Raw genomic sequence first — 72,089 nt, 5'->3', positions numbered from 1 at the left:
GACCTATAAGCACAAAATATCTCAATTTTGGGAGTTCCGCTCACCGTCACAGTCCTCAAGCAATTAAATAATCAAATAGGAGCTTAGCTTCCTCATCCATAGTGATTACCTATCTCATACATTCCAATTTATCCATAAAATATGTTTACAAATTCAAAGAAATAAATCATTACAGTCCCAACCAGTTTAGAACCCTACTCGCACATGCGAAGTTCTAGATTAGAAAATAAGGAAATAAAATCATAATAAAACTTCTGCCATTAAACTTGTAAGAAAGAAAGTATGTTAATCTCAAAGAGCCCTCCTGTCACCTGGGGAAAAATAATTGAACAAGAGTGAGCATTCAACTCATAGAGTAAGATATTGATTTTAAATACAATTTTTATAACTATCTAAGGCTAATATATCCCTAAGTATGAAATACAACATACACATACATTTTCAAACAAATCAAACAATATTTGCATAAAAGATAATCTGGAGCACTCACACACCTATGTGTCACATCAATCATATATATATATATATATATATATATATATATATATATATATAGGAGTTGATCTCCTATATAACTCTTTTAATTTCAACTTCTACCAGCGAGATCAATTCGAGCCGGACTTTCTCTTAATAATCCAAATATAGGGGTCAACGAGATCAACTCAAAGCCATACGCGCCCCAATTTATCCACAAAAAGGATAAGGTCTCAGTGAGTCAAGCTCCAACTATGACTACCCATCCTACCCATATTTATAAACACACCACACTCACGTCGACACACACAGAGAGCTCCAAATTACCTTAAGGCAACATCCACAATACTATTATCAATTAAATATGTAATACAAGGCATGCCTAGTAATTAATGATATACATATATTTATAAGTGAATGCATGAGCATGCCTTAAATATATAATAATATTGAAATTATAAATAAAATTAATATCTACTTACAGATTATCCAAATGTTACTGGAGTAGCTGAGAAGATAAAAAAGGTTGACTCGGATGACCTAAATAATCATATTCAAGAAATTTATCAATACTAACTCAAAATAAAGAATTGAAGAGCCTAAGACACCTTAGATTTATGTCAGAAATCCGGCAGAGTTTTCTTTATACCTAAAACCTACTCAACTTGCAAAATAACTCAACTAACACTTTTCAATCTAAAAGATTTCAAGCCCACAATACAACAACTACATAATACCTTTCCTAGGCTTGCCAAACCAGTTAATTCCCATGTAAAATAATTATTTAAAATTTCAGAACGTTACAATCATCATCGCGACTTATTTCAGTTAAATTCGCACTACTTATTGATTTTGAGACAAAACCAAAAAATTATATCATACACATAGAACATTAAAAAGATAATTTTTGCAGTGTGGAAGATTTAACTTTTGCAATGTTCAAATATAATCCGCCAGAAGCGAACACCACACGTCCTCACAATGTGTACTTGCTACCATACATATTAAGTTTCTTAAATTGTAACGTAATCAATGGTGTGAAGATTGTAAACGAGACACAGCTGGGATGTAACACCCTAGGCAAATCCCACATCGACAAAATACGGGAGAGATGCTGGGTTTATAAGTTGGTGGTTCGTAACCCCTATTGGCGCATTTTAAAACCGTGAGGGCTTCGGCCCAGAGCGGACAATATCACTAGTGGGCCGGGCCATTACATTTGTGGTATCAGAGCCGCTCCGCGTGCAACCTTGAACGATGGTGGGGCAAACCTCAGCGAGGACGCTGAGTCGCATAAGGGGGGTGGATTGTAACACCCTAGGCAAATCCAACATCGACAAAACACGGGAGAGATGCTGGGTTTATAAGTTGGTGGTTCGTAACCCCTATTGACGCGTTTTAAAATTGTGAGGGCTTTAGCCTAGAGCGGACAATATCACTAGTGGGCTGGGCCATTACATTTGTGGTTTCAGAGCTGCTCCGCGTGCAACCTTGAACGATGGTGGGGCAAACCACAGCGAGGACGCTGAGTTCCATAAAGAGGGTGGATTGTAACACCCTAAGCAAATCCCACATCGGCAAAACACGGATGTAATGGCCCGGCCCACTAGTGATATTGTCCGCTCTAGGCTAAAGCCCTCACGGTTTTAAAACGCGTCAATAGGGATTACGAACCACTAACTTATAAACCCAGCATCTCTCCCGTGTTTTGTCGATGTGGGATTTGCCTAGGGTATTACAATCCACCCCCCTTATGGGACTCAGCGTTCTCGCTGAGGTTTGCCCCACCATCGTTCAAGGTTGCACGCGGAGCCGCTCTGATACCACAAATGTAATGGCCCGGCCCACTAGTGATATTGTCCGCTCTGGGCTGAAGCCCTCACGGTTTTAAATCGCGTCACTAGGAGTTATGAACCACCAACTTATAAACCTAGCATCTCTCCCGTGTTTTGCCGATGTGGGATTTGCCTAGGGTGTTACATGGGAGCTGGCAAGGGATTCCAGTTTGCATTAAATGAGTGGAAGCCTTAATACTTTGCCTATGGTATAGGCGATGGCTTCCATTGCAAAGAAGGCCATATGAGGTTCTTTGTGTTTCCATATTTTCATCATTGGCATAAATAATTGATGCTGGAAATTGATTAAAACAATCCAGGGAAGATGCATTGTTGCTTAATTACGGTGTTTGTTGCTATACAGTAAGATTAATTGTTGTAGTTTTGTTAATTTGGCTTGAGCATTTTGTCTTCAATATTTTAGTTGTTAGAAATCAGCTAGAGGAGAAGACATAATTATGTTCCTGAATAAGAACAATTTCCTTTTTTTAGTTTTATTTGTATTTCGATTAATATGAAATTAGCATATGCAAATAAATTTTAAGTATATAATAAAATTATGTTTAACTCTCTATTTAAGTGGGAAGTTTTTTAATATGAATGATCACAAGGCGGATCAGCTGCGGTGGGATTGCTTTCCCCATTTCTACCCCATGGAATATTGGGGCGAGGAACTTTTTGACCAGGGAGCAAGGTGGGAGGGTTTTCTTATAGAAATTTTTCATTTTTTATTTCAATATATCATTATAAATATAAATTTATTTATTAAGAAATTAATGTAGGAAAATTTAATATAACATTTTTAATGTTGATATTCTGAGATCTGATGATTCTTTGATAAGTGCCATATGAAGAGTACGATGAACTGGTATATTGATAAGCCCATTTATATGACCTCTAACTATAGTTGGACAACCGCCTGAGTGCTTGGACGACCCCTTTAAGATGTCGAGGGTTATTTGACGCCAAGTGGTATTCTTCTATTTGGTACTTTGATAGCGAAATTAAAAATGTTACGTTTGATATAGCGTAATGTAATGCAATGTAATCAATTATGTAATGCAATTAAATTTATAATGCCATATAATTATCATTAAATTTCTATTTTTTATTAAAAAATAAAAATATAAGTAGCATAATGTAATAATAATTTTGATTTTAATATTTAATTTATTTATAGTGTTAATAATAAATAGTAATGGTTGCAATGGTTGATAGTTGAGTAGTAGTGGTGATTAAATAGTGGTTGTGGTGGTAGTGACAACGGTGGTTAGGTGATAGTGATAACAAGGTGAGGTACGTAGTAGTAGTGGTAGAGGTGACAATGGCTAATTTCACTATCTAAATTATGCGCCAGACCGGCATTAGGACTGGTATGTCCCAACCACAAGTGCACGGGTCATACAAGTAGCATAGAAAAGATATCGTTCCCTCGAAGAGTTATGTTAATGATTGAGTTTGTTATATAAAAATTGATTAATTCAAGCTAATTTTGAAATTCAAGTTATAGATTGATAGAATTTGAGGTAAGAAATTTATATATGCAAAATTAACAATCTAATTACCAATATGAAGATTCAACTAAATTAGAAGCAAAGTAAAATGAGCAAATTGAAATATGGCAAGAATTAAAATGACGAGCAATTAAATTTGATTAAAAATTAACAATGATAAAAGGGCGATTTCGGAGTTTGGGAATTCATATTCAAGCTATTTTGAGATTTTTAAATTGGTTATCCAATCTTACGGAAATTATGGGTTTCAAGTAGATTAATTCTTAAATCCTTTGAATACCCTTTTGAGTGAGACAAAGAGTATCTTAATTAACTTAATCCTACATTTTTGGAGTTAAAATTAATCAAGACCCATTAGGTTCCTTAATTAATCTGTAATTCTTCTTAATCCTTAGTCTATTTCTAGATCTAAGTTAATCAAGTCCAATTTTTTGATTATCTATCATAGGGTTTTCTCCTTTTGGTGCTTCAACCATGGATTAAGAATAATACTTAATGAGATCCTACACTAAGCATGTCATTAAGCACACAAGAAATGGATAAAACCTCATAAAAATCACAAAATATGGATTACACAATAAAAAATCCACAAAATATCTCAAATATTACATCCCAACTCCAGAATCTATGAAAACTACTCACTATCCATAATAATTACAATAAATTCTAAGTAAATATGGAAATAAAACTTGAATCTATGCTAAGAACTAAGAAACCCAATACAAGAAAGGTAGAAAATAATTAAGAAAAGAAGAAAGCTCCAAATCTAGTTCAAAAAATGAGAAGTGACGTTTCCACTGCTCTGTTTTTCTTACTGTTCCTCTAATGTTGCTCTTTCTTCCTTTTTTCTCTCCTCCCCTTTCAAAATGAGATAAGGACATATTTATATTCTTTTGACAAGTATCCCTAAAATGGTGTGTTTGAGGTGAAGTTCACGTGAGAGAATCTTTTTGCCAGCTCATTATGAAGAGTTGCACAAGTTGTGCAAGTTTGTTATGCAGGTTCTATACAAAATTAGTTATTCCAGGTGCTTTCCATGATATTGCATAAGCTATGCGGCTTGGTCGTGTGGGTTTTTCAAGCTTTAGAGTCTTCTATGAAACTACATAAGTGGACTGCATAAGTTATGCAGGCTCTTATGCAGTTTTCGGTAGGTTTGGGAGCTCTTTCCATAAAGCTGCATAAGTGGGGAGTGGAACTGCATAAGTTATACAGTAGCTTATGCAAGTTTCGGCCAAGGTGATTGTCTCCTCCGTGAAGTTGCATAAGCAAAGCATGAACTTGCATAAGCCATACAGGTAAGTTATGCAGGTTTCGGCAGGTTTAAGAATTTGCTTCTTTTCCCTGTGCAGAACTGCATAACTTGTGTAGCAGGTTATGCACATTTCAACCATTTTGCATTCTTCAACTTTCAAGCTTTGTTTTTGATATCCTTGGCTATAAGAATCACTCCTCATTGGCATAATTTCTTTTTAGTCCCTCAAAAATACCATTTTACCTATAAAATAAAGCAAAATTACAAATTAACAAAAAAATTGACAATTATGAAAAATTATCTAAATAACTAATAAAATTAGCTAAAAGTGACTAACAAATAAATGAGATGGCCATGAAATTAAACCTAAACGACTATGCAAAATGCATGTATCAAATACCTACAAACTCAAATATTTGCTTGTCCTCAAGCAAACTTTAAAATATAATACAATTTTAGGGGTGTCTTGTCCAAAGAGCTATGAAAATCACCTATTAAAGTAACTTAACATACCTTTAGCCATACCAACAATCCATATACCCATCCTTCAAGATGCAAAGAATCTAATACTTATCCAAGCTTTCACCGCTTAGCCATCAAGTCAATTATCATCCAAAATTCTCAAACCAACCAATCAAAAAAGAAAGTCATGCTTAAAAAGAATTCTAGAACAATCAATAGCCAATGCGTCTCTATATAGAATGATGGAATTTAATGAGTGAATGAATGAATTTCCAATCCCATAGGCAAACTCCCTACTCCTATCTTCACTAATGTAGCAAGTACTATCAAGAGATCAAAGGTCTTTTAGGGATGCAATGGGGCTATGGAGTTGAAAATGAGATTAAGAAGAAAAAGGGTAAAAGGGGTTCAAATCATGAGAATATTTTCAAGCTTGAAAATATAAGGTACACTACCCTTTTTTTTATTTATATAAAGGGAAAAGAAATACACAATGAGAATTTTCAAGTGCTAACATATTTTACAAAATACAAAGGATAAGGGACTACTTTGACATTTTAAATTTGTATATTGTATTTTCTCTTAATAATTGTCCCTAAAAATACCACCCCTAAACTCATTTCCTTTAATTACTTTGGGTGGATTTCTTTCAATTTGAATAACAGTAGTAAAAAACACATATACTAGCACTTTTACAAGATGACAAGCATTTCTTCTCCCTTTTATGATTATTTTTTTTTATTTTTTATTTATATATATATAGTGTACCTAATATTATAAATAATTATTCTCATGAAAAGGGTTGGAGTGTTTAGTTCATTGGCTAGATAGCAATAAGAGTTTTAAGAAAAATTTAGAATACAAAGGCTCAAAGGGGTTTACAAGAGTTAGTTATAGTGAGAAGAAAAGGCCAAAGGTTTAAAATGAGAAGGTTTAAGTCAAAGAATGCTTAATCATCTTTTTTTTTCAAGTACAAGCTAGTATTTTGCTTTGAAAGTCTTAGAAAATTTATTCTAGGATTGGTGAGATATCACTTAACTACCTTTTATTCTATAGCTCTCTCTAAGCACTCCAATCTCTAAATGACTGGTTGGTTGGCTTTTTGGCTAAGAAGACATAGGCAAAGGATGCACACTTCAAAACTTTGCACCTCTTAGGAAAACTTTCAATCCACAAACCCAACTAAAGGTAAGTCGAATCACTCTCATAAGCAACTTCTCATTACTCAAGGGATCTGGCAAAAGATTTTATTTCATGAATGCATGATTCCTAAAAATGAGCAATGCATTAACTAAATGGAAGAAATATATTTGTATGCAATATGTACTATTTCAAAGTGATGTATAATGTGTATGTAACATCTTCACTTTAGCTAGTCCGTACAGTCTACTGTTCTGGTGACCAATGTCGGTCCAGGCAGCTAGAATGTTTGAAATTATAATTAGACTAGAGTGGAGAGTTATAAAGAAACCAAATAATGCTCATAAAATCAAGAAAAATTTTTAGGAATTAAATGCACTAAGGTTAAACGAGCCGAAACCCCAGTGATGAGTAACCCGAAGGGGAAGTGACGGTGAAGGTCGTTAACAACCCTAAACCAGGGAAAAATTCATAAAATAATTTTTGAGACTCCAGAGAAGGGTCATTGAGGTTTCTAAGGCATTAGAATGCCAAGAAAATGCTTAGAAAATTTTTTCAATCGCTACAGATAATTTTGGCTCGTTAAGCCAAACGGAAGACATTTTGGTCATTTCGCCTTCAGAGATGATTTTTTGCCAACTTGTCCAGTTAAATAAATAATTTATATGACATAAAATATGAATAAATATTGTTAAAAATTTAATTGAAATTAAATAGGCAAGAAAAGGATGGAAAATGAGAGAAATTGGACTTATGACATCATAATGATGTCATTATAATCCTCCCACCTAATCAAATGTTGACACATGGCACAAATTTATTTAAAAAGACTTAATGAGAAGAAAAAGGAAAGAAAAAAAATCAAAAGCTCCTTTCATCTTCTCCAAGCCGAAACCCTCTCTTCCCTTGTCCACCATTGTCAAGCTTACCAAAGCTTGATTTCTTTGGTTTTTCACCCATTAAAGCCTAAGTACCCAACACAAAATCTTGTTCTTTCATCCTAGTAAAGCTTTTGGGAGCAAAAAGAAGGAGAAAGGATGAGTTCTTGCAAGATTGAAATTCACTCCCTTAGAGGTTAGAATCTTTAATTACCTATTCTCTTTCAATTCATGTTGAAGGAGTATAATTGAGTGTAAATTTATAAAGAAACTTGTTAAACATCATGTGTATGCCCATCCTAAATTTTTGGCAGCCTTGAACTTGGTTGAGTTTTGAAGATTTCTTAGAATTAAAATGATATTGTGGCTGCTCTTAATACTAATATATTGATTAGGAAGGTGAAGTGCAAGTGAATGCAACAATCTAGAATGGTGGAGTTAGGGTTTAGACCCAAATTGAGACTTTGTTCATATATTTGGTGAAAGAGAGTTTTCATGGTTAATTACTGATCATTGGGCTGTTTGTGAATAAGAAATGAAGTGGTTTGTTTAGTGGGAATTGAAGTTAGTGTGGCTTCCCTTGGTGACCTGCAGGACTGGGCATAAGTCCAGCAGGTTTGGGCAGCAATAACTGGAGTTGTAGATGTTCAATTGGTGCAAGGCCAATTGAACATGAAACTAGACACATAATGACACAACTTTGGTGAAGAAACCATGCCCAGAAAACCAAACCAAGTTGACCTAAAGATTGTCCTAATTCGGGTGACCTGCATTCTGCCTAGGCAAAATGACCAAATAAATAGTATTTATTTATTTGGTCATAACTCAGTGTAAAAAGATCCAATTGACCTGAAATTTTACCAAAAAATAGTTGAGACATATACCTACAACTTTCATGAAGAAACCTAACCCAAATTTTGACCATAACATGTTCAAAAGGTGACCTGCAGTCACTGCACAAAACACTATAGATTTGGTCAGTCCAGAAAATCTGGAAAGTTGGCAATCCGGCCAGTCATAGTATTTAGGCCATAACTTGAGCTACAAAACTCCAAATGGAATGATTCAAAAAAAAAAAAAGACTAGACACAATAAGGAACAACTTTCATGTTGACAACTTTGCCAAATTCCCACTGCAAAAATGACTAATGGAACAGTAAATACAAAGCTTGAAATCTGAAAATTTTAAACAATTAACATTAAACTTAGAAATGGTATTGGCAACCAATACCAACAATTTTAGAATGCAAAATGAGGTATGTTGGGAGTATTAAAACCAATGTACCTATTATCTATGCAAAAGTCAACATTTTTGTTGACTAATAGAATAAATAGTAACACCTAAACTTAAATTTCAAGAATTATACAATTTAAGAGTGTAACATGCCCTAGTATACCTAACAAGATTGGTTTGGATAGATTGGCATGCCAATAGGGTTCTGTTAGCAGTACTGCATATGGCTTCATGTCATTCTGTGTTTTATGGCCTCACGTGCCATTCTGTGATAAAATAGCCTTTGGCTATGTTAATTGAGTTATTATACTTGAATTTTATCCCTGATAATTATTACAGCTTATTAGCTATTCTGTTGCACACCGGGAGACACAATGTGACCAATGGTGTGATGGTCCGAGGTACTTAGTATCCAGTGTCAGTTTACCCGTTTATCCAGTCCAGTTGACTAGTATGGGTTACTCGGGCAATGATAATGAATCTTACAATTGGTATCAGAGCCACTCGCGTGTCCTCTTGGGCGATGGTGGGGCAAACCTCAGTGAGGACGCTGAGTCCCAAAAGGGGGGGAGAAAGGTCCCTTAGGCAAATCTCACATCGACAAAGCACGGAGATGGTCTTGGGTTCAAAAAGTAATGATATATAAAATGGGGGAACTAATCACTAGAGGCGCCTTTTAGTGGAATGGCCTGGAGAGTTGGAAGAACTCCAGGATTAAGTGTGCTCACTTGAGAGAAATCCTAGGATGGGTGACCTCCTGGGAAGTTCTCCATCCAACCTATAGGACAAAACCGTGAGGCCTATGGCCAAAGCGGACAATTCCTTTAGCAGTTGGAGTCCGATCGTTACAGTGTATGTGAATGTGCTATATATGTATGTATGTGTAATATGTATGCAAAATATTTACAATATATATATATATATATATATATATATATATATATATATATATATATATATATATATATATAAATGGAGTGGGATGAGATATTCTTGTACTCAAAATGTGAAAAATTTAGCAAAAATCAAAATGTACACTCCCAAACTCAAAATTGGACATTGTCCTCAATGTCTAAGGTAGTGCAGCAGGAAAATTAAAAGCAAAAAGGAATAACCAGGAATTGTTAAATTTAAAAGCAAAGAGAATGAGGTACCTGACATAGAGCAGTAATTTAACATCTAAAATGTGAAGAGAAAAGATGATGATGATGCATAAGGAAGCTACACAAGTTATGCAGAATAAATGCTTTGCAGAACAGTTGCATAAGGAGAAATTTAAGTTAAGCGGTACACAAGCGGTTTCATACTTTGTGCGATATCTTGAATAAGCTATGACATAATGATATATCAAGGAAAAACTTGAAAAAAACTACATAGGTATGTAAATGTATATACAATCTATTGACAAGTATGCATAAAGGAGCAGCAAAGGCAAATAGAAGCAATGAAAAACCAATGGAATAGCCATCCAATTGTATTTTAAGAAAATAGAATTCAAAACAAACTAAAATTTTTCTAGCATATTTAAAAATAAAAGCTCCAAGAAGTTGAACAAGAGCAAAATAAAAATTAATCTATTTCCATGGCTTTGCCCTTGTCCAAAGGTGCTGCTAGAGGACTGGATGGAGCTGGCTGCTGCTCAAGGGGTGGCTCTAGAGGAGGTGATGGAAGTGGACGTGGAGGTGGCATACCAGAAAATCCATAAGCTGCTTCATCATATCTTTTAACTCTTTCGGCTTGTCTCTGGTCTCCATAATAAGATCAAAGAGATGATCATGACGATCCTAAAGGGTATCAAGACCAGATTCAAGCTTTCTATCCACAAAATATATATCATCACTAAGCTTCTCAAGATAAGTGAATAAGGCTTTAGTGTTAAAGGTAGGAGGTGCTGTGGAGGAAGAGGGTCCAGCTGCAAAGGGTGTTGGCTGTGCAGATCTTTCTTTGGGTATCATGTGCAGATCGAGTTGTATAGGTTGACATAAAGGTTGTTGGGTAGTGGTGTAGATTGTGCCTCTGGTTGTGCAGGTAGTCTTGTATGTATTACTGGTTGTGCAGTGTCAGATGGTGGCAAATTGAATCCAGTCTTGTATAAGTGAGGAGTATCAAAATATAGAGTGTCTGAAAGTACTGGTAAAGGATGCTCTTTCGGATCAAAGCCAAAATGCTTAGCTATAACAGTTATGAGCCCATCTATGACTATATCACCTATGGATTTGGTAGCAGTGTGCAACACATGTTCACAAAAGAAGTAACCAGGAGATATTTTGACTTTATGAAAAGCACGCCAAAGCATGAATAGGTCAGATTTTCCAACAGCACCAGAGCTAGTCCCTCGGCCCAAAATTGTGCCAGTAATAAGCCTATGGATTAATCTAAGTGCTGGGTCTATTATTTGGGAGGTCTTGGATCTGCCAGCATGAAAGCCCTGAGATTGGTTTGTAATATCTCTCTAAAATTGAATAGCATTCCAAACTCCTTTATCTGCTACCTCTATGCCTATATATGGTACCCTAAATAATCCATCAATAGCAAACCGAAAGATAGTATGGAATTGGTCCAATGATAACTCCCTATCCTGCCCTAAGCACCCAAATTTCATAATTGGCTTATAATCCATCTCATGCAATTTCAAGGTAGTAGAAAATGAGGATATAAATTTCAAAACTAGGGCTGGATAAACTGACTCCTATTTATGCACAAATTCCATCCAACTTAGACCATCAAGGTAGGCAACAATACTATCAAATAAACCAACAGATTGGAGGGCATCTGCAGAAATGTACCTAGTGGGTTGCACTTTTCTGTCCTTTAGCCACTTAAAAGTTGCCTTATGGGTTACATAAAGAAGAGGCCAAGGTAATTTGGATACCTGTGTTGCAGCGGATGAGGATTGCTTTTTGCTATAGGAGGGAGATTTGGCTTGTGGGGTAGAGGCAGAAGCACTAGTCCCTTGTCATTTGGAAGTCATAGTCCTAGGGTTTTTTGGTGTAAGCTCAGAAGGAGGAGTAGCAGGTGGGTCCTTGCATTTTGCGAAAGGTGGCACAGATGCCATGGGTCGGGTTTTCTTAGACCGGATTCTCCTTTTATAGGTAGATGGTTGAGGAGGTGGAGAGGTTTATGGTGGAGGGGAATAGGGATTTGGGGCTTAAATGGCAAGGGGAGTGACTTAGAGAGGAGAACCTTGAGGGGAAGGGGGAGAAGTTTCCATGGTAGTGGTCGATGATGATAGGAATGGAGGAGGGAAGAAGAAAATAAAAGAAATAGAGGAGAAATTAGGGTTTTGGTCGGTGAAAGATAGGGAAATGAAGAAGTGATGCCGAGAAAAGTGGGAGGGAGGGTGGTTGTGAACAGTAATTATGGGAAGTGGAAGGTAGGAAATTGGGTGTGTGAAAATTTTGATTTGCACAAGACATACGAATTTCTGCATAAGGGGAAAATGGATGTGCATAACTTATGCAGGCGCTTATACAAGTTTCGACAAGAATGGGAATTTCTGAAAAGTTAGTTGTGTAAGAGTACAGAAGTCATGTATGCTCTTATGCAAGTTTCAGCAGAAAAGAAATCCCAGTAAATTTGGTTGTGCAATCTAGTTATCTGGCTGACTTGGAAGTTTTCCAAAAGATTTGACACTTGAGGAAGATGCTTATTGTGCAATCTGGTTTTCCAGCATTCTGTTATGTATTTGCATCTGTTTTAGCCTCGCTTTCATCTCTCTCATCTCTTTATCATGCTTAGTTTTGTTAGCAAGAATCTGTTATAATAAAGCTTATGTGGTGGAATCTTACTCTTGTTGTTTTGGTGGAGGACTCATGTTTCTCTGCTGAAAATTAGGCACTGAATGCCTATTTTGCTGATATGGAATTCCTTGTTACTGTTGTGATTGAAGATTCTGATTTGGGACTTGATTTTGCTGATTCTCCCATGAAAAGTTGGGATGATTCCTCCAAGCTAGATTATACGTTTGAGAGTAAGGATTCCCCATCTGTTTGTTTCCATAATTACCAACATATGCTACCTGCTCTCCATATTCTACTCCACAGTTGGTAGTTCCTTCTGCGTAAGCAACTTGTTGTGAACTTCCAGATGATGATGATGAACTAACCAACATACTTAAATCTTCCATCTTCTTTGCCAAAACATTTGTAAGTGCATCAAACTTTGCATTAATCATGTTGAATGGATCAAGGTCATACATTCCAGCAGCTTACCTCTTTTGAGTTGGAGCTTGTCTTCTTGGAGTACTCCAAAGATGAGTATTCTTTGCAATTTTCTCGGACAGCTCATAAGCTTCATCTTCTTACTTCATAATAAATTCTCCTCCTGTTTGAGCATCAATAATCCCTCTAATTATAGGAGTAACATTGGTGTAAAAATTCTGGTTTATCATCCATTTTGGAATGGCATGATGTGGACATTGTCTTTCTAACACCTTCCATCTCATCCATGATTCATAAAGAGTTTCATCTTCTTTTGGTCTGAAAGCTATCATCCGATTCGTCAATTCTTGAGTTTTTCCAGGTGAAAAATATTGTGCAAGAAATGCATCAGTGAGTTGCTCCCAATTTGTAATAGAGTTGTGAGGTAAAGAATCAAGCCAATCCAATGCTCTATCCTTCAAAGAGAATGGGAATAGCTTCAATCTTGCTGCATCATCAGATACTCCAGGTTGTTTTTGCATATCACAAATCATAGCAAACTTCTTAAGATGTGTATGTGGGTTTTTTGAGGGATGTCCCCCAAATTCGAAATTTTGAATCATTTGAATTACTCCAAAATCCACCTTGCAGCTATTTGCATCAATTCTTGGTCTTGCTATACTCTCTCTCAAAACATCAAAACGAGGGAATGCATGATCCATCATACTTCCCCTAGGCACATTAGCATTTATAACTTCTTCACCATGAGCTGCATTTTCATTATTTCGATCATTTCCAGCATTACCACCACCAATTCTAATTCTCTCATCAGCCATTTCTACTTCAATTTTAGTTGCTCTCAAGGCTTCTTTCCTTTTTCTGGTTTCTTTCTTGTTGGCTCTACAAAACTTCTCAATTTTAGGATTAAACAATAAGGATGTGTCACTTATGCTTCTAGCTCTTCTCATAAAAGATTAAGAGTGCCTAAAAAGAATAAACAAACACAAAATGAAAAGATAACAAAGATAAAAACTATAAACAACTAAAACAATCAAGAATTCAATCTTAAACAAACAACTCCCTGGTAAAGGCGCCAAAAACTTGGTGTGTCCCAACCACAAGTGCACAGGTCGTACAAGTAGTATAGAAAATATATCATTCTCTTGAAAAGTTGTGTTAATGATTGAATTTTTTATATAAAAATTGATTAATTCAAGCTAATTTTGAAATTCAAGTGATAGATTGATAGAATTTGACGTAAGAAATTTATATATGCAAAATTAACAATCTAATTACCAATATAAAGATTCAACTAAATTAAAAGCAAAGTAAAATGAGTAAATTGAAATATGGCAAGAATTAAAATGACGAGCAATTAAATTTGATTAAAAATTAACAATGATAAAAGGGCGATTCCGGAGTTTGGGAATTCATATTCAAGCTATTTTAGGATTTTTAAAATGGTTATACAATCTTAAGAAAATTATGGGTTTTAAGGAGATTAATTCTTAAATCCTTTGAATACCCTTTCGAGTGAGATAAAGAGCACCTTAATTAACTTAATCCTACTTTTGTGGAGTTAAAATTAATCAAGACCCATTAGGTTCCTTAATTAATCTGTAAATCCTCTTAATCCTTGGTCTATTTCTATATCTAAGTTAATTAAGTCTAATTTTTTTATTATCTATCACAGGGTTTTCTCCTTTCGGTGCTTCAACCATAGATTAAGAATAATACTTAATGGGATCCTACACTAAGCATGTCATTAAGCACACAAGAAATGGATAAAACCTTATAAAAATCACAAAATATGGATTACCCAATAAAAAATCCACAAAATATCTCAAATATTACATCCAAACTCTAGAATCTATGAAAACTACTCACTATCCATAATAATTACAAGAAATTCTGAGTAAATATGGAAATAAAACTTGATTCTATGCTAATAACTAAGAAACCCAATACAAGAAAGGTAGAAAATAGTTAAGAAAAGAATAAAGCTCCAAATCTGGTTCAGAAAATGAGAAGTGACGTTTCCACTGCTCAGTTTTTTTTACCATTCCTCTGCTGCTGCTCTTTCTTCCTTTTTTTCCCTCCTCCCCTTTCAAAATGAGATAAGCACATATTTATATTCTTTTGACAAGTAGCCCTAAAATGGTGTGTTTGAGGTGAAGTTCACGTGAGAGAATCTTTTTGCCAGCTCATAAGAAGAGTTGCACAAGTTGTGCAAGTTTCTTATGTAGGTTCCATGCAAAATTAGTTGTTCCACGTGCTCCCTGTGATGTTGCATAAGTTATGCGGGTTGGTCGTGTGGGTTTTTCAAGCTTTGGAGTCTTCTATGAAACTGCATAAGTTATGCAGGCTCTTATGCAGTTTCTGGTAGGTTTGGGAGCTCTGTCTGTGAAGCTGCATAAGTGGGGAGTGGAACTGCATAAGTTATGTAGTAGCTTATGCAAGTTTCGGCCAAGGTGATTGTCTCCTCCGTGAAGTTGCATAAGCAGAGCGTGAACTTGCATAAGCCATACAGGTAAGTCATGCAGGTTTCGACAGGTTTAAGAATTTACTTCTTTTCTCTGTGCAGAACTGCACAACTTGTGCAACAGGTTATGCACATTTCGGCCATTTTGCATTCTTCAACTTTCAAGCTTTTTTTTTTATATCCTTGGCTATAGGAATCACTCCTCACTGGCATAATTTCTTTTTAGTCCCTCAAAAACACCATTTTACCTACAAAAAAAGCAAAATTACAAATTAACCAAAAAATTGATAATTATGAAAAAGTATCTAAATAACTAATAAAATTAGCTAAAAGTGACTAATAAATAAATGAGATGACCATGAAATTAAACCTAAATGACTATGCAAAATGCATGTATCAAGGACTTGGGTCAGCATAAGGCCCCCGAAGCTTGTTGTAAGCCTAACTAAACTCTAACCCATCAATAAGTCCATATTTACACCAATTTCAAGAAATCAATCAGACAGAGTTTGGTCATAAAATGGACTATCCAACGGAGAGCTATTAACTCACCCGACCTGTAATCTCAACAAAATACATTTGTAAAGCTCAGCTCACCCATCAATCATCCACAATCCAAAATAAAATCAATGGGAGCTCAGCTCCCTCATCCATCATAGATATCCAACCACACAATTACACATACATAAAGTTTATAAATTACAATCCCAAATTAATAAATATTACAGTCCCAAACTAAATGATATGTTTCTATACATACGGAGATCTAGAATTTATACTTGACAGTACAAAACATAAAAATAATAACAAGTAGACCTGCGAAGAATGAAAACAGATTAAACACAAGGAAAAAGCTCTCATGTAATCTAGAAAAATAGTAAATAAGAGTGAGTGTTTGACTCATAGAGTAAGATATTGATTTTAAAAACAATTTCTATAACTATCTAATTCTAATACATCCCTAAGGATGGAATGCGACATCGATCAGCAAATTTCACCAAATTCAAACAATACTTAAACAAAGAATAATTTGGAGCACTCACATATCCATATATCACACCCATTCCTAAGGATCAAATGCAACATCGATCAGCAAATTTTATCAAATTCAAATAATACTTGCACAAGGAATAATTTGGAGCACTCACACACTCATATATCACATCAATTAAAATACATGTAGGAGTTGATCCTCTATACAGCTCTCTTAATCCAAGGCCTACTAGCGAGATCAACTCAAGCCGAACTTTCACTTAATAATCCAAATGCGGGGGTTAGCAAGATCAACTCAAAGTCGTACTCACCCTGACTTTCTCAAAAAGGACCGGGCCCCAAGCAAGACTAGCTCAAGCTGATTTACCCGTCCTACCCATATCCATCACACCACACTACACGTACGCTGACTCACGCACACAGCTCTAAATTACCCTAAGGCGACATCCTCAAGCATATCTCAAACAAGAAAATACAACACAGAGCGTGTCCAATATTTAACTACGTACATATATTTATATGTGATGTATAAGCTTGCCTTGAATATGTAATAATAATGAAATTGCAAATAAAATTAATATCACAACACTTTAAAGGTCACTGTGGTGGCTAGGCGAAAAAAGAAGGCTTTTTCGGCTCACCTAAACAATATACCAAAATTTATCAATAAACAACTTGAAACAAAGCTGTAGAGAATCAAAAGATAGCCCTAAGGTTTTGCCAAAAATCTGGCAGAATTCCCTCTATACTTAGGGCCTACCCAATCTGCAAAAAGGTTCAAATAATACTTCTAATTCTCAATTTCCTACAACCAAAACTCATTAATAACATATGGCCCCTCCTGGGCCCTCCAATACAGTCAAAACTCACAATCTGAGAAAATTACATTTTAGTCCCTGGAATTAACTTCCTAGCAACAACTACTTAAATGAGCTTTAAAAATTCTAAAATTTTGTTCCGTGATCCTTAGCAATATTACTAAGCTAATACAAAAGGAATTATAGTTTTCTAACCTACCACGAATATTTTATGGATTTTTAATCTAATTCAGGCACTCGATAATTAAGAAAACTTAGGTTTTTGGTTTACCTATGCCAATTCAAACACTTGGGATGCGTCTGAGTCATCTGAAAATGATGGGGTAGCCTATAACCTCGACCCAGTTCTGAAGTATTTCCCGCAGCCTGTCTGTGTGGCTCGAAATTGCAGACCCAAGCAATTGTCGAATTTCTTAAAAACGAAGGTATCTATGCGAAGCCTACAACACCAAGAGTTAGAAAAAAATATTTATGAAATTAATTAAACTCATTTAAAGCTCGAAAAATCACAATGAAGCTTGTGGGATCCACCGAAATTTTGGTATCATAAAATTTTAAAATTTATATCCTCTCGAAGCTCTCGTCGTGCAGAGTACGCCGGTACTCTTGAATTTCCCGTGGGGTTTCCAGTTTGGGAGTCCAAAAGTCAAAATGAGCTAAAACTTTCAGAGCAAAAATTGGACAATCTACTCTATGAAAATGGGTGATCTTAGTGTCTATGGAAAGCTCTCAATGAGTAAAAGGTGTTTGGGATAAGACCCAGTTCGATTGATAGCCGAATTGGCTGAATTTTGGCCTAGAAGGTAAAACGACGCTGTGCGAAGGGAAGGATTTGAGCTCGATTTTTTTGTCCACTGGAGCGACTACCGGCGGAGGGAATGGGTGCTAGAGGTGCACCCGCGAGCAGGGAGGAAGGGGTCGTGGTTGGTTGGCGATGGGAGGAGAGAGGAGAGAGAAATCGTGAGAGAGAGAGAGAGAGGAGGGTCGTGCGATGGGGGAGGGAGAGGAGAGAAAAAGAAGAGTCGGTCCGATTTAACTGGTTCGATCTGGTCTGGTTCGATCTGGCCAGTTCGATTTAGGAAACCCAAAATTAAATTTTTACTATGTCTTGGAATAAAAAATAAGGCCCAAAAATTTCGAAAAAATTCTAAAAAACTCAGAAAAATCTATGAAGTCTAAATTTATTTTTATTTTTGTCACGTGGTCTTTAAATTAATTTTTAAAAATTAACAAAGTTTATTGACTTTAAAAAATCAAACCCGATTTCTAAAATTCGAAAAATTCCAAATAAATTCCCAAAATTTTTATATAATAAAATATTAAAATTTACATATAAAATAAGTATTTTAAAAATGAGGGTGTTATAGCTAAGTGGTGATAGCAGTGGTCAAGTGGTAATGATAATGAAAACGATGGTAGTGATGATAGTAGTAGCGGTGACAGAGTGGGAATAGTGGTGATAGTGACAATAGTAGTGATTGTGATAGTAGCAGTGTTTATAATAAATGAAAAAAAAATTAAAATAAGTAATTATGATTATATTTATTTTTATATGTAATGATCATTACATTATTTTAAGTATAATTGATTACATTATTGTTGTGCACTACGAAAGTATATAAATTATGAAAAAAATAAAGCAAACCCATAAAATACTAATATTTACGTGATTCACATTTTACATATAAAGCTACATCCATGGGTATATTATCTTTCACTATAATCAAATAAATATAATTACCAATTACAAGCTCAAAGTTATACTACCCATTAACCCAATTACATATAAGAAAACCCTTATATCAAACTACTTATAATAAATATATTAGTTAGTCCTTTTTAATCTCCTCTAGATATAACTCTAGATATGATCCAATATATTTACTACTTTAACTATTACACTACAAAATGTATCTTTAAATATGTGGGCAAGATCCTTTCCATAAATGGAGAAAAATTATTTTCTCTTGAATTCTATGTTCTTTCTCTATATCAGGTCGAAGTTTATTTCTCTTCACAGAACTATAATGGGCAAAAACCTCTCATAAATTGATAGAGCCAAATCCTCAATAATTAGTAAAATCTTTCTCTACAATGGGAGATAGCCTCGTATCATGAGCTGAAAGCCACTCTTTTCAATAGACGAAACCACTCTCTTCAATAGGCGAAGCCACTCTCTATGAATAAAACCCTCTCTATGGGCAAAACTAAATAATATTTCCACTATTTTCCTATTTATAATGTTAATTCTCTTAATCATAATTTGATTAGAAGTTTCACTCAATTTAGGAACAATACTAAAATAAGAGTTTTACTCTATATAAAAAATATTTTTCTATCCTATTGAAGAATATTTTTTACTCAAACTAGAAAAATATCTATCTTTAAATCTTACTAGAATTTTAAGTCACAAATCTAATAATTATAAATTATTATTCTATTACATTAATTTTTTTATTATTAAATAAATAATTAAATATGTAATATAATTAAAATTATATCACAAATTTAATTACCTCATACTAAACATAATCCAAGGTATGATAATGAAGTCAATAGAGAATAAATAAAGAAAGAGTTAATGCAAGAATAAATGAGTCTAATGACGTTCTATACCTAGTAATATAGCATGACATGGCCATTAGCTAATAAGGAAAGGTCGTATGTCATGTCAAAGCGAGTTGAATATTTATGAATGGTGTAGGCCCTAAGGAAATGTCCATACTAGTGCGGGATAGTAGTTGTTATTATATTTTGAAGCACCAGTGATAGTTATCTTGGCATACACTATTTAAGGTTGTCATGCTAAGTTTATATAAGTTTTTGGCATTATAGGATATTAAATGTGTTCAATCAATTATTTAATGCCCCAAAAATTTAAAGTGACTTTGAGACGTAAGGCGCTTGACTTACGAACTTTAGAGTACTCATTAAATTGTTATAGATTACTTCGATGCATTAACTAGCTCTAAATCAAGTTATAATTAATCATAGGCGTGAGTAACAGCGGCTAGACACCAATTCGGTGGACTCCAATTTGAGCAAACCCACTAGATTGTGGTCACGAACATGGGCCGTATTAAAAAGTCTAGATCTTCCTCTTAAAATTATCTTTTCAGATTTATATAGAAGCTAAATCATATCATTTTATTTAAACATGTTTTCCATCTACTTTTATTTATTATTTTTTAAAAGTTAATTTATCCACAATTATTTATAAAAATTAAAAGGTATTAATTATTTTTTCAATTTTACCTTTATATCTATTGAATATAATGAATTATTTGTATAATTTTTTAAATACATTTTAACACCTTTCCTCCCTCTTAATTATATAGGCAAGATAAATGATAAATTAATCAAATTAAGGAGTATTTTATTATAATTTAAGTAATTTAATTATTTTACTAATCACTGTATAAAAACCTTAAACAACAGATAAAACTAAACTAAATGTAGAGAGTATATCATTTTTAAGAAAAAGATAAAGAAAAAAAATAAATATAAAAAAATAAATTTGTTATGTTTATATAAGAAAAAAAAAATAGATAGAAAATTATTTTACAAACGATATCAATTTGAAGAGAAAATAATTTATTTTCCAATCACCTTTTTATTTTTATTTTTAAATAATCGTTTTCATTTCTCTCTTACAACTGCAATGCTTTGCTAATAATAAAAAATATATAGATTTTTGAAAAATATATATAATAATACATATTATTTTAATATATATATATATATATATATATTATTAAAAATTTATTGTTTTTTGATATTTAATAATTGTATTGAGAGAACATTCAAATTTCATTATCAATAACTTAAAGAAGCAGAATCCTGCAACAACAAAGCTAGAACCGGATGAAGAACTTTCTCCATCCAAATGCTATCAACATCATTGAAATCAAGTGCATGTTTAGCTAGGGAATGAGCCACACCATTGGCTTCCCGATACACATGAGAGACTAAAACCAGGGTACTGGTTTGCCAAAGAACTGAGCTGGAGAAGACGAGGAGAAAATGAGATGTGAGAGAGGGAGAAGAGGAGGCCACGCCTTTAAAGTAATAAAACAATTATGGAATCTTTGATATAATATTTTGAATTGATTTATAAAGTAATTTTAAAATTATAATTTATTATACCTTTGCCTCTTTTCTTTATCCATACAATTAAAAAATTGCCATGATTATTACGTCAAGCAGGCATTAAACCTACTTATACGCGCAGCTGATCCGTGTTCGTGAGGTCTCCATTTCAGTCAAAAACGCAGCACTTCCTTGATTTTCCACTTATAATTATACCGACTTGGTTAAATTAATTAATTAGTATGGACATATTTCTCACCTTAAAAATAATAATTAATAGGTACCTTTGGCTGACCCTTTTCATTTGAGAGAGAACACTAGAGTTCTCCCTCAATTTCGCCATTAACGGATGAAATGAGTCATATTTAACACAACTTCGAGAATAAATTTTTGTGCAATTATTAAATTAAATATTTATATAGAAATAATTAAAATATATAAATATAAATGAAAATTTATTATTTATACTCAATGTACTCGGTGTGCATGCGCAAATTCAATAATTATCCCCTATATAAACGCACCCATTAATCCATCTTCTCTACAAACTATCTTCAGTTTCTATGCTTGCGGGTATGGCTCTAACATATACCCAAGGGCTCATCCTCTTGGTTGGTGCATCCATGCTGGGAATCGCTGCGTCCAGCAAAGGTTTCAACTGCGGCTCTCCTCCACTGCTTATTCTGATACTCCTAACAGGATCATTGTTGGTGGCTCTGCACATTGGACCTTTGGCTTTAACTACCCCGCTTGGGCTTTCAAGAACGGTCCTTTCTAAGTTAATGATACACACACACACACACTTAATTATCAACTTATCAGAATGATTTGATTCTAACGTGCAAGAGATTTTCGTAGTGTTCAAGTATGATCTGCCAAACGAAAACAACACATATCCTCACAGCGTCTACTTGCTACCAGACATACAGAGTTTCTTAACTTGTAACCTGACGAAGGGTGTGAAGATTGCGAATGAGTCGCAGGGAGCTGTGAGAAAGATACAAAGTCTAGTAGATTAAACCGTGTGTAGCAGTCAGCTCTAAGTTATTTACAGAAGATACTCAAAACGCTACATTTAGTAAAAAAAAAAAATTAAGAAAGAAAGCTCTCGGGTTCACAGTAATGAAGAATGAAGAAAATGGCCGGGGAGTTTGTTATCGAATTGTTACAGTTGTCATAGATGCTTCAAGAAGTAGTTTCACATATATAGTTGTACATGTATAGACCTTCTCTGCACTTTTTTTTTTCTCCAGATTAATGAATTCAATTTCCTCTCCAGAGATCTCTGTTTTGATTTGAGTTTTTGTTTCGATTGGGTTCGAGTTTGTGTTAAAGAATTGGAAGCCGTCCTTGGCATTACTGACCATTGGAAAACACTGCGCCGGGAAAGATGCATTGCATAGGGCCTGCCATGTTTGTTCTTTGTCCACAATTTTTTTTACAAGCAAGAATAATAATAATAATAATAATAATAATAATAATAATAATAATAATAATAATAATAATAATAATAATAATAAAATGAGTTGGGGAATAAACTTCTTCTTGTCTGTAGTATTGTTTTCTTGAAGCATTTTGTCTTCTTTGGGGTAGTCGATGGAGAAGAGGCTAACTAAAGGCATATAATGTCACTTGCATTTGCTTCCCTTTTTATATTATATTTATTTTTACCATATAATGAGAATTATTTCTGGTTTATTTACATATTAAGATATAAAATTAAAAATAAATATAAAGTTTATGTATATATGATAAGCATGTAATGTTTTGGATGAATTATTAATAGAGGAGATTTAATTTTATACCCATTTTTTCATGGCATCATCTTTATTAATAATAATAATTTATATATATTGTAGTTTAGTTTGGCTTGGTTGCTCAAAGGCGTATTATTCAATAGACTTAGATTTAAGTGTTTACTCTTCCAATTATTTTCTTTCTCAAAAATTTTATTATATGTCAAAGCAAAATAAATACAATATCATTATCTAAAAATCAGTCTATTGCATTATCACAACAGAAATCACCATATTTTGTAAATTAATGTATTTTAATAATTTCAAATAGAAAATGAGATTTATATAGCATGTGTAATGAAATGGGCTTAATATTTATGTTCACATAAAATTTATTTATAAAATTAATTTATGAGTCTAGTAGAATTAATTAATTAATTAATTGTGATAGTGTGTCCACAAGTACACTGATCACAGTAGTATAGTTTTAAAAATAATATCGTTCCCACAGGGAATTGTGCTTAAATTAGAAATAAAAGGATAAGCTAATTAGAATGGTAAAATTTAAAGATATTAAAAATGAAATTTAAAATTAAAATTCGTATTTGGGGAATTTAAACTAAATCAAACAATTAACTAAATTAATTAAACTAGATTACCAAAAATTTAATTTGAAATTTCTATTTATGAAATTGGGAGGAATTAAATCTAAATTCAATAAAAATTAAAGTGATTCTAGAGATAGGGTTTTCCATATTGTTTGCATGTGGTTTATCCCTAATTTAGCCAAACACATGAGAATTGCAATTTTGAGGGAAATCAATTCTTAGTTCTTTGAAACCTTTTTCAAGCATTTCAAAGTTGGTATTCATTAAATCAAACCATGTTTTCACGGTATTCCAAACCTAACAAAAACCCAATTAAAGCTGTAATTGATTTTGGAAAGTCCCCTTAATCCTCTTAGCTTATCTCTAACACCAAGAAAACTAAGTTTATTGCAAGATTATCTATCCAAATATTCACTTTTCAGTCCATCTATTAAGGATTAAAGCTTAACTTAATGAGGGCCCATTCATCAAGCAAGGCGACAAGCTCAGAAGTAATAAATCAAAATGTAACAAATCTCATTTAAATGACTAAATCAGTTCAAAACCACAATACAAAGCAATATTTACAAACCCATATCTAGAATCTCAAATAACTACTCACAAATCATAGTTTCAAGTCAAACCCAAGTGTAGAATTGAAGAAATAATGAAAATCTAAGTTAAGGAATAAAAAAACCCAGAAGAATGCTGATGAATCTGCTGTTGAAGAGTGCAGAAAATGGCCTCTGCTGCTGTTGGAAAATAGTTCCCGTCCTCCTCTCTTTCTCTCCTTCTTTCTTGCCAAAAATGCCTCTCTTCCTCCCTTTTTAAAGAAATAGATAAAGGAGGTTTTATATGGGTCAGAGATCTGCCCTAGAATGGGTAAAAAGGTGGAAGATTCCAGAGAAAGTGAGGTATAAAATCAGAGTAACGAAAATGCCACGTCAGCCATTTCCAGTAAAAATGACATAAGCTGAATCGGTTGTATCGCGGGTTGTGTAGCAGGTTGTGAAACCTGCTGCCTGAGAAAAACTGCATATCTGACGATCGACACATCCTGCAACATAAGCTAAATCGGTTGTGCTGCAGGTTGTGCAGCTCTCGGCCTTTTTTTTTTTTTTTAATTCAACTTCAAAATTTTTTCAATTCAACTCTAATTTCTTCCAAATGGCTACTCTGATCAAAATACACCAAATTTCTCCAAATTTAACCTACAAAACAAATAAATTTTAAAAGTTAAACTAAGAAGTGTAAAATTGTAAAATTGACTAAATATATGCTAATATTTATAGTAATAGCTATGAACAAGGGTAAATTATGTGCAAAAATTATACATAAATGATGATATAAAATGCATGCATCAAATTCCCCCATACTCAAACTCTTGCTTGTCCCCAAGCAAAATTTCATTAAAACTCATTTGGAAGGGAATAGAATCAGTCTTTGAAAACACAAAATCACTAATCCAAACCACCAACTTACCTCTAGCCACCAACATTCCAAGTTCCCACCAGCGAAGCACAAAGAATGAAGCAATCACTCTCAACAATTACAGAATAGCTAAAAATTAACCAATCAACCCAAGCAATAAATACCAACCAGCTACAAGAGTCAATTGTGGCAAAATAAACCTAAATGAAATAGATAGCCAATGTATCTCAAATAGATGGTGAGTAATGTATGAAAGATCATATTGCTAAACCCATATGCAAGCATAAAAGATCTAACTCTACTAATGTAATAAGCATTTTTTAAAGAATCATTAGGTCTTTTTAAGGATTGTAATGGGGTCTAATAGGTTAAAATTGTGGTTAACAAAGAAAGGGAATAAGGTAAACAAAAATATGAGAATAATATTAATTATGAAACTCAAAGTGCATCCAATATTCCTCTTTTTTTTATTTTTTTTTTATTTTTCATTTTTTTATATCAAGAGGAAAGAAATTCACAATGAATCTCAAATGCTATCATAATGATTATATAAAGGGACTACTTTTTATACTTTTTTATTTTTTTTATTTTTATTATTTTTTATCAACTTTTCACAATTATTCTAGCACTTTTCAAGATGTTTCAATCCTCCAAAAATTTTTTTATTATTATTTTTTATTATTTTTTTTATTATGCACTTGATTGCTAAAATATTATTCTCATAAATAGGTGGTAGTGTTTAGGTTTTATGGCTAGGTAAATGATTTGGGTTTCAAAGAAATTAGGGAATTAAGGTTCAAGGGGGTTTGCAAGGGTTGAAATGAAATTAAGGTAGGTTAAGGCTAAATATGAGGTTTAAAAATATGAAGGAATGTCTAAATCATATTCTTATCAAATGCAAGTTAAAAATTTCGCTTTGAAAGATCTAAGATGCTTGTTCGAGGAATGGTGAGACGACATTGACCATTTTCTTCCTTAAAGGCTTATTCAGACACTCTAAACTCAAAATAACTAATCAGAATCTGCATACCTAGATAAATATATTAATTTTCAGCTATTAAGTAAGAGAAAGAATAATGCTTAAGACTTTGTACCCAGCTGAAACTTTCATTCCACTAACCATCTAAAGGTAAGTTAGATTGCTTGAATAAGCGGCTTCTGGAATTCAAAGACAGGTTTAAAAATCTAAAAATTTTAAATGAATAAATGAAATTCATGAATGTATAAATGTATAATCAACCTATATGTAACTAAGTATGCATAACTAAGTATATGAAGCTATATGCAGTGTATATAAGTGAATATGTACAAGTATGAAGTAATGAATGAGTATGTCACTATATGCAAGTGAAAAGGAAAAATAATTTTTGCAAAAAAATTTACCCTCTCCCCCATACTCAGAATGAACATTGTCCTCAATGTTAAAAGATTACAAGGAATGGGATAATTTGGCTATATATGCATAAAGAATTATTACCATGTTTCATAAGTGATAGCACAACTTGTGTTGAAAGTGATACAAGTTGAGATAAGAATTGTTACCTCATTGAATTTGCAGCCAATTTAATTAAATAAAATTTGGACAGCTGTTGCACTCATTGCAAAAGAAACAGTGGAATGGAATCCATTAAATCAATTAAACTCAAAAAGTTGAAATAGGGAGGTTAAGATCAAAAATATAACCATCAAGTGAAATTTCGAAGTAGCACATAAAAGCAAATGAGCAAAGCACTAAAGATTCAAAAGAAAAATATACTTATGAACAACTAAAAAAAAAAATACTCAATAAGCAAATGTTTCAAATAAAAGAAAAGCAACATAAGCAAAATATTAACTAAACAAGCTACTAAAAAAAACTAATTAATTAAGCAACTAAAAATAAAAGCTGGTCAGTTATGTATGAGAACTCCTTTGCCTTTGCCATCTTGTAGAGGTGGTGGTGCTTTTGGTGGTTGCTATGGAGAAATGATGCTAAAAATGAGTGCCTGGTTAGTTTCGATCTGCTCTAGCTAAGCTTGCATGGCTTTCAACTCGTCTTGCATTTCAACACTTCTATCCAAATATATATAAGCTAAATCCCTTAATGTTTGAAAAGAGACATCTGTCATTTGCTGAAAGGAGTAGATCTCATCATTGAGATTCTCTATGAATGTTAGAAGGGTTGCCATGGAGGGTCCAGAAGCTGTTGATGAAGCAGGTCATGCAGCTGGTGGAACCTGGCGTGAAGGTTGTGTAAAAGGCTGCTCAGATGGTTTCTCAGATGCTGAGGAAGAGCTAATTGCAGTAGGGGAGCCTGGTGGTGTTGTTGTTGGTGCCGGAATCTCATAAAGCTGTGTAGCCTCATTTTTGATACAAAATTTTTGGTTGGCCAAATGAGGTCCATCCAAATATAGCAAACCAGTTGTAACAGCAGTACACTTGTGAACTTGAGGGTTAAAACCAAAATAATGTGCAATGGGTGTGATCAATCCTCCAAACACAATGTTACCAGTACCCCTAGTAGTTTGGCGGAGCACATGGCGGTAAAAGTAATAACCAGGTGAAGCTTTTTTACTAGTTTTTGCACACCACAAAAAAAAAAAAGTCATACTGAGACATTGTGCCAACACTAGTTCCTCTTCCTAAAATTGTATTTGTAATTAATATTTGAAGCAATCTCAAGGAGTGACTCTCAATTTTAGAGGCCTTACTGTGCCCCGGTTTGAAAACACCAGCTGAGGGTGCTATTTGCTGCCAAAATTCATACCCATTATAATCCCTTCGGCTGGTAGGCATTTTGAGCAAAGCATCAATAGGAAATCCGAATATATGATGAAAATCATCCATGGACAGCACCCTATCTTGACCAAGGCATCTAAAGTTGATTGTCAAGTCATTATCCAAGTCATATTTATGCTTACTAGTGGACAGGGATGCCATAAATTCCTGCACTAGAGTGGGGTAAACCAGTTCCTGCTTATGGACAAATCTCACCCAACCCAAAGCATCCAACAAATTCTGCATTTCATCATATATTTTCAAAGATTTAAGTGTAAACACATCCAAATACCGATTCTGAACTATTTTTCTAGCTTCGATTCTTGTCTTATTTCTTTTCATTTCGAAAGTAGGCAATACCCATTGTCTAGCAGTAGGCATAGATGAAGGAATAGCGAAGTTACCTTTAGATTTCCCTGGGCGCTTGACCGCTGATTTCGGGATTCCACGGCAAACACCAGGTACGGCAGAAGTGGGCAGCGAGACTGGTTGAGGTTGTGTGGGCTGTTCGGGTTTCTTTCTCTTGGCATCGCTTGTGGTTTTGTGTGGCTTAATGCTCTTTGCTTTCTTCTTCTTGTATGTAGCAATGGGGGCATCACCAGAATGGGTTACCGGCAAGTCGGCATTCATGGGTTGGGTGGGTTGGTGTTGTGGCATAGGGTGTGAGGAATGGGGAGGGGAGTTTTCGAAGGAGAGAGGGGAATCGGGCATGGTGAAAATGGAAGAGAGGGACCGAAAAAGAAGAATAATGCGAAGAAGGAGAAGAAGAAAGAAGGAAAATGCTGGTTTAGATGGTGGGTGGTGGAGGTTACGGCGAAGAGGAGGGAGTGGTTGTGTCGGAGGCTATGCCAAGAGGAAGAGGGAGGGAATGGGGTTATCGGGTATGGGTTTGGGCTATGGGCTATGGGCTTTGGGTAAAAGTGATGGGTTAAGGGCTTTGGGTTTGGTTTAGTTAGTTTTAATTTTTTTTTTTTTTATCTGAATGGGTTAGTGGGCTTTTTGGGCTTGGGGTGGTTGTGGGCCCATTCTAGTGAAGTGGGTTGTCAACCTGAAACACAAACAAATGACACAAGTTAGAACACAAGGATGAAGGTTGTGCCGGAAGTTGTAAAATCTGCTGTCCAAATTTTGCCCAGTTAACACAAGTGATGACATAACCAAAACGATTGTATCGCAGGTTGTGAAATAATCTGCCCAAATTGCGCCCAGTGAACACAAGCGACGACACAATCAAAATCGGTTATGCCGCAGGTTGTGAAATAATCTACCCAAATTGCCCCAGTGAACACAAACGACACAACCAAAATCGGTTATGCCGCAGGTTGTGAAATTTGCTGCTCGAATTTGACAAAATTACATAGTACCTGAAAAATTGAAACAATTTAGATTTCAAATGATTAGACCTTCATAACATGAATTCTAATTGCTCAACCTGTTATATTCATCAAAAACTCATAAAAAAAAAATAAAGTTTTCAAAGCACCAATTCACACATCCACATTCAAATAATTTTCCTTTTAAACCAAGATGTCAAAATTTGGAAAAACTTCCTCTTAAAATTAACAAAAAGACCAAGGAATCCAGCAAGATCCACCAGCAAATATTCAACAATAGAAAGATGAAAATTATAAGTGAACAAATTTAAAACTAAAATTTAAAGCTAAAATATAAAGCTAGAACTAAAATATAATTTTTTTTAATGCTCATTTGCTTGCAATGAATTGTATCCCATCTTCACAAGAAAATTAGAACAATGTCAAACTCTGAATAAAGAGTATAGAAAAATTTAAAACAAATATATGTGAAAGAAATAAAGAATCAATGAAAAATTGTGGGTTATGCCCAGAAATGCTAAGTTTAGGTCTTTAGCTTGACCTTACTCACTCAAGATTTTATGGAGAATGAGAGAGATAGCAGGTTGCTATCTTCTCAATTGGCTCACCAACTGAATAATGCCTCAACCTTTGCCCATTTACCTTGAAATTACCAGATTTTTCACCAAAAATTTCCACAGCACCATGAGGTAAAACTTTCACAACTTTAAATAGACCGGACCACCTTGATTTTAATTTTTCTGAAAAAAATTTCAAGCTTGAATTGAATAAGAGAACCAAATCTACTTCTTTAAAGTCCTTTTTCTTGATATGCTTATCAAGCCATTTTTAGTTCTTTCTTTATAGATCCTAGCATTTTCATAAGCATCAAGTCTCAATTCTTCTAACTCATCAAGTTGCAAAAGTCTTTTTTGTCCAGCAGCTTGTAAATCAAAATTGATTGCTCTTATGACCCAATAAGCTTTATGTTCTAACTCTACGGGCAAATGGCATGATTTCCCAAAAACTAACCTATAAGGTGTAGTTCCTATGGCGGTTTTAAAGGCTGTTCTATATGCCCAAAGAGTGTCATCTAATTTAAGGGACCAATCTTTTCTAGACTTATTGACAGTTTTCTCCAAGATTTGCTTAAGTTCTCTATTTGTGATTTCTACTTGGCCATTTGTTTGAGGGTGATATGGTGTGGCAATCCTATGCTTTACTCCATACTTTCTCATCAAATTTTCAAATTGGTGAAATGGCTACCATCATCACTGATTATGGCACGTGGGGCACCAAATCTAGTCAAAACAAATTTTTTCAGAAATTTCACCACAACTTTTGCATCATTGGTAGGTGTAGCAATAGCTTATACCCATTTAGATACATAGCCCACCCCTACCAAGATATATTTATTCCCATAAGAGGATGGAAATGGCCCCATGAAATCAATTCCCTACACATCAAACAATTCAACTTCTAATATGGACTGTTGGGGCATTTCATCTCTCTTGGAAATATTGCCTACCCTTTGGCACCTATCACACTTGCTTACAAAGTCTCTCACATGTTTAAACATATTAGGCCAATAGAAACCTGATGTCAAGATTTTTTCAACAGTTTTTAAGACAATACAATGACTACCATATTTAGAAGAATGACAATGGTAAATAACATCATTTATTTCTTTCTTTGGTATACATCTCCTAATTATTCCATCATTACATCTCCTAAACAAAAGAGGCTCTTCCCAAGAATAAAATTTAACATCATGCAAGAATCTTTTCTTTTACTGCCAAGATAAATTAGGTGGCAAGACACCACAAGACAAGAAATTCACAATATCAGCAAACCATGGAAGTGCAGATTTCAACACATACAACTGCTCATTCATAAAAAACTCATCAATTGGCACAATATCATCATCTTTATTTTCAGTTTTTATCCTAGAAAGGTAATCAGCCACCACATTCTCAACACCTTTTTTTATCTCTTATTTCTAAATCAAATTCTTGAAGTAACAAAATCCATCTAATCAACCTTGATTTAGCTTCTTTCTTGCTCATTAAATACCTTATTGCTGCATGATCAGTGAAAACTATTACCTTTGAGTTGACCAAATAAGAAAGAAATTTATTGAGTGCAAATACTACTACAAGGAACTCCTTTTCAGTTGTAGCATAATTAACTTGAGCTTCATCAAGGGTTCAGCTTGCATAGTAAATGGCATAAGGTTTTCTATCTCTTCGCTGGCCAAGGACAACTCCAACAGCAAACTCGCTTGCATCATACATGATTTCAAATGGCAAAGTCCAATTCGGGGGTTGCATGATAGGAGCTGTTGTTAATGTCGTCTTTAACCTGCAAAAAGCAACCATACAGTATTGATTAAAATCAAATTTAACATCATGATTCAAAAGATTTGTTAAGGGTTTAGCAAGTTTAGAAAAATCCTGAATAAATCGCCGGTAAAACCCGACATGTCCAAGAAAACTCCGCATTCCTTTGACAGTGGTTGGAGGGGGCATTTTTTTAATAATTTCTATTTTGGCTCTATCTACTTCTATTCCCCTGTTTGAGATCAAATGCCCTAGAACGATCCCCTCTTGGACCATAAAGTGGCATTTCTCCCAATTCAACACCAGATCATTATCAGCACACCTCTGCAAGATTTTAGACAAATTAGTCAAGCATGAATCAAAATTAGTGCCATATACTGAAAAGTCATCCATGAAGACTTCCATAATTTCTTCAATAAAATCAGAAAAAATGGACATCATGCACCTTTGAAAGGTGCCAAGCGCATTACACAATCCGAATGGCATCCTTCGATAGGCAAAGGTGCCATAGGGACAGGTAAAGGTAGTTTTTTCTTGGTCATCAGGATGGATTGGAATTTGAAAGAAACCAGAATATCCATCTAAGTAACAAAAGAAAGAATGCTTGGCTAATCTCTCTAACATTTGATCCATAAAAGGAAGGGGAAAATGGTCTTTTCTTGTAGCATTGTTCAACTTCCTATAGTCTATGCACATTCTCCAACCTGTAACAGTTTTAGTGGGTATCAATTCATTATTTTCATTTTTAAAAACTGTCACGCCACATTTTTTTGGTACAACATGCACAGGACTAACCCACTCACTGTCAAAAATGGGGTAAATAATTCCAGCAGCTAGTAATTTTAGGATTTCCTTTTTCACAACATCCTTCATTGTAGGATTCAATCTTCTTTGGTGTTCAATGGAAGGTTTACTATTTGGCTCTAGGAAAATCCTATGCATACAGACTGTTGGACTAATTCCCTTTATATCACCAATTGCATAACCCAAAACTCTTCTATATTCTCTCAAAACTCTCAACAATTTTTCATTCTCAATATCAGTCAAAGATGCATTAATTATAACAGGATATGTTCCATTGGGTCCAAGAAAAGCATACCTGAGGTTGGAAGGAAGAGGTTTAAGATCTACCTTTGGGGCATCCTCTACCTTTAATGATGGTGATTTAATCTCCAAAGTTTGCACTTCTTCAAGCTAAAAATTTGTGGCTTTAGGATGTGGTGGAGAGCTCTCCAAGTATTGTGCAAAAACAGCTATGTTGTGATTATCATCATCAATGCTCCCACCATGGACTAAGCAATTTTTAAGAGAGTATTGTGGATAGCTTTTTCTAAAATGCTCTTGAACAATCTCATCAATAATGTCTACCCACAAACAAGACTCAACTTCTTCATATTTCCTTTTCATGGCTGGATTGATGTTGAATATCATTTGATCATCTCCCACTCTAAGTGTCAATTTCTCACCCTTTATATCAATTAATGCACCAGCTATTACCAAAAAGGGTCTTCCCAATAAGATAGGAACTTTTATGTCTTCTTCCATATCTAAAATGACAAAGTCCACCGGAATGTAGAATTTCCCAACCTTGATAGGCACATTTTCTAGAATGTCTTCTGGATACTTAATTGAACGGTCAGCCAATAAAAGATACATGTTTGTGGGCTTCAACTCTCCCATATTCAACTTCTCATATATTGAAAGTGGCATTAGGCTGACACTAGCTCCAAGGTCACATAAGGCATTTGCCACACAATTATCACCTATATGACAAGGAATGGAAATCACACCCAGATCTTTGAATTTGGGAGGTAACTTCTTCTTAATTATAGCACTGCATTGCTCTCCCAAGTTGATGTTGTCATAATCTTCTAGCCTTCTCTTATTGGTAAGAATCTCCTTCAAAAACTTGACATAACTTGGCATTTGGGATAGTGCTTCAGTGAATGGCACATTGATATACAACTTCTTTAGCACTTCAAGGAATTTGTCAAATTGTTTATCTAGCTTATGCTTGATGAATCTTTGAGGGTAGGGAAGGGTGGGCTTGTAAGGCTCAGGTGGGATGTATGGTTTCTCTCCCTCATCTTGCTCACTTTTGCTTTCTTCTTCTTTTTCATTTTTCTTGCTCTCAACTGAATTTTCTTCTTTTGTGCTCTCTTTTTCTTCTCTCTTGTTTTCACTCTCTTGACCAACTTTCTTACCACTTCTCAAGGTCACAACCTTACATTGTTCATGAGGGTTTTGTGGTTGGCTAGGTAGTTTCCCATAGGATTTGCTTCCCGATGAGCTTGCTTGTTGAGCCAATTGAGTCTCTAACATGCGGTTGTGAACTTGTAATTGATCTATGGTTTGTCTCATGTGTTGCATTTCTTCCTCCAATTTGCTATTCATCTTGCTTTGTTCAGCAAAAAATTTCTCCATCATGCTTTCCAAGGTTGGCTTCGGTTCATGAGGTGGAAGGGATTGTTGTGCTCTTGTTTGATATCCAGGTTGTAGCTGCCTTGTGGTCTGAAATTGAGGTTTATTTTGCTGCATATACTGCTGGTTATGAGCATAATTTGAGCTTTGAACTTGTTGAGTAAAAGTTGCTTGTGGTCTCCATGTTGAGTTGTTCACGTTAGAGTAAGAATTTCCCATAGGTTTCTGTTGATAACCTCCTACATAAACAGCTTGTTCTTGCAAATAATCATCACCATAAGAAGAGTAAACAACTCCACAACTTTGAGTTCCATCTGTGAAGGCAACTTGTTGCATAGTTGTAAGAGTTGAGGTTGTTGCCTTTGTGCAAAAATCACTAAGAAGCTGAGTCAACTGATCAAATCTTGCATTCATGTAGCTAACTGAGTCAAGTTCATAAATTCCAGCCTTCTTTGGCTCAAGTGCTCTAGGATTCCCCCACAAATGGGTATTATGAGCAATCTTCTCTAATAGATCATAGCATTCTTCATTTGTCATTCTCATGAAATCTCCTCCTGCTTGTGAATCAATTGTGTTTCTTATGGCTGGAGTAACTCTGGTGTAGAAATTCTGAACAATCATTCATTTGGGTATTTCATGATGAGGACATTGCCTTTCAAGCTCCTTAAATCTCATCCAAGATTCATACAAAGTTTCATCATCCCTTGGCTTAAAAACTACCATTAAATTCCTTAAATGAGTGGTCTTCCCAGGTGGAAAAAATTGAGATAGAAAAGCTTGAGATAGCTGCTCCCAAGTAGCTATAGTAGCTTGTGGAAGTGAGTCATACCACTCTAATGCTGAATCCCGAAGAGAGAATGGAAATAAGGTGAGCCGAATCACTTCATCTGAAACTCCAGGCTGCCTTTGTGTACCACATATCATCAAAAATTTCTTCAAATGAGAATGAGGATTTTCAAGTGGACTACCTCCAAATTGTGAATTCTGAACCATTTGAATGAGACCAGTCTTTAACTCAAACTGATTAGCTCCAATGATAGGTCTATTATCTCTCACATCAGCACATCTAGGAAAAGCATAATCCAACATGGATCTTCTCTGAGGATCATTTTGATTAACAACTTCATTCTGTCTATTTTGCTCATTTTCTCCATTGTTTCCACCAATAGCTCTATTTTGATTCTCCATATTTTCAATTGTCTCCTCTTGCTCAAATCTTTGTTGTTCTTCTTTTTCTGCTTCCTTTCTTCTCTTGTATTCCTTTTTGTTGGCTCGACAGAATTTTTCAATTTCAGGGTTGAACAACAATTCAGTATCACTTGTGCTTTTAGATCGTCTCATAAACAAGAAAAGTACTTGAAAAACACAAGGAACAGCAGTGAAAATAAAAGAAAATAAAAATTCTAATCAGCTTAAAACAATTAAAATCCAACTTAAAAACAAACAATTCCTCGACAACGGCGCCAAAAACTTGATAGTGTGTCCGCAAGTGCACAGGTCACAGTAGTATAGTTTTAAAAATAATATCGTTCCCACAGGGAATTGTGCTTAAATTAGAAATAAAAGGATAAGCTAATTAGAATGGTAAAATTTAAAGATATTAAAAATGAAATTTAAAATTAAAATTTGTATTTGAGGAATTTAAACTAAATCAAACAATTAACTAAATTAATTAAACTAGATTACCAAAAATTTAATTTAAAATTTCTATTTATGAAATTGGGAGGAATTAAATCTAAATTCAATAAAAATTAAAGTGATTCTAGAGATAGGGTTTTCCATATTGTTTACATGTGGTTTATCCCTAATTTAGCCAAACACATGAGAATTGCAATTTTGAGGGAAATCAATTCTTAGTTCTTTGAAACCTTTTTCAAGCATTTCAAAGTTGGTATTCATTAAATCAAACCATGTTTTCACGGTATTCCAAACCTAACAAAAACCCAATTAAAGCCGTAATTGATTTTGGAAAGTCTCCTTAATCCTCTTAGCTTATCTCTAACACCAAGAAAACTAAGTTTATTGCAAGATTATCTATCCCAAATATTCATTTTTCAGTCCATCTATTAAGGATTAAAGCTTAACTTAATGAGGGCCCATTCATCAAGTAAGGCAACAAGCTCACAAGCAATAAATCAAAATGTAACAAATCTCATTTAAATGACTAAATCAGTTCAAAACCACAATACAAAGCAATATTTACAAACCCATCTCTAGAATCTCAAATAACTACTCATAAATCATAGTTTCAAGTGAAACCCAAGTGTAGAAATGAAGAAATAATGAAAATCTAAGTTAAGTAATAGAAAAACCCAGAAGAATGCTGATGAATCTGCTGCTGGAGAGTGCAGAAAATGGCCTCTGCTGCTGCTGGAAAATAGTTCCCGTCCTCCTCTCTTTCTCTCCTTCTTTCTTGCCAAAAATGCCTCTCTTCCTCCCTTTTTAAAGAAATAGATAAATGAGGTTTTATATGGGTCAGAGATCTGCTCTAGAATGGGTAAAAAGGTGGAAGATTCCAGAGAAAGTGAGGTATAAAATCAGAGTAACAAAAATGCCACGTCAGCCATTTCCAGTAAAAATGATATAAGCTGAATCGGTTGTGTCACGGGTTGTGTCGTAGGTTGTGAAACCTACTGCCTGAGAAAAACTGCATATCTGACGATCGACACAACCTGCGACATAAGCTAAATTGGTTGTACTGCAGGTTGTGCAGCTCTCAGCCTTTTTTTTTTTTAATTCAACTTTAAAATTTTTGCAATTCAACTCTAATTTCTTCCAAATGACTGCTCTGATCAAAATATACCAAATTTCTCCAAATTTAACCTACAAAACAAATAAATTCCAAAAGTTAAACTAAGAAGTGTAAAATTGTAAAATTGACTAAATATATGCTAATATCTATAGTAATAGTTATGAAGAAGGATAAATTATATGCAAAAATTATACCTAAATGATGATATAAATGAATGCATCAAGTGGATTCAATATTTGGCTATGCAACTTGAACCAATATTTAACCCTACCAAGTCCAATACACACACACGAAACTAAATAACAAATGCAAAGTCAAGATGTTTTCAAGTCATGACATTTTTGTTCTGTTCTAACCAAGTCTTTCTTTTCTATGTTTTCCTTTTTTCTTTGAAAAATAGTAGAGGAATTGAAAATTATATATATATATATACACTTCCATTCTTATTTGGATCCCTAAACAACAAATTTCTACACACAAGTTGCATCATAAGAAGTTAGACTCATATTAATTCAATATTAAACAGTGAAAATAATGAGCTAATTTTATTTCAAGAAAAATCCAAAACTTGAATCACATCATTGTCAAAGCAAATTTTTATATAATCAAAATCCACAAAATATTTCAATATATAGCTTCCTTAATTAATGCCATTGATTTACTTGAAATAATGCAAAAGATTATTGTAATTGAATGGACAAGTTTTAATATTTTAGTATTTGAGTTTTGAGAATGAGTAGTGAATTAATAGATGAGTTTCACCATATATTTTATATTTTAAATCCATGTCAAATTGGATTTAAGTAAAAAAATATCTAAATATATCCCTAAACACTTGAATTATTGTATTTTTACCTATTAGACGTATGAACTTTTTTTTTTGCCCATTACATACATTAACTCAATAAAAACACATCACTTAAACACAAAATTATACGGTCAATGGAAGGGTAGTTATTAAGCAAGTGAAGACTCATTTATTTGCTGAGTGAGGGTGTATCAGTCAATTTGAGTTTTTCCAACCCATGAACACCATGTGATCTTATGCAAACCACATCTTGCACCTAGAAACCAAGACCTTCGCTGCGTTTTGTTCTGCTCCATCACCCACCTCTCTCTCTCTCTCTCTCTCTCTCTCTCTCTCTCTATGTGCTCTTGTTTTGGTTTTCTTTCTTTTGTTTATTCTTGAACTGACCAACTGAACCAAAAACTTATTAAAAAAAAAAAAATTCAACAAGAAAGCAATAACATTTCTATGTTAATGTATTAGTCTGTGTGATTTTTAGTTTTTTTTTTCTTAAATTTGGCACAAAAACTAAACACCAACAAACCCACATCTCTCATCACTAATTCCTTTCATCTTCACTTCATTTACCAAAAACGAAAGACCCATTCAGTGACGGAGCCATAAAATCCATCTAGGAGGGCCAAATTAAAAAAATATGTAATTCGTAAAAATAATATAAATTTACAAAAAAAAATTTTAAAAATAAAATCTACTTGCTAAAAATTAAATGAAAGTTGTTGCTAATTAAAAAACAATAATAAATGCTTAACATTAAGAATTATTAAACTTATAATCTATTAATGGCTTAAAATTAAAAAATTTATCTAATTTATTTTGAATTTATTTTTTTTTCATAGTAATCATGAAAAAAAAATTTAACTAAAATTATAAATTAAATAAAATAAATGATATGGCTTTAATTTATAAAATATCTTTTTTAAGAGTCTAAGAAAATTATAGTAAGGGAGAAATTTCAATAATAGCAATAAGATTATGAGAAGAAAGCTGCTAAAATTTTAAATTGATAAAAAAAATGACAAAATAAATGTGCTAGAATTTCATTTGATAATTTATCCAATAATTTAAATTTCAAAGAAAAGAAACTAGTGATTGCTGTAAAATAAAATTAATAGTATAGAATAAGCCAAGAAATAATGATGTCTTAAATTTTTTTACAAAAAAAATTTACGTTTCACTATTAATATCATTCAATTAAAATTTAGAGTTTTATTTTTTATAAAATTAGTAATCCTCCTAAAATTTTTTAAAATATTGGGATAACAATTGATTTTTGAGAAATTACTACTATATTATATCCTAAAAGATTTTAAAATACTTATTTTAAAGTTTAATGAGGCCTAATACCTCATAAAATTTATATAGTAATAATTAAAAAATATTAATATTTTAAAAAATTATTATTATGCCCTTAAAAAATTTTAAAAACTTAAGGGCACCAGTGCCTCCTTAGCCCAAGTGTAGCTCCGGCCTTGGCCCCATTTCATCTTCTTTATTTTTTTTCAAGTTCCAAAAATCATCTCTTAAATGCAGAGAAATGGTGGAGTTCAAGGGACCACCCACCAAGAAGAACAACAGGGGATTCTATGTAAAAATAAAACTTGTACACATACATGGAAGGCTTCAGCCACAACAAGAGAAAAGCAGCAATCTCTATTTCAAATAATATAAATGGCTTCTCCGGGTTTCTTTTTCTCTTTATTTCTTCAGCTCTTACTTCATTACCCACAAGCTTATTCCTTTGTACAAGACCCAATACTTCCACCGTAGTTTCTCGTATGCTCTTTGAATCCACCAACTCCACATTTCTTCGACGACCCCAAGAATTTATTTTTCTTTATAGCTTTGTTGAAGGATTTGAATATACATATCTAAGAATTGCTGCCAAAATACAAAAGAGAGTGGCTAGACAACGAGAGATGTAGCAGCCACTTGTTTTCTTCGGAGGTAGCTATTCACAGAGCATTATCAAACAACAATAATGTATGGACATTTGACCCTTAGGAACTGATTCTATCAATGTTTACATGTCCCGCAATTTCAACACTGTTAAGGGCTAGCCTACAATTGGTCATGCTGCTAGGTCCCTCCTCTCCTTCGCCATCAACCTTATTTCCACCAAGTTTCAATCATTTTGAGTATGGATATTTTGAGTTTTGGTGTTCTTGAAGGAGGAAAGAGATATGGAGGATCAGACACTGAAGTTCTTGAAGAATTTAATCGCATTACAAACTTTTGATATCCAATATAACCAACCATAGCTCATTTTGCCACCATACTTTTTCATTTTTTTTTCCCATTTGGCAAATGTTCCTTTAATGAGTTGAAATGTGAGATAGGAAAAAAACAAATTCAAGTATCTATTAGACAAAAAGGTAAAAAATATATAAGAAAAAATATGATGTGATTTTGCACTTTAATATATGAGTGACCATGATAATTAAAATTAATGTAATTTGAATAAAATTATATATACTTTATTTATTGATTTACCAAAAAACAAGTTATAATTGCATTTCATGACCCAATGGGCAAATAAGTATGAAGAGTTTCATCACACAAATAAAGTCCATAAAACCAATATTAGTCTCTTACCAAAGAAATAAGCCCAAGTAACAAGTTTAGCCCATTATAATAATAATAATAATAAACTAACAGAAGCAACTAAAACCTAGAAGTTTCTCTCTTCTTTTCATTGCCGGCAACAGGGACTAAGTTAGAGCAAATTAAAATTTTGTAAATTAAATTGATAATTTACATTAAAATTTTGTAAATTATTAATATAATCAAATTAAAAATTGATTAAATTTATTATTTGTAATAGAATAATTCACATTCTTTTATAAAAATTTATTTTTTCGCCTTTTCCACTTAAAATTCAAATCAGATCTCTATTCACTGTTCACACTCACTCCCCATTCGGCTCTCTGGGTCTCGGACAGACCGACACATCTCTTTTCCACTCTGCCACCAGTCCATCGCCGATTTCTACAGTTAGAGTGAGAGAGAGAGAGAGAGAGAGATGGGTCCACCAAACAAGAATGCCCTTACGATCTCCCAGGATGCGTTCGACGAGCTGGTGAAAGAGAACATGGAAGACCTCGGCATGGACCCGGTTGAAGCCCTCCAAGACGCCATCCAGACCCTTACTCTCCAAGGCGTCGATCTCTCCGGTTGTCCCCCAAATATACCATTTTCACTTCATCTTCCTCCTTCTTCTCCCCTTTTTTCCCCTGGAAAGCGCGAAAAGGAAAAGAAAATGATAACGGAAAGGAAATTATTTTGCAGGTATAGTGACGTGCGTTCCTGGAGAGGGTAGTGCAAAAGACAACCCAGTGATTCATTGTTTGGAAAGATTGAACGAGCTGGAATCTATTCCAAAGGATCGAATTAGTGGGGATGAGATGGCTGGCTTGTTTGATAAGCTAACAGAACTGTGTAGTGTTGAAGGGTCTGGAAATGCAGCAATAGCTGTAAAAAATGGTGGGGTGGAATTGGTTTGCTCTATTTGTTCTAAGATAGCGATTGGATCCAAGCAGGTTCTTGTTTCGGCTTTGAAGACATTGGCATTGTTTCTTTACGGTATAAACATACGCATATGGATTGTTTTGTTTGTTCTTGTAGTTAATGCGTAGAATTAGAATGTGAAATATGAATGACAAGACTTGTGAAAGACAGCTAAATTGCTTTTGTACGTAGGGCTATTAGTTCACTTAGGAAACGAATGGTGCAAAGATTTAATTGGAGGAATATGCTAGACATATGCTGATGATAGGTTTTCAAGTTATTCATATACGTCTTGTTTGCCCACACAAATAGGTATCCCATCTATGCCCTCACTGCTAGGATCTGCTAGCTTAGAATTGAATCCATTGAGATTATATAAAACGTGAAATTTGCATTCAATGGTTCTCTACGCGCTTCTAGAAATTGTAAAAGTGCTTTTGTATAGAATTGTTTTTAAAGGGTTTAATTGTTCAGTTTGGATTTCAAATTCTTGATTTTGAGAATCAATATAACGTAAATGTTACTAGTCCCCTTTAGGCATAAGGTTATTGATGTATCAGGTGTTTCTATAGCAGGTAGACATTCTTTATAAATCCTAATGTATACAAACTGTTCTCTCCCCCCTTTGCTCTTAATGTTGCATCTTTAAAACATGTGTATAATAATTTTCTAAAGTTGTTGGAAACTTCTTCTCAGGAACCACAATTGTGATGATGGGAAACAAATTATAGTGATCATACTCCCAGAAAAGCCTTTTAGGTGTTCATATACATTTAGGTTCTAATTAAAAATGGATTTCTCTATTTAGCTTGAAGTATTCTTCCTTGACTTATAACATCTTTCTAAGAAGTTGTGTTATGCTTCTCTTACTAATCCTATAACTGCAAGTCTGGAAAATATTACATTCATTCTTGTTGTTGATTGTGCGATTTTTTCCTGTAATCTGCAGATGTCCAAAGTACAGAAACATTTAGGTCCAGTGATGGACCAACAATCTTGGCCGGTATCTTAAAAGGTGAAAGTGAAAGTTTAGACATATTGGATTGTGGTTTTAATGTTGTTGCTGCAGCTGCAACTGGCAATGAGATTCTGAAAGAGTCATTCATGGAATTGAAAATTGATGAACTTATTTTGCAAGTACTGAATAGACAGAACACAGGGAATGTTCAAAGTTTATATGATGCCATTCGTGTTCTGTTAACACCGGATGATAACCGTGTTGTGGCTTCCCAAGTAAGTAAATATTAGATAAAGATGTATAAACTTCTATAAAACAGGATGGCTGAACTAAACAATTCAAGAGCATAATAAATGTGGAACTGTTGAAAATTCACTTAATCAATCATGCTGTTGCCTTGAAAGTTAGAAAACTTACAGTTTCATGGAACAATTGTTTTGAGAATGGGCCTAGATCACTCCTTCATGACCCAGCTAACTTGCTAAGCATGTTTTGTCAATGATGTATAATTTTTGCCTACTGTGCCTAGTGAAAAGGTTTTCCACAAAACTGACATGTATGCAAATTTACAGGTTTATGGTTATGCACGAAGGTTTGCGAAGATTGGGATTGCAGGAGCTCTTGTGGACTCATTGTGTGGAGGGCTTGCTTCACCTAGTCTAGTTTCAGCAAGCATTGCTTTAAAGGCTGTTGCTGTCAATGTAAGTTCATTCAATTAAGAGATGCCAAATAGTTAATGTTACACTAATTCTTAAATTTTTATGGCTTTTATAATATCACTTTTCTCTGGAATAGTCTGGACATTTATGTGAGATAAGTATTTGGAGGTTTCCCTTGTGTTTTTCTATTCTCAAATTTCTATTGTCATACACATTTTAGAGCCTGCACACATGTAATTGCTTGACTAAATAAATTATTTGACAACTATCATGTACTGCATTTTACCATTGTTTTTGTGTCCTTTATGATTTGCAATTTTGCATGCTTCTAGAAACTAGTAATTATTTTCATGACATTGCAATCCTCAAACCTTAGAAGCATTTGGGAGACTTTTTTTACCATGGCATATCTAAATTAGTATGTTGGATGGGTTACTTCTCATATTATAGCACTTGAAAACTCCAAACTTCCCACTGACCACATTCTTACATACTCAACTCAACTCAACTAAACCTTTATCCCAAAAATTTGGGGTCAGCTATATGGATTCGCTTTTTCTACTCTGAACGATTTTGGGTTAAATTCTCAGAAATGTGTAATACTTCTAAGTCATGTTGTACTACTCTCCTCCAAGTCAATTTAGGTCTACCTCTTTTTTTCTTTCTATCCTCTAACCTAATGTGCTCTACTTGTCTAACTGGAGCCTCCGTATGTCTACGCTTCACATGACCAAACCACCTTAACCTCCCTTCTCTCAACTTATCTTCAATTGGCACCACTCCTACCTTTTCTCTAATACTTTCATTACGGACTTTATCTAGTCTAGTATGGCCACTCATCCACCTTAACATTCTCATCTCTGCAACTCTTAACTTAGATGCATACGACTCTTTCAGTGCCCAACACTCACTACCATATAACATAGCCTATCGTATGGTCATGCGGTAAAATTTTCCTTTTAATTTATTGGGAATCTTACGATCACATAAAACTCCCGTGGCACGTCTCCACTTCAACCATCCGGCTTTAATCCTATGACTAGCATCCTCCTCACATCCCCCATCTACTTGAAGGACTGAGCCTAGATATTTAAAGTGATTACTTTGGAACAGTACCACTCCATTCAAACTAACTCTTTTCCTATCACCAGTTTGGCCTTCACTGAACTTGCAATGCATGTATTCTGTCTTCGTTCTACTTAACTTAAAACCCTTTGACTCTAGAGTACTTCTCCAAAGTTCTAGCTTCCTATTGACTCCTTCTCGTGTCTCATCTATCAGAACAATATTATCCGCAAACATCATGCACCAAGGAATACTCTCTTGTATATATTTCGTCAGTTCATCTAAAACTAATGTAAAAAGGTAAGGGCTTATGGCTGATCCTTGGTGTAATCCAATTGAGATCGGAAAATCTCTTGTGTCCCCTCCCACTGTGCGCACAATAGTAGTTGCTCCTTCATACATATCTTTCAATACTTGTATGTACCTAATAGATACCCTCTTTTGTTCTAACACATTCCATAAGACCTCTCTTGGAACACTATCATAAGCCTTCTCCAAATCAATAAAAACCATTTGTAGATCTTTCTTCACATCTCTATATTTCTCCATCAAGCTTCTAATGAGAAAGATCGCTTCCATAGTTGAACGACCGGGCATGAAACCAAATTGATTGAGAGAGATAGAAGTATCATGACGTAGTCGATGCTCCACAACTCTCTCCTACAACTTCATAGTATGGCTCATGAGTTTAATTCCCTTATAGTTTGAGCAACTCTGTATGTCTCCCTTATTTTTAAAAATAGGTACTAAAATACTCTTCCTCCATTCATCAGGTATTTTCTTTGAGTTGAATCTTATTAAATAATTTAGTTAACCATGCCACTCCCATATCTCCTAAATACTTCCACACTTCAATTGGTATTTCATCGGGTCCACAGGCTTTACCCACTTTCATTCTCTTAAGTGCTTCCTTTACTTCTAAAGATCTAATCCTTCTAATATAATTTACATTCTTTTCTATTGTTCTAAAATCTATATTCACGCTATTTCCATTTTGACTATTATTAAAGAGATCATTAAAATAATTTCTCCATCTTTCTTTAATGTCCTCATCTTTCACCAACACTTTTCCTTCTTTATCCTTAATGCACCTAACTTGATTGAGATCTTGATATTTCCTTTCTCTACTCCTTGCTAATCTATAAATGTCTTTCTCCCCTTCTTTAGTTCCAAGTTTATCATATAATTTTTCAAAGGCCTGTGCTCTTGCTTGACTAACTGCCTTTTTTGCCTCTTTCTTTGCTATCTTGTACTGTTCATATGCCTCATTATTATCACATTTAGGTAATTTCTTATACCATTCCCTTTTTCTCTTCACTGCCTTTTGTACTTCCTCATTCCACCACCATCTCTCTTTTGAGGGTGGTCCATGTCCTTTAGACTCTCCAAGTACTTTTCTAGCTACTTCTCTAATCTTTGATGCCATCTATATCCACATATCATTGGCCTCCATATCTAGCTTCCATACTTCGGACTCGAGAAGCTCATTTTTGAACTTCACTTGCTTTACTCCTTTGAACTCCCACCACTTTGTTCGAGCTACACTATTTCTTCTGACCTTACTTGAATTGTTCCTAAACTTGACATCCAAGACCACCAACCTATGTTGACTTGTTAAAGCCTCTCCTGGAATGATCTTGCAATCCTTGCATAGAGCTCTATTTGTCTTCCTGGTTAAGAGGAAGTCGATTTGGCTTCTATGTTGCCCACTTTTGAAAGTCACTAAATGTGACTCTCTTTTTATAAAGTAGGTATTTGCTAGTATTAGGTCGTATGCCATAGCAAAATCCAGGATGCTTTTTCCCTCCTCATTTCGACTGCTAAAACCAAAACCTCCATGAACATTCTCATAACCTTGCCTATCACTTCCTACATGTCCATTTAAATCTCCACCAATGAAAACTTTCTCTTCATTCGGTATGCTTTGCATTAAATCATTCATATCTTCCCAAAATCTTTGTTTACTCTCACTGTCTAGTCCTATTTGTGGGGCATAAGCACTAACTATATTTATTGTTTCTCCTTCTAGTACTAGCTTTACTAGTATAATTCTATCTCCTACTCTTTTCACAGCTACTACTGCGTCTTTCAATGTTCTGTCTATGATTATACCCACTCCGTTCTTGTTTCTCTCCTTTCCGGTAAACCACAGTTTGTACCCTGAATTACCCACTTCCTTACTTTTCTCTCCTACCCATTTAGTCTCCTGAATGCAAGCAATATTCACCCTTCTCCTTTCCAAGGTATCCACAAGCTCCATTAATTTTCCTGTAAGTGATCCAACATTCCAAGTACCAACCCTGATCCTCCTCCTATCCTGCTCCTTCCTAATTGGTCTCCTTCTATGATATCTTCTATTGTTTTCTATGTCTATCTTGTGTTCTGTTCCACTATTTGTTCTACTATCTGTCCTATGGACTAACTTCTTTACCCACACCCGTCCATGATGTGGGAACCCTTGCTCACTTAACACCACACCCGGGCGCCGGCATGGCGCGTCGCTTTCGGTGAACGCCCTACACCCTTGCATATTTATCACTACACCCGGGCTCCGATGTAGCGCGTCGTTAGTAGAGGACGCCCCAACGTTTATGTCTTTTGGAACCATATCATAGGGTGTGACGAAAGTTTTACGCTGGTTGTCACCTACCGCAACCCTCCTCCTTTATCCGGGCTTGGGACCGGCTAAGTGCAAACTACTTAGGCGGAGTTGACCACATTCTTACGTGCACTAGGAAAATTTTGAAATTTTCTGCCATTTAGTAGAAACTTTGGCTGCTTATTATTATCTGAATATAGTAAACTCAATTCAGTTAAATCTTGTTACAAATAACATATAGTAACATGAATTTTTTTCCTCCATCAGAGAAATATTTTTCCTACAGATGTTTAGAAATGAAATCTTTTCTTCTAGTTTCAATATTTCATGTAATTCTCTGTCTCATATAATTCAGATAATTGGACTTATTGGTCTCATACATTTGTGAGAAATGTTATTTTGCATGACAAGAAAGGTATTGAGTTAGGGAATATCCTTATTCGCTCTTAAGGTTGTTTTCTTATCTTCTTCTTTACTTCAGGATGAAATATGTAAATCCATTGCTGAAAGAGGAGGTGTTGACACAATTCTCAAATGTATTGATGACAGCAGTCAACAAGGCAACAAAACAGTAGCTAGAACTTGTTGTTCGTTGTTATCCAAGGTATAAAGAGAACCACGCTTTGAATAAATTTTAGTTGCCTTTTATATTTCAATTTTGGTATAATATGCTGCACGAAAAATGAACTCGTGTTTGATCTAATGAGACTTTGCAACATTCTTTTCTAATCTTGTGCTAATATGTCATTTTTAATTTTTATGGGGGATATGTCATATTGATTTTTACCCACCTATTGGGAACTAATTGAATGATAAATTTTGTAAAGCTGCATAACTCTTGCACATTGGTACCGGTTACAATGTATTACTGTTCTACAAATTAGTCTATTGAAAAAAATAGTCTGCAATACTTATTCATGGTATTAGTCTATTAAAAAAAGTAGTCTGTAATACTTATTCATGGTTTATAAACTGAGTATAATGCAGCACCTTTTTTGGATTTCCAAAGACATTAAATCGCTTTTTTCCATGTTCAAGTTCATGGATCTTGAGTTATAGGGCAATCTGAACAACCAGTAATGAGTCAGAAGACGCCTGAAGTTTCTCTAAACATTATTGTTGATATGATTGGTTGTTGAGCAATATGGCATTACTAAATTGTTTTGTTTGATTAGTTGGCAGCAAGTGACTCAAATAAGAGTGCTATCATAGAAAAAGGGGGCATGGAAAGGCTAATCCAACTTTCAGGAAGATTTTCTGATGACCCTTCTGTCCTGCAAGAGGTAGAAGTCAATCTTGTACTATTCTGCGTGCATAACCATCATGTTCATATAAGTTTATTGTTCTGCCCAAATGAAATGTTTTGGTTCTTCTTACCAAGTCCCATTGAGTTCTCACTGTACTGTGCATTTCATTTATTGGCACTTGGTTTGATATTTAACTGCCACATTAGTTGTGTTCATCAGCAGCAAGATGCCTGTCACTTAGAAAAGTACAAATCATAGATGATAATACATATGACTGTCACTTAGAAAAGTACAAATCATAGATGATAGTACTGATCAATGTGCTTTTACTACGTTAGTTACAATTTTTTCTTGTTCAAGTTCAATAACTGTTGTCTGTGAGATTGTATCTTTTTATCAGTTTTATACTTTCATCTTTATCTTAGATGCAGTTTTGTGAGATGCATATATTTTTTTTCACTGTGGTTCAGGTTATGTCTATCATTACAGTACTCTCCTTAAGGTCCCCAAATAATGCAGCCCGTGCCATAGAAGCTGGAGCTGGAGACCTTGCTATCCAAGCAATGCTGAAGTTTCCATCTGCACAACAATTGCAGAGGAATTCCTGCCTCATGATCCGCAATCTTGTTGTTAGGAACCCCGAGAATAGGCAAGTTCTTTTATTGCCCTTCTATGGGTAATGTCAATTTTTTTTATCCTTGGTGTTTTTGACATATATCATCAAGGTATCAAATAATGTAAAGCATTGGTCATGATATAATTCTGATAGACCACAGACCAGAGACTAATTCTGCCAGCATTACTGAATTGTGATGCCATTGCCATCACTAACTTTTAAACTCGGCTTTCTTATTTTACAGAACACTCCTGCTCAGCCAAGGCATTGAGAAAATTATAAGGAGGGCCAAGGAAAATCATGAAACCTGCAAGGATGCTGCAACTGATGCTCTGAGGGATTTGGGCCTTGATAATTACTGCTCGTAGCTTATACCCAAGGATTGATAGCTTGTATCTTTTCCAATGAAAATTTATTTCCACCCCATTTTGGTCTTGTATGTATTATAGCCATGACTTGCATCTAGATGGACATGGACAAGCTCATTGCTGAAATATGCGCAGCTTTCTCACAAAAAATGGCGCACGATTTCTGAGGGCAAAGGTTTTTTCTTTTTTCTTTTTCAGAGAGATTGAAAAAACGAGACCTCCAAGCTGGATCTAAGCACAATTGAACTAAGCCATGCTAGGCTTTCTAAGGTCAAAGTTGGAAATATATTTCATATGCATTATTGTTTTGTTTTCCTTTTTTTTTAAAGAAGATTCTTTTCTGCTATGGTTGATTTGACCAACATTAGTGAGTCTGTCAAAGGGTACATGTGAACTCCAGGCGAGACCCGCAGCATATCAAGGTTTTTTTTTTTCCAAACGGCATCTCGGATTAATTATTAAAAAAATATAAAAATAAAAAGTATTTATAAATTTAATGTGATTTTAAAATTATTTATAAAAGTAATATTTGTTTTAAAAAATACTACTGAAAAATTAAGTTTTTTAATAGGTTAACTTAACTACTTTTTAATAGAAAATATAGCATGTATCTGTATGCTTTTAAAAATATCGCTTTCAATTAAATTTTCAGAAGTATATAATTATACATTTTTTAACAATATCAATTTTAATAGCATTTTTAAAAGAGCATGTGTTATAAAAGAAAATTATTTAAAGGTTTACCATTATTATTTCTATTTGTGTTTTTTATTTTATTTTTATTCAATTATTTTTTTTTAATGAGTGTATAATAAATATATATTTTAAAAAATAATTTTTACAATTTTAAAATTATTGAAAACTAAAATATAATAAAATAATAAAACAATTATAAAATCACAAGAACTCTACTTGATGGACAAATCAGAAATTTTATTTTATATTTAGTATGTTTTAGATTTTTTTAGGATAAACTCTAATATAATTTTTGAAATTTGATAAAATTAATAATTTAATCTCTACATTTTAAAAATCAAATAAATTTATTTGTCACCTTTTATTCTATTGACAAATTAGTTTATATGCTCAATTTCTATCCAATTTACCATTAATTATAATAAAAAATTAAAATGCTCTTAATTTCATTTTCAATATGAAACAATTAAGCTTTAAGGTCTTCTTTTATTAACAAAATAATATCTTAAATTTAAACTTATATTCAATTAGCTAATAAATTTTATGCTTAAATAATAATATTAAATTTATATTTAAATATATTAAATTTAAAATATAATATACACACATTATGAATAAAAAAATACTAACAAAAAAATAATTATATACTTCTAAATAATTATATCTTTTATATCACGAGCTTCTGAAAATGTCATTAGGGTAATATTTTAAAGGCATATGACTACGTGCTTATAAAAATATTATTGAAAGTGATATTTTCAAAAGTACATAACTATACTAACAAAACATTATTAATTTGACATGTAAAAAAACTCTTTTTTCAATAACTTTTTCTTAAGTAAACACTATTTTTATAAATAATTTCAAATCCACATTTAATTTATAAATAGTTTTATTTTTATATTTTTTTAATAATTAATCCCAGCATCTCAAAGTTCAAGCTTACTTTTTGAAAAATGCTATTTTAAAAAAATAATTTAATTATTTTTAAATTATTATATTTAATATATGTTAAATTTAATTTAAAATTAATTTTTAAAAATTTCTAATTAATATATTTATAATATTTTCTCAACTACAGATAAAATAATAATATAAAACAAATTCTAATATGTAAAAAAAAATTACCACTGGAGAGATACCACCACAGTAGTCGTAGGAGGGGGAGATGGTAGAATTCATGACATCTCAATCTCGTATAGCAGTAATTAACACCCTCATACTAAGTAGTCCTAGACGTTCTACTGTTCCGGTGACTAATGTCTGTCCGGACAGTTAGAATGTCTATAATCATACTTAAATTACATAAAAAAGCCACAAATAAAATTGATAAGGATCAAATGAAATTGGATAAAAATAAAAGAAATGGAGCACCAATAGGTTAAATGAGCCTAGACCACAGCGATGAGTGACCAACATGGGAAGCAACTATAAGTTCAGTTGCTATCCTAAATTCGTATGGGATCCTATGGAGACATTAATGAAAGAATTATTTGGAAACTATTGGAAATTAGAAAATCATAGAAATAAAAAGGGAACAAACACTATAAAATGAATCAAAACTTAAAGACTCATCGAGTGTTATGAAAAAAGATACATTATTACCCGATGAGGGGCATTTTGGTCAATTCACTTCAAGAGATGACTTTTAACCTAAATGTCCATTAAATTGTATGAGATTAAAATATTGAAAGAGAATAAAAAATATAGAAATGTGTATGGAAAAGAAAAGAAAGAAATGAAATTTTAAATTTTAAATTAAATTATGACATAAGCATGACACAATTAAAAATTTTAATTTTTAAATTATGAATTTTGGGGATAATTATCATATTAAAAGATCAAAAATTAAAAGAAAACAAATTGTCTTCTTCCTTCCAAAAGTGGCTGGCTCCATCCCTCTCTCTTTCCCTTATCATTTTCCTCCATTAATGACCAAACTAAGTTTCTAAAACCCTAGTTTATTCCATAAAATTCATAGCCACCTCAACAAAAACTTAATATCTTACTTTGGGTGGAAGATTGGAAGAGAGAAATTTAAGAAACAAGTAAAGGAAATTGAAGATTGAAAAGCTCAACTAGAGGTAAGTCATCTCTCTAGCTTAATTAATTGTGTAGGCATGGAATTGAGTTTGAATATGGGGCAATTTCATGAAGAAGCATGAAAATCATGCATGTATGGGGAAGGATGAGTTTTGGCCAGCTTGAGGAATACTAGGGTTTGATGTGTTTTGATTGAATTGATGATGAATTCTTGCTTAAGTGATGTTGTATATATGATTAGGAAAGTGAGCTTGCATGAAATTGCATGAATTAGTAAGATGGAAAAATCAGGGTTTATGAAAATTAGGGCTTAGGTGGTATGTTATGCAATTGATGTTATAAGGCCTAATTATGGTCATTTAGCATACTTTAGTTGAGAATTTATGTTGAATTAATGAAGGAATTGATGGAATTGTAGTGTGTTAAGTTGCTGGAATTCTGGACCCTTGAGTCCAGTAGGTTTGAATGGGTATAAATTAAGTTACATAGCTCCAATTAGTGTGAGGCCAATTAATGAAACCTAAGACATAATGGTAGAAATTTCATGCAGACACCTTGTCCAGAAACTAATCATAGGTTGCCCTAAATTTGGTTTGAATCCGGATTGTAATTCTGGACCAGACAAAAAATGATTAAATGAATAGTACTTAGTAAATTAGGTATAACTCACTCTAGAAAACTTTAAATTAGGTGATACTTGAACCAATGAAAACCTGAGACATAGGAGAACAATTCTTATGAAGACCATAAAGCCAAATTATGATCCTAAGTTGATCAAATTTCTAGACAAAATTGGTTCAGCAAATCTGTCCTGATTCTGGACTAACCTGGAAATCATGAACAATGAATCATCTGACCAGTTTTGGCAAAATTGTCATAACTTAGGTTACAAAAATACAAATTAGGTGATTCTAAAGCCAATGTTCTCATAAGACATTGAACCAAAAATTTTATGTTTTGACCAGAACCCAGTTCTTAGGGAAAGATAAAATAATTATTGGGATAAGTCAAGAATCCTAAATCTAGAATTCCTGCTCCTTAGCTAATTAGCCTTGTAACCTCTAAATGGTTATTAGGCCATAACTTCCTCTACAAAACTCCAATTGAAGTGATTCAAAATGATTTCGAAACCTCAGACAAAGACCTAAAATATTGTTTTAGGGGTCAGGGCCAAATTATGAGCTTAAGATGCTCGGATATAGAATGAAAAATTAGGATATAAATCTAGAAAACATGAAATTTCAGGATATGACCCTTGGAACAGTGTTTAATGTTTTGGCCATAACTTGAGATCCAGAACTCCAAATTGAGTGATTCAAATTGAAAAATAAAACTAAGACATAGAGGAACAACTTTCATGAAGAACACCTCACCAAATTATGACTAGAACTAGGTTGAAATTGGGTTCAAAAGTCAGGGCATAAAATTGTCTAGAACCCAAACTCCTTGAATTTGCATAAGTAACTTAGGCATTCATTTGATTTGTTATTGTAGATAATTGGGATAAGTATTAAGACATTTCCATTGTGTATTTTTAGTAGAAAAGGAGCCTCCTAAAGAGTGGAAAAATTAAACTAAGTAAAAGGAGTATAAAGAGGTTTGTGCACAACTAAACTCTCCCTTTGTTTTTAAATTGTAAATGGCTTGAATGAGCACTTTAATTTTGTAAAATGAGTTTATAATTTTAGAAAGGCAGATGTTGGCCATTTTGTACCATTGTAGCAGGAGGTGAGCCGATTTTGAATGAAATTTGAAGTGTTTTGAGAAATTGTATGTTGTCAACCCCTTTTGGATATTTGTTTTGAATGAAATGTGATTGTGAAATGGTATGTCATACCTTATCCTTCCGTAAGGCATAATATGATCCCGTAGTATACCTAATAAATTGCTGAACTTCACCTACCGATAACCCATTAAATATACTACAAGGAATTTTAAAATAATTTTCATTTATTTTTAAAATGGTGGGTAATATTGAATAATTATTCAAAACATTAATTGAAGTTTAGGTCATAAATTAAATTTTTTATTAAATTAGGATTTTCGAAAATTTTACAAAAAATTCGGCAGAATGCCAGCTAAAATTGGAGAAAACAGTTCTTAAAAATGTGTTAAAAATACTCCCAATATTTATAATTCCCACAACTCCATTTATACTCATCACCATCCATTCTCAATTCAACACAATTTCAAGCAAAACCACAATTTATAGAATTCCCAAAGAAGTTTAACTACTGCATTTATAAATAAAATAAACAAGTTTATATTATAAAAATTTACATTAACCAAAATGATAGTATATTTTTTATATAACTGCTCAACGTTCACATATGGATACATACAATTTAATTTAGATCAAAAGAAAATTTACAAAGGGGTATAACTGATATACCCGGAATAAATCCAAAATAAACTCTAATCTCAGTTCCAAGCAGCTCACTCTGCTGCTTTATCCTTTTTTCTATCTACGACAGTAAGAAAAGCCATCGCTGAGTAATTTTACCCAATGTGTACAACTAATATAAACAAAATATTATAAAATAAAATAAATCAATTCATAACAAATCAAAGTTTTCATAATAATGAAACATATCAAATTATCAAATCACTAAAAACCATCATTTCAATCATATTTCACAAATCTCAAAGAAAAAGGTGTTGCTAAGAACATACAGCCTAGATCATGACATAAAATTTCACGATCAATGTCATGTTTTACACCACGATAAAGCAAATCACCTCACTAACCGTTATTAATAAGGGAAAGGTTGGCTAGCTAATGAGTACTCATATAGTCTTACCCCACTAACCGTGATTAATGGGAGACATAAGCAATTTTAATTGCCAAACCCCTAATAGCAGTTACTACTGGAGAGTTCCAAACGGGACTGTCATGCTAACTGTAGTTTAAAAACCAATTCATAAAAATTTCATTCAAATAATTGCATTTCAAATCACATAACACATTTCATTCAAAGAAATTTCCCTTATAGGGTTGGCAACACATAATTAAATAAATTCAAGGAGAAAATCATAAATTGCAACCAAAGCAATTTATAGTTACAACTCATTCAACTCAATTACAAAAATAAAATCACTTAAACAAAATTAGTTGTGTACAAATCTCGAATGAGTCGCCTCTCTGCTTTAACTCACTTTTTCCTTATCTTTTACGGTCTCTTTTTCCACTGAAACACAAAATTAAAGTGTTTCAATGCCTATCGAAATTATTTCTAAGAATAATTTCAACAATTGAATTTTGCATTCCCCATTTACTTATATAGTCCTATAAGTTGAGTTCTTTATATTTTTGTTATGGTAATTACCATTCATTTGACTAATTGGGTAAAATATTGACTTTCTCAATCTTAATAGGTATGCTAATTCTAATTACCTCCACATACCACATTTTGGGTTATAATTATATTGGCATTGATTGCCAATTTAAATGTCAAACTCCCTAAGAGAGTTTCCAAAATTTCAGTTTTGGTCACTTGGATTTACTGTTCCATTGGACCTATCTACAGTGAAAATTTGTAACACCCTAGGCAAATCCCACATCGACAAAACACGGGAGAGATGCTGGGTTTATAAGTTGGTGGTTCGTAACCCCTAGTGACGCGTTTTAAAACCGTGAGGGCTTCAGCCAAGAGCGGACAATTTCACTAGTGGGCCGGGCCATTACATTTGTGGTATTGCAACCTTGAGCGATGGTGGGGCAAACAGTCCCATAAGGGGGTGGATTGTAACACCTAGGCAAATCCCACATCGACAAAACACGGAGAGAGGGTTTATAAGTTGGTGGTTCGTAACCCCTAGTGGCGCGCTTTAAAGCGTGAGGGCTGCGGACAATTTCACTAGTGGCCATTACATTTGTGGTATTGCAACCTTGAGCGATGGTGGGGCAAGAGTCCCATAAGGGGGTGGATTGTAACACCTAGGCAAATCCACATCGACAAAACACGGAGAGAGGGTTTATAAGTTGGTGGTTCATAACCCCTAGTGACGCGTTTTAAAACCGTGAGGGCGAGCGGACAATATCACTAGACATTTTTGGTATGTGTGGTGCGAGGTGGGCTTGTCACGACATGGGGTTGGGACGTGCTTGTTCAACGGGTGAAAACCGTGTCCCACATGAAGAAAAGATTTGGGCCATATATGTGGGAGCCTTCCTCACGCGCTTTTGGGAATGAAACCTCCCAAGGGACAAGTGAGGCCCATGGGCCAGAGATGGATTACAAAATTTGATTAACTTTTCTTCATCAAAGTTGTTCCTTAATATCTTATATTTAATTGCCTTTTTGAAACACTCCATTTGGTGTTTTGTAGCTCAAGTTATGCTATTTTTACTAAGGCTGGCCAAATTGGTCAAAACCTAGAAATTCTGGGCAAATTTAGGTCTGACAGATTTAGTGACCTAAGTTTGGTTGTCAATTTGACCAGGTTATGGTCAGAATTTGAGTTTGTGTTCTTCATGAAAGTTGTTCTACTATGTCTAAGCTTTCCAATGGTATAAAAATTAGGTCATTTGGACTTTTCTACACCAAATTATGATCATTTGAACATGTACTGTGCATATAGTCAGTTTTATCCAGTGGCAGGGTACTTAATCCAGATTTAACTAAATTTTACACCAACTTGTCATCATTTTTAGGGTAAGGTTTCTGCATGAAAATTGTTGCTCATCTCTAATTGGCCCCACACTAATTGGAGAAACAGAATTTCAGTAATGGCCATTTGAGTGGACCAAGGTCAAGCTGTCCAGATTTGAACATTACCGCATTTACACTTCAATTCATTACATGCCTTCAATCACACTCATAAACACACCAATTGACCAATTTAAGCATCAATTATATCAATTAAGCATCAATTCACCAAAATCTCTAAATTTTCCCTAATTTCCCAATTGCCAAGAACCCTAATTTCTAATTGTCATAATTCACTCAATTTAAGCATACTAATCACCTATCCTTAGTCCTTTAGGTATGAATACAAGTCTAATTAGATTGAAACACTTCAATTCTCCTCAAATCCAAGGCTAGCCAAAATTTCTTCTCCTCCCAATCATGCATTTTTTTCAAGTTTCTCAATATAAATTCATCCATTTCCACTTCAATTTACTCAATTATTCAAAAAGAAAGTTTGGATTTACTTACCTCTTTCTTGAATTTCCAAAGCTCCAAATTCTTCAATTTTTTCTATTCCTTCTTGTTCCCAAATAGTTTATCTAGGCCTAAGGATGGATTGTGGTATTGGAATTTAGGGAAATTATGGGAGGGAGTTAAGAAAATTCAAGCTTTTAACCCCTATCAATGGAGGAAGAAATATGAGAGAGAAAGGTGAGAGAAAGGTGGATGGTACCTCAAAGAAGAAGATTGAAATTTTAATTTTTTTTTCTTTATTTGTCCCTTTATGTAGTAATTATCCCATAATTTCAAAAATATAATTTATAAATTTTTATTACACCATGCTTATCTAATGGTTATGTCATAATTTACCTTTTTCTATTCTTTTCTTTTTCCTTTCCTCCATTAACCTCTCCACTTTTAATCTATTTTTCATAATTTTAATTTCCTACATTTTATTGGACATTTAGGCAGAAAGTCACCTCTAAGGGTGAATTGACCATTTTGCCCCTTAGCAGTCTAATCCGTTTTTGTAATAGCACTGAAATGCTTCCAGAACTCTGGTTCAATTATTTGAGCTGGTTCTCTATTCTTTTCTGTGATTTTCACATTACCATTAGCTTCGCAAAAATCTTTAGATCTGAGGTGCCATAAGGTCCTACTCGAAAATAGGGCAGCGACTGACCTCACAGTCACTTACCGGTTCGGTCACCCATCGCTGTGGCCTTAGTTCATTTAATCCATTATGCCTTGTTTTTTTAATTTCTATTTTACCTTCATGTAACTGCTATTAATTTTTGTCTGTGGCTTTTCTAGGTGACTTAAATATAGTTCTAAGCCCCTTGATTGTCCGAACTGACACTGATCACCGAAACAATAAAATGTATAAAACTAATAAACATAAGGGTGTTACAAGGTAAATACATTTTGGTGAATGGAAATTGTTTGAATATGGTTTGAAACCACAGTTGACATAACTATGTGATTTGTATTCTTCACTAGCTTGCCTAGTGAGATGACTTAAATTTGTTTTCCCTCTCTGGTTGGAGAGGTGTGTTGCTAGTTGAGGACAACTTGGATGAGTACTCATATATATGCTAGCTAGCCCTTGTGTTCCCCATTAGCCTTTGGTTATTGGGACGACTTGAAAATTTGTGTTATATTCTAAACTGTGTGATTTTCAGTAACATTTGTGTTTTATGATTGTTTGGAATAAAATGTGATTTTATTAAATAATTCTTTGATTTAGAAATATTGTGATAGTTTTCATGTGTTTGAAATTATGATTGATTAAGTTTGATAAATTATGATTTATATTGAGTTTTGAAGTTTTATGTTGTGCACCACTAAGTATAATACTCAGCGATGGCTTGTTTATGATGTCGCAGGCAAGAGTAAAGAGAGGACTGCTAAGTAGCTTACTGGTAGCAGTAGTTGGAGCAATTGTGATTTGGTCCCGGGTATATACTAGGTATACAGTTGTAAATTATTTTGATATATTTTGTATTTATATGTATTTGTATAGACATTGAGCAGTTGTATCTTAACCAAAAATCGTTTAGAGTGGAGAAAGAGAATTCATATAGTCAACCCTAAATTTTTGGGATAAAACTTAATTGAGTTGAGTTGAGTTGTATTAAGCAGTTGTATAAGAAGTCTTGTATAACATTTTGAGTTTATAAATATTGTAATTTTATTTCTTTTGTAACTTTAACTATGTAAATTATGATAACATAAACTCCCTTGATTTTCATGAATAAATATTGATTCCTTTTGAGATGAGAATGAGAAAGATGATTTGTGAAATGATGGAAATATTGAGACTTAATTTTGTGCACTATTATAAATTATTTTTTTTTTGTGAAAAGAAGAACTGTTTTCTTAAATTTTAACCGTTATCATGCCGAAATTTTTGTAAAATTCTAAAAATACCTAATTAATTCAAAACAAAATTTACGGCATAAACCTTATTTAAAAGCATTTCAATAACCATTTATTATCACTTCAAATTTTAAAATGAATTGAATTTTTTTTAAAATCCTTTGTAGTATATTTTAATAGATTATCATGAGGTGAAGTTTAATAATTTATTAGATATGCTACGGGAACATGTCATACCTTACAAAGGGGTAAAACATGACAAATGATCTAGCACCTGATTAATTTGATGTCCAAGGTAATACTTTTGATCAGCAATTGTTGTCCTGCCTAATGAGGTAGTGTGATAGTATCAGCCTGCTAATTCATTCTATTTCCAATAACAGCTAATGGTGGCTTTGTATGGGTTCTATCTCCGGCAACAGCCTTTAGTGGTGACTCTATACACTCTATAGGGTTAGGTGTTTTGCTTCAGCGAGACTCCTAGACCGAGTTTAATTTTGTGGGTTTGGCTAGAATAAGGCTTTGAGTCTTTACTTGACAATCTTGTTCTTTTACTGAACCTTTGTATTTTTGCCCATTGGGCCATGTTTCATGCAATGCTGCATTTTCGCAAAAAGGTTCAATAAGAGGATGATCACGCTATCAAACTGAAACCTTAGAAATGAGCATGAAACATTAGACTGGAATATTATCAACAGGCTAAATTAATGCAACTAATATTCTTTGACAGATGATAGATGAAATAGCCCAAAAGATTACCCCACCATTAAAAGAAAAGAAAATACTCGTCTGGCTAAAGTCAAAAACGTTTTTCTTTTATTCTCAAATTTTTCCTGGAACATGACAACAAGAAGTAGTAATTCCTCCATATAAACCAGTTTCAAGTTTCACTAAACCTACTTTCCTAATTGAACGTCCATGGAAACTCTAACAAGAATTGGTTCAAGCATCTGATTTTTACAGTTGACTTTGCTAAGATTCTCCTGCTCTCTAACAAAACCTGAAAAAGTAAAAGATGGAATATCAGAAGGATGCATTCCATGTAGCCCTTAAGTAAAGAAGAATCAAGCATACAAGATTGCATGTCAAAAAAGGTTAATTTGTCAACGTGTTTGAACTAGGAAAAAAATATACAAAATGCAGAAGCTGAATGCCAAATACCTAATACTCACTCCAGAATAACAGAGTTTTGTAACAAAAAAAGGCCTGAACCAGTTGAGTCCACCACCCTATGAAATATCACAAGAAATCTGATGCTTTGAACATTTAAGGAATCAGCAGCCTGTATCAAAACCATCACTTGGCAATTCCCAATTTTAAGCAACAAGGGGGGAAAATAATTTTCAAAAGATCAATTCACATACCAATTGGAAAGGTAAGTACTATTGGAACATCTTCCGATACTGCTTTTTCTCCTGATCACGCCTATCGTTAATCTGTAAGAAGTTGAAATGTTCATTACCCGGCTGAACATAAGCATTTGTTGCTATAAGATGTAACAGATTTAATTTAATCTACCAACCTTCTTCCTAGCAGCTGCAAGCTCCTTTTTTATTCCAGCTGAAAGGTACCAGAGAACAAAACTAAACCATCAGCTAGTCTCAACAGATTTCATTTAAATAACAAATGTGCTACCTATTAAACAATTTGATTAATCCAGTATATGATATGGTCAAAATGATAAATCTGCTGAGCAAATTCATTATAAAACAGCAAAAAAATTTCCATGTGAAGCAGAGGCCTATTTGATCACTAACCATCATTTGGCTCCAACTGCACGGCCTTCTTGAAGCTTTCAACAGCAGCATCAATGTCATTAAGAGCCATGTGTGCCTAAAGAATACAGAATAGGAATCCATTATTATCAGAAACAATAAAAACCAAAAAAGTCGCAACACTTTCTACACATGCAATATGCATGCTTGCAATAAATAACACATGGGATAAAGGAGGATGGGGGCTACACATGCAATATGCATGCTTGGAATAAACAACACATGGGATATAGAAATCATTGCCAATAACAGATGTTAACCTGTCCCTGCCGAAATAAAGCTTTCACATTGTTATCTCCTTCACGCATTGCAAAATCTGTGTCCAACAATGCTCCTTTCAGATCTCCCAATTTTAACTTGCAAGCCTGTACTAACAAGCAAAATATCAGCTACTTGAGAAAAGTAGTATTCAAATAAGACACAGATCGAGCCAAAACTTTGAAAACCAATTCTGATCTCACTATACAACAGCTATTATCAGACAAATAAAGATTACTGTGACATCACACTGCTCTTCAATGCATCTTTTATCATTCTGGCCAACATTCATACTTGCACTTCCACTATTTATCCATTCCAGTATTATCAAACAAATAAAACGCCCCACAACATGAAAGACAGATTTTCTTACGTAGCATAGAATTAAGCTGCAATAAATAAAGAAAAAAACTTTGACAACTGTATTTCTACTGTTCCAATTGCATATCACTTTCCTGATGATATGTCTTCCAATGTATTTAGCAGTCAGTAGTAGTCAAAACAATCTAGAGAATAGTGAACAAAGAACTTACAGCGCTGTTTGTGAATATCTGTGACTTTGTCTTTCTCAGAGAAGAGCTCTTTTCTGTACAGCCACCGGAAGAAAAATGAAATTCATTCAAATTAAATTGAAATACAATGGGCTTAGCGGTATTAATCATTGAAGTAAAACAAATTATATATAAGAAAACAGACTGCTCACCTTCATCAATCCCATCTTTCTCCCAGCAGATATCCAGATAACGTAAAGCCTTGCGATATTTTCTGAGTGCCATCTTATAGTCTTGTTTCTGTAATCAATAGTTAGTATTTTATCAACATAAGAAATGTGTTGAGGGGAGGAAACAAATAAAAAATGAAAAGAAGCAAAATAATAAGCAGCCTAAGATTTCTTCAACTTCTGAAAAAGTAGATTTTAGAAAAAGAATGTCCAAAAGCACAATTTGATTACTGAATTATCATTTGTTCTGACACATGCTAAAGTTAAAATTTCTTCTGATGTAAACTTTGGAAAAAGAAAATTAAACAGTAAAACAAGCACAAACCATATTATGAAATCCATTACCTTGTAGTGTTCATTTCCAAAAGCCTTGATAGAATCCACAGCATCCATCCACCAAGAAAGTTCATTAGGACTCTCACTAAGGTCTGCTGGCCAATCAGGATAAATATCACCATCCTTAAAGAAATTTGATATTCCATCATCTGCCCCTGCAGGAATCTCCCCACAATCCGCAATTATAACATCAACAGTAGGACAGTCACCATCACCAGTGTTGACGTGCTCAATTGAACGAACAACTCCCATTCCTTTAACAACCTTCCCAAATACAACATGTTTCCCATCCAAATGAGATGTACGGGTTGTTGTTATGAAGAATTGGGATCCATTTGTATTGGCACCAGCATTGGCCACGGATAGCATGCCTTTCCTTTCATGTTTCAGTTCAAAATTCTCATCGTCAAATTTCAAGCCATAAATAGATTCACCACCGGTACCATCTCCTGCTGAGATATCTCCACCTTGCACCATAAAACCTTTGATGACTCGATGAAATCGACATCCCTAACATCCAAATTATATAAAGTATAAATCAACTAAAGGAAACTTTCAATACTCTTCTGAAGTGCATTTATAACCATTCTATAAACAACAACAACAATAGCTAAGCCTTAATTGCAAAATAGTTGGATTCGACTGTATGGATCACTTTTCACCATATGCTACATAAAAGAAAAATTTTATGATGAGTTTGTTGTCATATTGAATAAGAGTAATCAATGGCAGTTTTAGCATCAAGATTAGGTGGACCAATTTATGAAGAAAGAATCAGAAATGACAAAAATCAATGTCAAACCTGCAAAAAATTTTTAGCTTCCGATATCTGAAACCATTTCTTTAAGCCTAATAGGGGAAAAAAACACATTTCTGACAATAATCAAGAGCATCAAAACCTACTTTTACCACAAAACTTCAATCCACAAATAGCACCAAATTCAGACGACCCAAAGAAAAATAAATAAACAAATAATGATAAATAGGATAATCAACCGTTGCATTCATTTTAATTTTAATTCTAACAAATGAAATGTTCCAAATAGTTGATAGAAATATAATGACAATAACTACCTGCCATGGCCCATAACCTGAATCCATAACTAATATCATATTTTAACACAAACAAAAAGCATCCTGAAAAAGCAAAATTAAATGAAACGGGCACAGATTACAATTCCTCAAAATGTTCACCTCCTTGCCTCATCGGAACAGAAACCAACTAACACCCAGATGAGATTTTCATGTCTACAAGTCACAGAAAAAAAAAAAGTAGAAAAAAAAAAAGATTGCGAAAGAACAACTAAAAACAAGAATCTTATCCAACATTAGGGCAACAAGTGGAAAATCAAAAGACTGTAATGCCCTTAATAATCTCAAAAGTACCCAAATGAAAAAATACGGCGGAAAGGAAGTTAACAACAGAAAATATGAACAAGAACCCATAAATGAATACTTTGATCCGAAAGAATTTATTCAATATCAATAGCTAAAAATCCCAGTATGACCACTATCATCGAAGGACACCGACGTCTTTTCATCAACGAATCAACTAGAATCCAGATACCCACATGCATTCATACATACATACAATACATAAACAGATAGTCACTCATAACATAGAAAGGAAAAGGAGGACGGACCTTGTAATGGAGGGGGACACCAGTGTGAGGCCCAATGCCTTTCTCGCCGGTGCAAAGAGCTCTGAAATTCTCAACAGTTTTAGGCACGACGTCGTTATAGAGCTCCACCACAATCCTCCCTTCGAGCTCTCCTCCTATGCTGATATCCAAGTAACACCTTGGCTTCTCCATCCTTCCACTTTCCCTTTCCATCTCTCTCTCTCTCTCTCTCTCTCTCTCTCTCTCTCTCTCTTTCTTTTTGCGTCTCTACTTTGAGCGTGTGCTTATCTATGTATGAGGGGAGCCTTTGTTCTAGAGACTTCTCAGGCTAGAGAGAAGTAAAACCCTAGAGTTGCCCTCAATAATTAAACAACATATTAAATATATTGAAAAATAAATAAATAAGCATTTAATGAAATAGAAAATTATAATAATGGAGGGATCTGCGTTTGGTTTGGGGTTGTTCTCTCTCTTTCTTTTCTGTCTCTGTTTCAGCTTCTGCTTCTGCTCCTGCTCCTGCTGCTGCTGACTATTTGAAATGTCTCCCTCCTTGTTTTAAGGTACTCTGTTTCTTGGGTTTTTCCCCTTCCTTCTTCTGTTTTTGTTTTTATTTTTCTTTTGTTTTTTTTTCTAACATGAGTATTAATTACACAATGGAGATTAAGTAAAGTGGAACTACTTGATTCCCTTAGCCCTTGTTTGGACTCAGAGAAATAGCGGAAAGAAAAAAAAAAAAATTTTATCACATTTTCTTTATTTAAAGAGAAAATAAATATGAAAAAATAAAAAAAATAAAAAGAAATTATATTTTTTAATTTTTCTTCATCAACTAAAATATTTTTTTTCAATTTAGAGTGAAATAGAAAGAAATGATTAGAATTAGATATCATTTGCAATAAAATTACTTATACACTCATAACATCATATATTAATAAAATCATAAATTTACAGTAATTAAATAATTTTGTTAGGAGGAAAATTTTATTTTTTTCTATTTTAGCAAAATATCTAAATAATAGAAAAGAAATTTATGCTCTATTTATTTGATAAAAAATATTTTTTAAAAAAATATTTTTTATTTTTTTTGATATTTTGGAGCATAGAGGAAAATTTTATTTTTTTTCTATTTTAGTAAAATATCTAAATAATAGAAAAGAAATTTATGCTCCGTTTATTTCATAAAAAATATTTTTTTAAAAAATATTTTTTATATTTTTTGATATTTTGAAACACTCAAAAAAATTGATCAATGAAAAATATTTTCTTAGTTGAAGAAAAATTAAGTCATTTTTAAAAAAAACGACTTCTATTTTTTAAAAGAGAAAATTATTTTTTATTTTTTAAATTTTAAAAATCTTATTAAAATGTAAATATACATATACATATATAAAATAAATAAATATCATTAATTTAATATTATAATTAAATAATAAAAAATATTTTTATATATAAATCATTTTTCGTAAAATAAATGAAACCTTAATTTATTTTTTTTTCTTTTCTCTTTATTTTTCTTTTTTAATTTCTCCTCAATTTTCTCACTCTATTAAGAATGCTAAAGAAGAGTTAAAGTCTTAAATTCGAGTCTCGTGAATAGAAAAAACTATGATCCAATAATAGTTCGACTTCAAAATAATTGAGGTAAGTAAACCATCGGATGCTGGGTTATAAAAAAATAATAATTAATATTTATATTTGATTAATCGTAATTGGTTGTGTGTTTCATTGAATATAAAAAATAAAAATAATCTCTTTGTTCTAAAAAAATATTAAAAAAAATGTTTAGATAAATGTGTGCTATTACACAATAAAGACTTTGGTCTTTTCTTGGATTAATCTCCAAATTATTTTATTGATAAGGTTTGGCACTTTGGGGCATTCTTGAAATTAACTTTTTTGTGTGTTAAACTAATTACAGCTTAGCTAATTATTAGGTACACTCAGAGTACTAAAAAATAGCACTTCTTTTTTTATAGAAAGTGAATCATTCCTATTATATAGAGAATGAATTCCATATAATTGTGAAAAAATATATATGTACACTGAATACACCTAATAATTCTTTTTACAGCTTTGCTTTGGGGTGGGAAAACCCTGGACTATTTTTTTCACCCTATTTTTCAATATATAAAACACTCTAATATCAAAGCATATCATTGGGATTTGTCTTATTTTATTATTTCCCCAATGAGATTTTATCTAATGATAAATTTTTTATAAAAAAAGTGATATTAAAAATTAAAAAATTAAAAAATCTAAATTTCTCTCCATTACAGTTTGAATTAAAATATTTTTTAATAAAAAATTATATAAATAAGTTTATTTTTATTTTTATGTATATTAAAAAATATAATTAACATAATTAAAATAATAAATTTTATTTAGTATTTTTCTAATATACATCTACTCATATCTCTTTATTAAAAATTAAATAATTTATTATTCATGATAAATTTTATTTATATTAAATAAGAGCTTATTAATAAATTAATAATTAAAGTATTATTTAAAAAAAGTATTTATAATTGGAGATAAATAATAAAAAAAATAAATCTATTTTTATGGTACAAGGGAAATTATTTCCTAAATAATCTTAGACTACTGATTAAATTAGATTAGACTCTCTGACTTTGAGAGCTAGAGTTCTCAAATTCAAGTTATATCATTTATTGGTTTGATTTTTTTGTTTTCAACTTTTGAATTTTCATTCATATTAAAATTCAAAGATGCATTGACTTTTTTCATCAAATTTCAACTAATATTCGTCATAAATACATATAATAAAATCATTATAAAAATAAATAACTGTGAGAAAAAGGTCTCCATTGACAAAGAAGGAAAAACTATGATTATTTTTTATGAAGAAGATTAAGAGAAATCTTCAAAGGGGAAAAAAATGACTATTTTTATTATTATTATAATATCCATTTCATTAAAAAATAAATAAATAAATAAATAAAAATTGAATTAATTATAACCCACGTGAGTACGTGACATAATCAGCACGTTGTCGTTTATTGTAAAGGTTCTCACTTTTATTTTCTCACAAAATTTTAAAAAATTATAATTAATATTATATCAAGTCAAATTTTTTATTTTATTCTTTATATCTCTTAATATTTAAAAAAAACTTTTTTATTATTTATTTCAAGAATATACGATATTAAAATTAATATTACATTTTATATAAATTAATGAGATATATATATAAGAAAATTACTCTATTTTGTGAAAATGGACATATATTTTGAGTCATTATTTAGGTGGAACATGCCTTATTTGGGATGTTATGTGGATGACAAGGGCACTACTAGTAAAATTCTTTATAGATCATCAACATAAACATAAATATAAACCACAAATATCTATTGCGCTAACAATAGGATATTAAATATATTATATTGTCACAAATTTTAAAAATTGTATCCGATGCATAATTAATTTGAGTTATGCCAATAATTGAAAAAGGCTATTTAACTCTTTTTTAATCCATTTTGATTCATATACAGACTTTAATGGTGAAAACAATGATGGTAACGAGTTGAGTATTTTTAAGCATTCGATCTGACTGAATTTCAATATGACATATTTTGATAGTATATAATCGGGTTTGAAATAGATTCAAATTTTAAATTTAACAGCCGTGACAAGTTCGGTTCAATTTCAATTTTTGCATGCTAAGTATCTGAAACCTGAATTCATTTATATAAATATTTAATTAAATATAAAATATGTTTTTATTATAATATTTATAAATTTTTATTTTTTATTTTATATAAAATAAAAATAAAATATTTTATGAAATTATTAAAATTTTTAAATGTAGATTTTCAATTGAAATATAAAAATTAAACGGGTTTGAATAGTTATAAATAAATTTTAATAAATTCAGATTTTGAGAATATTAATCGGGTTTAAATATAATGATTTTAGTAAGTATCCTATTCGATTGTCATTCCTAATAAAAATGAAAAATCTTTCTTAGATGTATATAAAATTTAATGGGTAAATATATAATAAATATTTACTTCTATTAAAGTAAGTATCAATTAATATCGATTCTTAATGTACTTGGTTTAGTCCATATGATAATTTACTCTGTTTTTTTCTTATTTTGTGAAAATGGACATACATTTTGAAACATTATGTAGGTGGGGCATGCCTTATTGGGATGTTATGTGGATGAGAAGGACAATACATTGTGTGAAAAAAGACAATACCAAAACATCAAATTATATATGTCAATGGCACTAAAAACAGCATTCCCATCTCTAGTTCCTCCTCAATTATCAGAATCAAGATATTGGATAGCTCTAAAATGGCCACTAAAGAGGAACCCAAATCAGATAAAAAGAATTTTTAAAGAACAATAATAACAAGAAGATGATAAACAAAATTCATAAATTGCCAACTTAAGTGGTCCCTTTGATTTGTCCATATCAATTAGGGTGGATAATGTATATATATAATAATTGTGAATTAGAGGTTGTTGTGACTTCACTTGCCACCACTTGCTTACACTTACTGTGGATCCATGACTCATTTTTTGCTGCTTTGTCAATGGGACACTCTCCACTTTCCACTCTAATCACTTAGGCAATTAGGCATAGGCATAAATATGAAAAATTTTAAAATAAATAAATAATTAAAAGGACTCAAAAGTTTTAATATTTATTTAATTAGGTTAGGAATAGCAATGAATAAGTTATATATCTATAAAGTGTGTTATCAAAATTTAAACTCAATTAATAATTTAAATATTTAAATTCATAATAAATTTGACTAAAATTATACATATTCATTTCAAATCTAATTATTTTTATTTGGATATTATATGAAATTATTTAATTTTATATATTTATTTATTAATTTATATAATTATGAATTCTATTAATAATTTATATTTATAAATTAATAATCATATAAGATATTTATATTTTTTAAAAATACAATATTATAAATTTTTATTATACATATATATTATTAATAATTTATATAAATAAATTTGAGCAGTTAAATACTTATTATAAAAAATCCAAATTAAATATGGATATCAATTTTTAAAATTCAATATATAATAAATTATCTGAAAATTCTTTTAATTATTGTAACATTAATTATTAATGATGAATAATTGATACACCAAATGTGATAATCTAATCATTAATTTAATAAAATAATCTTATCTTACTCTAATTTTGACACACCGTATTAATGTTGATGGCTAAATATTACATTTATAAAGAGGCTATTATTATCATATTCAATAGCCTTATTTTTATAAAAAAAATTGATTAATAATTGATGGGAAGCTTTGGATGTATCATATCCACAAGAATAATATGGAATTATTTGGGTTGGTTTTTCAACAAAAAAAAATTAATAATAATGAGGTACGTACGTACAGCTATAGCAAACAAACATGTCCATGTTAATTGAAAACGATGGGTTTGATAATTAGCTCTTGATTAATCATTGGTGTTTACTGTTTAATATCAGCATATACAAATTTAATTAAGGGTTATGTGACGAATGATCACAAAAAAACAAACAAGAAACCTTCAGAACAAAACAAATACTAAATCAATTGGCATTTGTTTCTCAATAAATTATAGGATAAGAATGGACCAAATTTTTTTCAGTATTCGATTTAATCAAATTTGAATAATATATGATTGAGTTTGAGATAGATTCGATTTTAAAAAATAATATTTTTAATGAGTTTAGGTCGAATTTGAATTTTGTATATTGAATATACATTATTTGAATTCGTTTATATAAATATTTAATTAATTATAAAATATATTTTTATTTTATATTTTTATATATTTTATTTTAAATAAAATATAATTTAAATATTTTATGTAATTATTAAAATTTAAAATATTAGTAAAAATAATTTTTTTATATAAATTATTAATTAAAATATATAAAATTAAATGAATTAAGTATTTTCAGCTAATAATAATTGGGTTTGAAAAAAATTTAGATAATTGAGAATAAATTTTAATCAAATTTGAAATATATTTAAGTTTTGATAATATTAATCGGATTTAAATAGAATAATTTTTGTGCATATCCTATGTAACACCCCTAATTTTTAAATTTATTATTTTTAGGTAAATATTGATATTTTATTTTATTTGAATTTTAAGAAATTATTTGAAATTTTTCGGATTTTAGAAATCGGGTTCGATTTTTCTAAATTATAAACTTTGATGATTTTTAAAAATTAATTTAAAGACCACGTGGCAAAACTAAAAATATATTTGGAGTTTATGAATTTTTCTGAGTTTTCTAGAATTTTTTTTGAAATTTTTAGACTTCGTTTTCGATCCCAAGACAGAGTAAAAATTCAAAATTTTGTATTATAAATTGAACCGAACCGGATCGGACCGGCCTAATCGGACCGTCTCATTTTCTTCTTCTTCTCCTCTCCCGCGTGCGTTCTCCTTCCTCTCTCTCTCTCTCTCTCTCTCTCTCCTCCCACCTCCCCTCGCCGGCCAGCCGCCTCCCCAGCCACCCCAGCCCGCCGGCGCGCCTCCCCAGCCGCCCCAGCTCGCCGGCCGCCGCCTGAAACGCCGGCAAGCGTCGCACGAAGCGACGCGACGCGCAGCGCGCGACCCTTCGTCTTCCCGGCCGAAATCCGGCCGATCCGGCCACCGATTGGGCCGGGTCTTGTGTCTAAACCCATCTACTCGTCGAGAGCTTTCCATAGACACCAAGAACACCGAAATCCATCAAGCGGTTTGTCCAATTTTTACCCGGGAAGTTTTAGCCCATTTTGACTTTTGGGCTAGATTTCTCGCAAACCGTGAACCCCACAAGAAAACCGAGAGTACCAGAGCGCTCCACTCGTCGAGAGCTTCGCGACGATATAAATTTCAAATTTTTTCGATACCCTTTTTGGTGGGTCCCATGGAACTTCGTAGTATTTTTTCGAGTATTAAATGAGCTTAGAAAATTTCGTAAAAATTATGTGCTAACCCCAGTGTTGTAGGGTTCATATAGGTATCTTCAATTCGCGGAAATTCGTGATTGCCAGTGCAGTGAATTTAAAAAGTCTCCGAATTGGATCAAGGTTTTGGCTACCCCACCATTTTCAGACGTTCTGAGCACATCCCTGAAGTCGGAATCGGCATAGGTAAACCCGAACCTTACTTTTTCATAATTTTCTAGTACTTAAATGGGATTAAAAATCCATAAAATATTTGTGGTAGCTCAGAAAATTATGATTCTTTTTGCAATAGCCTAATAATATTGCTAAGGACCGCAGGAAAAAGTTTTAGAATTTTTAGAGCTTATTTGGGCAATTTATGCAATATTGATTAATTATAAGGACTAAACTGTAAATTTACATATTGTGATTGAGGACTGTTTGGATGGGTCCAGGAGGGGCTATGTGATGTGATTGAGTTATGAGTGTATGAATTGCGAATATAGAAGTGCGTTTTGAGCCTTTTTGCAGGTTGGGTAGGTCCTAGGTATAGCGAAGACTCTGCCGGATTTTCGGTACGACTTAGGACGTATTTGGTCTTTTATTGGTTTGCATTGAGTCAATTGTATTAAATAATTGTAATATAATTGTCTGGTGAGCCGGGACAGCCTTCTTCCTCCGCCCAGCAGCCACAACGACCGCTGTCAAGTATGTGAGTAAAACATTAATTTTAATTGTAATTTCACTATTATTATATGTTCAAGCATGCCCATGCATCACTTATATGTATATATCTATGTAGTTAAACTCTAGGCACTTTTTTATGTTGCATTCACAACTGTTAAAGTGCCATGTATGTTGTTGTGGTAATTTGGAGCAGTGTGCATGCGTTGGCGTGCGTGTGATGTGGTGTTGGCTATGGACAGGACGAGTAGACACGGCTTGAGATCTTTGCTGGGACCCAGTCTTTCGGGGGTAGTCACGGCTTGAGTTCTTCGCTGGGACCCCGATTTGGTTTATTAAGCGAAAGTCCGGCTTGAGTTCTTCGCTGGCAGAGGTTGGATTTAAGAGAGCTGAATAGGGGATCAGCTCCCATATATTATGATTAATATTACTGGGTGTGTGAGTACTCCAAATTACCTTTTTGCTGTTATGATGTGAAAATATTGCTGATGTTGCATTTCACTCTACAGGGTGCATTAGTTTTAGATAGTTATAGAGATTATGGTTAAAATTGATATTTTACTTTCTGAGTTGAACTCTCACTCCTGTTCAATATTTTTCCAAGCCACAGGAGGATATTTTTGAGGTTAACCTGCTTTTCTCCCTCGCAGGTCGTTTATTAATTTTTGTATAAACCTGTTAACTCTTAGAATTTTCGCATATGTTAGAAATAATTATTTGATTTGGATCTGTAATATAAATTGTTATTTTGGACCTGTAAACTTATTATTTTATGCATGTTGATAGACTGGATGAGGGAGCTGAGCTCCCATTTATTTTATGACATTTGAATATGTGGAGGGTGAGCTGAGCTCTCCAATTGATTATATATTGTGCTTACAGGTCGGATGAGTCAAAAACTCCCCGTTGAAATGTCCATTTTATGGCCGGACTCTGTCCGGTTGACTTCTTGAAATTGGGCCCAAATGGGCCTCAGAGTTGGATTAAGGAATAGTTAGGCTTATTACGGGATTCGGGAGCTTTAAGCTAGCCTAGGTCCTAGTGTCGGTCCGGCCCATAGGTTGGGTCGTGACATCCTACATGTTGTCATCCTTAATAAATTGGATGATGAGTATTTCAAATTAAATCATCGTAAAATTTTTTAAAAATTTGATACAATTATTCTCTTATATGACTCATTTGAATTTTTTTTATAACAATAACAATATGTTGTTTCTAGAATTAAAATTATTAAAAATATGCTTTTTTTAAGATATATTAGTTAATTTATAAAAATTAAATTTAATATATTTTTATCATAAAGAAATTAACTTATAAAATAATATTTTTTATAAATTATTTTTTAATAAAATTTAAAATAATATATTTTTTAAAAAACTACCTTTAAACCATAAAACTCAATAACAAATAAAACTCAATCCTTTTAAAAAAAAATTATTTCACAAAAATTTTATAAATTTATAAGGCTCAAATATTTTTAAACATAAATTTTAATCACTAAGTTAATTGTTTAATAATTATTTGTCCATCTTAT

At 33.0% G+C, this 72,089-nt stretch overlaps 2 protein-coding genes and 2 non-coding genes across 7 annotated transcripts; 3 read left to right on the top strand and 1 right to left on the bottom strand.

Moving 5' to 3' along the window:
• The first annotated feature begins 13,192 nt into the window (after positions 1–13,192).
• LOC131174306 (small nucleolar RNA R71) lies at positions 13,193–13,299 on the top strand. The gene has a single exon (XR_009144554.1). It is a non-coding gene; the product is annotated as a small nucleolar RNA R71 (small nucleolar RNA).
• Positions 13,300–34,528: 21,229 nt separating this feature from the next.
• LOC131174308 (small nucleolar RNA R71) lies at positions 34,529–34,635 on the top strand. The gene has a single exon (XR_009144556.1). It is a non-coding gene; the product is annotated as a small nucleolar RNA R71 (small nucleolar RNA).
• A 5,760-nt stretch (positions 34,636–40,395) lies between these two features.
• LOC110645591 (uncharacterized) lies at positions 40,396–48,788 on the top strand. The gene is made up of 8 exons (XM_021798799.2): positions 40,396–40,627; positions 40,743–41,036; positions 41,911–42,194; positions 42,492–42,620; positions 46,724–46,846; positions 47,418–47,525; positions 47,960–48,138; positions 48,350–48,788. Exons 1-8 carry the CDS (start codon positions 40,477–40,479, stop codon positions 48,471–48,473), a joined length of 1,392 nt encoding a protein of 463 aa, XP_021654491.2. The 5' UTR covers positions 40,396–40,476; the 3' UTR covers positions 48,474–48,788.
• Positions 48,789–59,016: 10,228 nt separating this feature from the next.
• On the bottom strand, positions 59,017–63,524 carry LOC110645593 (peptidyl-prolyl cis-trans isomerase CYP40). 4 transcript variants are annotated; one of them, XM_021798802.2, is made up of 10 exons: positions 62,956–63,524; positions 61,322–61,822; positions 60,959–61,046; positions 60,789–60,841; positions 60,258–60,362; positions 59,980–60,055; positions 59,745–59,782; positions 59,587–59,658; positions 59,384–59,451; positions 59,017–59,222 (listed from the first exon to the last, which is right to left on the bottom strand). In XM_021798802.2, the coding sequence occupies exons 1-8, from the start codon at positions 63,145–63,147 to the stop codon at positions 59,605–59,607; spliced, it is 1,107 nt and encodes a 368-aa protein (XP_021654494.2). In that variant the 5' UTR covers positions 63,148–63,524; the 3' UTR covers positions 59,017–59,222; positions 59,384–59,451; positions 59,587–59,604. The 4 variants fall into 4 exon arrangements, with proteins under 4 accessions (XP_021654494.2, XP_021654495.2, XP_021654492.2 ...); XM_021798803.2 differs by having other exon boundaries at positions 59,395–59,451; XM_021798800.2 differs by having other exon boundaries at positions 59,384–59,504; positions 62,956–63,523.
• Between the last annotated feature and the right edge of the window lie 8,565 nt (positions 63,525–72,089).

Source organism: Hevea brasiliensis, chromosome 15 (assembly GCF_030052815.1).
Source record: "Hevea brasiliensis isolate MT/VB/25A 57/8 chromosome 15, ASM3005281v1, whole genome shotgun sequence".
In the NCBI taxonomy this organism is placed as follows: Eukaryota; Viridiplantae; Streptophyta; class Magnoliopsida; order Malpighiales; family Euphorbiaceae; genus Hevea; species Hevea brasiliensis.
The sequence above is the reverse complement of the archived record's forward strand: the minus strand, read 5'-3'. Positions and strand labels throughout refer to the sequence as shown.

Bases quoted from the DNA above. Each gene is read 5' to 3' on its own strand.
- LOC110645591 (XM_021798799.2), top strand. From the start codon at position 40,477: ATGGGTCCACCAAACAAGAATGCCCTTACGATCTCCCAGGATGCGTTC. The intron at 40,628-40,742 runs GTTGTCCCCCAA...ATTATTTTGCAG, and splicing joins CCAAGGCGTCGATCTCTCCG to GTATAGTGACGTGCGTTCCT. The intron at 47,526-47,959 runs GTAGAAGTCAAT...ACTGTGGTTCAG, and splicing joins ACCCTTCTGTCCTGCAAGAG to GTTATGTCTATCATTACAGT.
- LOC110645593 (XM_021798802.2), bottom strand. From the start codon at position 63,147: ATGGAAAGGGAAAGTGGAAGGATGGAGAAGCCAAGGTGTTACTTGGAT. The intron at 60,363-60,788 runs GTAAGTTCTTTG...TTGTTAGTACAG, and splicing joins AGATATTCACAAACAGCGCT to GCTTGCAAGTTAAAATTGGG. The intron at 60,056-60,257 runs GTTAACATCTGT...TGTATTCTTTAG, and splicing joins CTTTATTTCGGCAGGGACAG to GCACACATGGCTCTTAATGA.